The following is a 72,089-nucleotide window of genomic DNA, read 5'->3' as shown; positions in this document are numbered from 1 at the left end:
TGGTTGCCAACAAGCCATACGATCGGATGAAAAGCAGGTTCGCCTCATCATTGCCCTTGCTAAAAATCTCAGCCCCACCAACCAAGCCAACAAAAATGAAATGCAAATCCAAATCCAAAGAAACGTGCAACCAATTAGTCACAACATCCCAACAAAAGAAACCTTATTTGGATTTTCTACGACGACGATTACCCCTAACCAATGAAAAATCATTTCTCATAAGAGGATCCACCTGCAACTTATAAGCTTCACGAAGACCCCCAGACGAATCAACAAAGACAACTCGATTCCCGTCCGAATTAATAGGGGAAATATTCAACCAATATGAGTGGTCCACATAGCAGTCTCTAAACTTGCCCAATTGAGCTTGTAAAGCAACATTGGAAATAAGTGTCACCGGCACACCAACAACTTATGTAGACGTAAGAGCCCTCACAGATGTACCCAAAACAGTTACAGGAGAAGCATCAGCAGACCCACCAAAATCAATGGATCTATTATCTACAACCATATTAACTCCACATTGACCCTCAACATTATCCACCAAAGATTCACCAGAACCACTGTTACTAGGGAAATCCTCACCAACAATAGGAGCAGCATGCACATAAGCTCCATCCAACACAATAGCATCAGCACAAATCTAGGAGCAAACTGCAGGAATCAGATCCTCCACCGAGACATCCACAGGCACCACCACGCAATCAAAAGGTTGAATGCCAACAACAAGGACATCCACAATATCAACATTATTCAAAATAGGTTTAGGCACTACCCCACAAGACAAAAGCTGAATGCCATCAACATGGCCATCCACAAGATTAACATTATTTTAAAAAGGTTCAATAGCCTTATTCAAAACAGAATGAGCTAAAGCTAAATGGGGATGAAGGATTTTGCATTCAGATTTAGAGTGCCCCAAAGACTTGCAATGTGAGCAATAACAGGGAAAATCCTCCATCACAACCGGTTGTATATACCCTAAAGTTTTCGGACGACCACCCCACACCCTATCAGGATAAGATTTCGTAACATCCAGCTCAACTAGTACATGAGCAAGTGAAGGCTTAGAGCCAGACGATGTAGCGTGATCAATCTTAAGAGGCCGACCAAACATAGAACCTAAGCCATCCAGAATCTACAGGAAGAAGAGATGGGGTCGCAGATTAGAGAAAGAAACCCATATAGGAATAATGGGTTATCCAATCTCCACATCAAAGGTTGTTGTCCACTTAAAGATCTTCATGTAATAATTATTGACAAAATAAAAGCGGTGAGAAAACACACGACAGTAGTGTAGGTCATTAACAAGTTTGATTAACACATGTCTGGGTTTAAGAATAGTAACATAAAACTCGCCATTGAGCTTAAGGTTAAAAAAAAATTTCGAATACCCTCAAGCGACGGTCTACGCAAAGGGAATTTGCCTACCAATGCAAACTCAAAAGGCGCCGCTAATGCTAAAATTTCAGGTTCCGAAATCCACAATGATGGAAAACCACGGAAGGATGCTAGCTATTTTGAGATCCGGGAAAAGAGATGGGGAAAAACCATTAGATAAAGCATCATGGAAAGACTTCGAAGAAGATTTACCGGCCAAAATACTAGGATCAACCAATCGCTTGCCCGCCATCGACAAAAAACGACAGGGAGAAACCAGCCGAAAGAAAATGCAAAGAAATATTAAGAAGAAATCATAAAGGGAGAAATTAGAACTTCCCTGAGAGGAGAAGAACCACCAGCGACCACGAAAAGGGCAGTGGAGAACGGAGCTCAGATCGGAACGAAAATCCCAACATAGCACCCAGAGCGCATGACGGGAGATGATAGAGTGTAATCATTAGTTGTATAAAGTAAATCAAATGTTAGGGTTTGAAAGATTTTAGGTATTTGATTGAAAGATAAATAAATTTAGAGTGTTGTTTTAAGAATTTGCAATCCTTATTATTATCTTTTAGTTGAATTTGAAATTCATTAAAAATTAAAATTGGGCAAACTTTGAATTCTTTATACTTGGCGGGAATAACTTCCTGCCATCCTAGCTTCCTTCATCCATGACTTCCTCTATCACATTTTTCTACTCTTCCCATCATTTCTTTTTCTTTCCTCCTTGAGCTATCCCATTACAATTTTCTCTTCTACGCCCAATGATCTCATTATGTTTTCCTCCTTTCGCAAGTGATCAAGTCGTGTTTTTCTCTTCATCTCTAAGTGATCTTGTCAAGCTTTCCACTTCTTCTAAAATCTATCCCCATAATATATATCCTATTTCTAGTGATCCATTAGTGCATCTTAGGTGTTTTGTCTTTTTCAATTATTATCTATTAATTTTTATTAGTTTCAACCAAACATAAAAAAGTAATTATCTAAATTTCAAATACATTTTATTCCAATTAAGGCGCATTTAAAATTCTCATGAATTTTAAATACTTTCAGCCAAATAACTCATAAATTAATAAGATTTGAGAGTTACACATGAAATAATCTCATAAATAAATTTAAAATTTTATTAAATTTATTAAAATTTAGTCTATATTGAGGTTTGTAAGGAAATCTAAACATAAACTTTCTTTCCATTATTCATGCCATGCTTTTAATCAAAGTAATTTAACTATTAGCAATCAAAGTTGGGATTCAGGATGTAGGAGGAAAAGTTTGTGAAGAAAGCTAATTTGAAGAGAGGAAAAATTGGGTATGAAAATTAGGCAAAAGACTCTATATGTTTGGATGAATTATTCTGTGCGGGCATCAGATGGTCCGAAGATCAACCAGAATATGCCACGTTACCTGGTACACAGCAGTACCGAGCACCGATACCAAGCAAAAAATTGACATGATGACATGTTTTGGTTGGTCTCCGGACGCCGTCCGGGATCTGCACAGAATAATTTTTTCTATATTTGATGTATTTCTTAAAGATTCTATAAAGCCTTAGCTTTATAAGGCTCCAAGGAAGGCTCCTATATATAATCTCCTCTTATATGATTTTATATATTATTTACATTGTTCTTTAATATATAGCTTTGGCACTATAAGGAATGAAAAAATAAATGGGGGAGGGAGATTTTTACTATTGCCGTTGTAATGATTGAAAGTCTCTTTAATTGCTCCATATTCTATAGAGATTACAAATAGAAATATATTTTTTAATAAAAATAATAAAGCTTTTTCGTTTAATATTTATATGATAGTGATGAAAACTCAAAATTTTCTAACTTTGGACAACAACAATAATGACAATGAAATTCCCCTTCAATGATGGAAACAAAAACACGTTTCAATTAGGGAAAATTCTCAAATTTTTAATTTTTTAATAAAATTATTATTCTTATTCTGCATCATAAATGCATCAAATATTTCAGTTCCTTCAATCTTTTATAGGCCTCTGCTAGCTTAACTTCCTCTACTTTAAGTATTGTTTGAGTTCTATCATCTCTCTTCAAAAGGAAAAATTATTAGGTGCGGAGTATGGACCGTCCGCACACTGTCCGTACAAACACAGGGTACCAAGCGGTACCCAGTGGTACCCAGCAGTACCGAGTGGTACCTAGCTGGGTATCCTATACTTGTGTGAGGACGGTTTTCCCCGTCCGCACTCCGCACCTAATAATCTCTTTTGAAGACTAGGAAAATTCTGCACCACTGACTTCATGAAAAATTCAAATTATTATGTAATTTCTTTCTTGACACTATTCTGATTCTCCCTCAATAGAATAATTTTGTTTGGACTAGCTTTCTTACTGCTTTCTAAAGCAGTTTTTTAGTGTAAAACACTTTTAGTTCAAAAAAATTTTAGACTAAAAATTTACTGTAGAAAGCAATAAGAAAGCTGTTCCAAACGAAATCTATATATAACCTTGAACTTATCAAATTTATTGCATCCAAAGGAGTTACCCTCAAAGTGGCTTAAAAGCAACTTTGTTAAACGACGGTAAACTTTGTATTTGTGGTTGTTGTTTATCTTTCTATGAACATTTATTTGTTCATCATATCTAACTCCTTAGCAGCTCAACTTGAACATTTCTCTTTTTATCTTTTCAAACACCTATCATTTTTATTTGTTTCATGCTACTTGAACAAGTAGATAACAAATAAATCCACCATTAACACCTATCATTATAGTAATGACATTATCTACTTTGTGCGCGTCCTTACGAGTGTTAGGGAAGTTTTTGGACCATGCTAAAGGTTTCCTATATGTATCTTATATCGAAAAAAATTTACGTGGGTCAATCCATATGTGTTATGTCATCTAATACACAGTGCATTGGGTGACGTGGCGCATCTGGATTAGCCTTCGGATTCGACCGGACCCTGAACGTAATAATCTCTCATCTTAGTTCTCCCATCCTTGATCTTTTAGCACTTACGATTTCAACCATTTTTATTATTATTATTGCAAGAGGCCTTAATAAAAGTCACGAATTAATATAAGTTTTGAAATATTTCAAAGTAGATGAAGTTTTATTTGCCTGAATCATTTAAATTTGATGAATTGACATGCATTTCATGAATTTCCCATATGAAGAAGCTCAACTTTTGTTTATGAAATTCTATATATGTCGACAGCTGGATCTTAAAAATTAAAAGAATTCATTCAATTAAGGAAAGTCTTTTAAGTGTAAAAAGATGTTAACTTTTGTTTTAAATACTCGATCGTTAATGATTTGAAAAAATTTGACTGATTTGCATATGATGTTGGGTGAGGATGGGTGTTAAACAAACCAATTCTTTGAGAAAGCCATGAAGCATTGCTGTTCATCTACTTTTGATTGAGATTTTTTTTTTTTCTTCATTTTAGGCTTCATTTGAGGAGAAATTATTTTTTGGGCGGATACCGGATGCAGCTATATGTCAGGAGGCAAATCAGGTGCAGCCATGTCAGAGGTACTGAGTCACGGTACCGAGCATTACCGAGCTAAGAGGGGATATGGTGCATTCCAGTTGGTCTCCGGACGGTATTCGACGTCCGTACAAAATAACTTTTCTAATTTGGGATAGTTTGTTATTGTTTTTTAAAATAGATTTTTGGTACAAAAAATTTTAATACTAAAAAACTATTTTAGAAAGCAGATATAAAGCTGTCTCATATAAAGCCTTAAAGTGTTTGTGAATTAAAGAATGGGATATTAGATTGATTGTTAAAGACTCTCTGTGTAAGGCTCCTGAGGTGAGGTGGAATGTGAAATGAATGGTCTTTATGTTGTTCACGTTTTAGCTCTTTTTCTTAAACTATTTTTACTAAATGATATGAGCTAATATTACATATCAACAAAGGGCTTCCAGTAAGATCCAACAGGTTTGTTCCAGAAGCAATTTATCATGCATCTTATTCACTAGCTATAAACGGACCAATATTGGAAGAAAATGCTTCGTTTTGGACAGCTGGCCTCGTTTGGGGTTTTATTTTTATAAAATAGAATTTTAGTACAAAGTTATATTTTTTTAAAAAAAAAATACTAAAACTCTATTTTATAAAGTAGTACGAAAATTGTTCGAAACGAAGCCTTATTAACATAATAATGCGTAACTTTCTTAATGATATTGTTGGATCTAAATTTATATGTGGGCAATATTTTATCCTGTTAGCAAGTCTGGCTAGGTAGAGCTAGAGAACAAATATGACAATAAGTGAATATGGTGAGTGACTAGGAAATAAGACTATCCTCATAAAAGATAAAAATAGCATGAAGTCTAGAATTTGCCTCTTAATTAACCTCGTATGTATAAGGCCCAAAGAACTACATAAAATGATAGATGAATGGACAAGCATAAATTAGTACAATTGTTGTGGAATACGCTGAAAAGTATACAAATGATCATCGATCTCTAATATGACTCGGGATGTCTCTGGCGCATGTCCTGAGTAGTGAGTGTCTTGGACAAGTCCAAGATGGCGAGTACTTTGAATGGAGAAATTATTAGGTCCGGAAACTTGACAGAGAGAATCATCCAGATTTCTCTCTGTCTATAGTAAAAGCACAGTCAAAGCACTTTGACTGTGCTTTTACTATAGATAGAGAGAAATCTGAATGATTCTCTCTGTCTGATGTTCGAACCTAATAATTTGTCCCTTGAATGGGCCTTTCAAGATGAACATCTTAGGTTATTCAATGAAGGTGAATGCCATGTATAAGTGGCAGGTTCCTTTGGGCAAGCAAAAAATCATTTTCTTCGTGGAGAGAAGTCTCTCTCTCTCATGCAAATAATTAGTTAAATATTATGGTCTTCAAAGGCAATGATTGCAAACCATATGAAGCACGAAATTATTGTAAAGCCTCCAGCAACGATGTGGTCATGAAGGCTTAAGACATCACCCATCAACCATCTCTCACCACGTGGATGTCTAGTGCCATCCCGACAATCCCCACCGTATGTTTAGGGGAGATTTTTACCATTTGAATTGGTTCGGTAAGTTTGAATTTAGTTATGGCTTTATTTATAACAGCTTTTTATTATTTTATAAATCAATTTTAATTTTTAGGATTTTTTTTTTTTAATTTTAAAAATTTTGTATTAAAAAGTTGTTTTATAAAGGATTATAAAAGTGTCACAAATAAAGCCTACGTTAAATTAGAAAGATGAAATAAATGGGAGTGAATTTATTTTACTTTAGAAGGATAAAATAATTACAAAATTAATATCTCGATGGAATTATTTGGGTTTTTTTTATGACAAGATTTTGATTTTTTTTTTTGTTTCATCATACACAAATCCCTAGTTTGGAATCATTTTTTTCAATTATTTTGATTTATATTTCTTAGGAGTTTTTTTTTTCACAAGAAAAAAATTTAAAATAAGGAAAACAACTTTTGATATTATTAAATATTCTTTTCGAAATAAAAAAAACATTTAGGTAGCCACCCGTCATCGGGAATGGTTGACTGCAAGACACCGCTAATTTTCATTATCACTGTATACTAGGGTGCAAACGAGTCGAACCGAGCTCGAGCCAGGCGCTGTTCGAGTCGAGCTCAACTATCCAATACCGAGCTCGAGCACGAGCTCGAACTCGAGTCGAGCTCAAAATCTGAGCTTAAGCTCGACTCGTCTTCATATCGAGCAGCTCGTCAAACTCAGTCCAAGCTCCACTGTCGAACTCGTCTTCGTGTTCATCTTCTTCGCGAACTCCGGCGACATCATCTCTCATCCCTCGACTAGATCATCTTCCCAACCATCTCTTGTCCGCCATCGATATCCTTAGTCCCGAGCTCATCATCGCGTCCGTTTTCTTCCCGAACTCTGGCGACGTTGTCCCGAGGACTCGAGCTAGCAGTCGAAAATGACGCACGTTGTCGTCCATATATTCTCCGACGTCTTCTCGAACTCGTCGTTCCAAGGCCAGTTCCATGGATTAGGATTTTGATTTCCCGCTCGACTGGTAGTCGAAAATGACATACGATTTTGATTTCTAGTTCGATTTGGATTTCCCGCTCGCGCGATCGTCGAGATCCCGCATGCCAGCTCTGTCGATTTGGATTTCCAGCTCACCTGCTCTGTGGATTTGGATTTCCCGCCCACGAGCTCCGCCGTCGAGCTGTTCGTCGAGCCGACGAGTCGAGTCCGAGGCCTATTCGAGCTCAAGCTCAATAAGTCTTTGAGCTCGAAAGTGTGTTCGAGCTCGACTCGCGAGCTCAATAAGCTCAACTCGTAGAGCCAATTACCGAGTCGATTCCGAGCCGGCTCATGATTCGGCTTGACTCAGTTGCACCCCCTACTGTACACTATCATTGTACATTGATGACCATGGATCGTCACATCTCAGAACAATCACGTATAGCAGCCCCACTATTATTGTACTCCACCATCGACTATAACTACTATTTTATATGATATTTAATAACTTAGCATTCTTCAAGGAGAAGCAGAGGAGAGCTAGGGTTTTTTTCCTCTGCGCCGCCTCACCCTTCTGCTGAACCCTTCGCCTTCTTCCTCCTCCGGCTAGGCCGGAGGACTCGCTTTCTTTTTCTTTTTCACTACCTTGCATGGAGGCCGCTTTAAGTGTGACGGATTTTCCCCCTCTGGGTCAGTCGTCTGGTGGTCCTCCTCCCACGATCCAGAGAAACTGGAGTAAGGTTTTTGCTCCAGAGGAAAGTGCTCCAAAAGCTTTCCACTTTACTCATCATCCATCAGAACCAGATATTATCCCCTTCTCTGGAGAAAAGTTGAGCAAGGGAGGGGAAGATTGGACTCTCTGCCTGGTTGGCTACTCGATCGGGCGCAGACCGTATTATAAAGCTTTGTTAGGGGCCATAAACAAGACTTGGAGTTTAAAAGGTTCGTTGAAGTTGCTTTCGCTTAACGATGGGTTTTTTCTACTCAGATTCACATGCCAAGAGGATTTTGACATGGTTTGGTCGAGGGGAGTTTGGTTTTTGTTAGGGAAGCCTTCTGTTCTTCAAAAGTGGCATCCCAAATTCACTCCTAAGAAGGAAGAATTTTCGTCTGTTTCGATATGGGTGAAGATTCACGACTTACCCCTTGCATGCTGGAATTTGGAGGGTATCTCCCGCATAGCCAGCAAGATTGGTGTTCCGGTGGCTGCAGACAAGCTCACGGAAGAAAAAAGCAGGCTTACTTATGCTCGAATATGTGTTCTAGTCGACAATAAAGCCACCTATCCGAAAGAGATACAGGTTTCTTTAGATGGAGATGTGGTAAGTTTGCATGTTCAATATGAATGGGGTCCCTATCCATGCGAACATTGTAAGTCTCTTATGCACTTCTCTGTTTCATGTCCGAAAAAGATTAATTCCAAGGAGGATGTCTCAAATAAGCAAAATATTGTAACTCGTGGAAGGAGTTATAGTAGGAATGCTCGAAATAGAAACAATTCTAGAAGTACGAACATATCCAGGCCTCCTACATCTTCTACTGTGAATCATCCGCCTCATAACAACATTGCTCAAACCTCTAATCCTGAAATCCCCCCAAAAATCAATGCTATAGGTCAACCTTTGCATTACCAGCCTCATTCTCCAACCACACAAAAATTGCCTTACAACATTGACACTATTTCAGGGGACCCTCCTTCTAGCGATGAGCTGATTAGGGAAGATGTCATGGTAACGGGAATCCCAAATTTAAATTCTCCTAATGAGGCCATATCTACTTCTTCCACCACTCAATCTTTAAAATCCTCTTCGCATTCAAAAGATATTACCTCACCTAATAGATTCGATGCCCTTGCTCTTGAGGATGAAAACAATCAGCATATTAAAGATGTACAAGAATTGGACGGAAAACAGAGCTGCTCTGTTGGGGGAAAAAATAAAGTGGTGGAGAAGGCTAAGCAGCCTCAAGCATCTGTGGTATCAAAAAAACCAGCTAGGGGGAAGCCGAACAAGAAACTCCCTCCTCTTTCGAATTCTTAATGTTGTTTCCACCTATGGCTGCGTGGAATATCAGGGATTTTAATCACTCTAATAAAGTGCTATGTTTAAAGCGTTTTATTCAATCTCACAAGCTAGACTTGGTTTGTATCTTGGAGAATGGGATTAATACGATTTCTCTTCTTGATCCCTTTTTTGAGGCTTCTCACACACTCTATGTGAACGAAGCTAGCTGCAACAATTTCGACTTAAACACTTCGGGTCGGATATGGATCAAGTGGAACGCCTCTAAGCTCAACTTTAAGCCTTCCTACATATCGTCTCAGGTAATCTCGGGGACAATTTGGGTTGCTAATCAAGCTCTGTTTCAATTGTCTGCTATTTATGCTTCTAACAGTGCTTTAGAACGTAAAGAGCTGTGGAAGGAAATTGCACTTTTGACCCCAGCGGCTGATTTTCCCTGGGCCCTTATGGGCGATTTCAATTGCTGTAGGTATGCCTATGAGAAATCTGGAGGTACTGCAATTAACCAATCTTCATTGTTAGATTTTAACAATATGATTTTTAGTAATTGCCTTATGGATTTGCATTTTGTTGGTTTTAAGTACACATGGTTTAACCAACGTACTGTTAACCCTATTCACATAAAACTTGACCGTGTTCTTGTCAATGAGGTCTGGTTAAACATGTTTACTAGATCGTATTGCTCTATTCAAAGTCCAGCTGGATCGGATCATTGCCCCATTATTTTGCATCCTGGTATGATTGTTCATGTCAATCATCGTTTCATTTTCAAAAACTTCTGGATTAATATAGACAAATACTGGTCTATACTGTTGGATGTTTTTTCCTCACCTTGCACTGGGAATCCTCTCTCACATTTTTGTAAAAATATGAAGTCTATTAAAGGGGAGATTAAAAAACAGGTTTGGCAATCTTCTACTGTTATCACTAGACATATTGAGGCTTTGCTCAAGGAACAAGCTGTGTTGTTGGGAAAATTGCAGGAGGATCCAAATAATGCAAATTCAAATCAGGATTATAGGGAGATTAATGTGGAAATTGCTAAATTCAACTCTATGCATGCTTCTTGGATTATTCAACGTGCTAAGGTTAACTGGATTAGGAATGGGGAAGAGGATTTAAAATTCTTATACGCTAAAATTAGACCCAGGAAAGGATCTTCTAATTTTGTTGCTAATCTTCTAGCTAACAATCCTTCCATCTCTAGATCAGATGTTGTTAGCTCCCTCATTCAATATTTTCAAGGTCTGTACAACCCTCTCCCCCCACCTAATTTGTCACTGGATAGTTTTCCGGTTGGGGTTCCTCTCCCTGATTTTTATGCTAATTCCATCTCTTCAACTGTGCTGGATGAGGAAGTTAAAATGGCTGTTTTTTCGGGTTCCTCGAATGCTGCTCCAGGCCATGATGGTTTTAACTTCCTTTTTTACAAATCTGTATGGCATATCATAGGTCCCTCTGTTTGTAAAGCGATAAAGTCCTTTTTCCAAAAATGCTATATGGCTAACGAGGTTAAAGCTATTGCTTTGGTTATAATTCCCAAGCATAAAAATGCCACAGCCATCACGGACTATAGACCTATTGCTTTGTGTAATGTCATTTACAAAATTATTACCAAGGTGTTAGCAGAGCGCTTAAAACCTGTGATGAATTTGATAGTTATGGACAACCAAGCTGGTTTCGTCAAATCTAGAGTATCTACGGATAATATACTGTTGGCTAATGACATTCTTTACTTTGCTGGGAAGAAAAGGGGTGCAAAGACCTTTTGTGCTAAATTAGATATTAAAAAAGCTTTTGATTGTGTTAGCCGTGACTTTTTGCTTGCTCGTCTAGCACAAAAAGGTTTTCCTAATGTCTTTATCAACTGGATAAAAGCATGTATTACTGATGTCAATTACTCAATTGTGCTTAATGGGGCTCTTGAGGGTTATTTCTCCTCTTCTGCTGGACTTCGTCGGGGATGTCCATTAAGTCCCTACTTATTTTGCTTAGTGATGGATGCATTTTACAATCTTTTGGAATCGAGAGGCTTTACTGGCATAGCATTTGATCAATACAATCTTACACATCTGCTATATGCAGACGATGTGTTAATCTTTGGGGAAGCAACTGTTCAGAATTGCACTATTTTGGCCAACATTCTTAGGGATTTTGCTAATACTACGGGGTTACATGTCAATTATGATAAAAGTGCTATTATGTTTCCTAGAAACCAAGTAAATGTTCAAGATATATGTCATACTCTTGGCATTCACAACATTGTCAGTAAATTAACATATCTTGGCATCCCCTTATCTTTCTATAGGCTGAAAATAGCTGATCTTTTGCCCTTAATGGACAATGTCAACAAGAAAATGAATGGTTGGAAGGCCTTTTGCAGGCAGATTGCAATACATTAAATTCACCATTCAAAACACTATAGCTTACTGGATTAGGGGTTCCATTTTACCCAAATCTGTTTACAAATACATCAAAAAAGCAAGCTCTAGGTTTTTGTTCTTTGATGATTCCATGACTGCAAAAAAGCTCCATATGGTATCGTGGGATAAAATATGTAAACCCAAAAGCAAGGGAGGACTTGGTATTCCATCTATTTTAGCTATGCAATTTGCGTATAATTGCTCTGTTATTTTCAGGATGTATAATTGTGTATCGCCTCTTTCTAATTGGCTTATTTATCAATACAAATCCTCTTGGAGACCCACGCCGAATTTGGCATCCAAAATCTGGAGATCAATATGCAAAACTGCTGCAGATGTGAAACATTGTTTTAATTTCAAAGTGACCCAGAATTCTCCTATATCCTTTAAATGGGATCATTGGTATCAAAATGTTACAATTTCAGAGTTTCTTGGGGATAATGTTATTGAGCACTATCATGAACTACTTTTAAAGGATGTCATTTCCTGTGATAATTGGGCTTTACCCAACTCTATTCCTTTGAATCTGAGAAACATGATAGCTGAAAACATAAAAATTGAGGCTTCGGGCCCTTGCCTTCTATGAAAAAAACAGAGCATTTACAAATATAAACAATTCCTCGATGAATTCTATTCGAACACTGATTCCTGCTCTTGGTATAAAATGGTATGGGAAAAAAGGCATATACTGAAGCATTCTGTTTTTGTATGGTTGGCTATTGTTGGGGGCTTAAAAACTACTGATACACTTCTTGTAAGAAATATTTCAATGCCTGGTACTTGCAGTTTGTGTCACTCTCATAATGAATCTGTATCACACTTGTTCTTTGAGTGCTCTTACACTTTCAATATTCTCACTGCTTTAATTCCAGGAATGAATAGCTTTCTTCTCAGGCCCTCCATCTTGCAGGTTCTTGATTGGGTTAAAGTGCATTATCATGGGAATGGGAAGGAAAAAAACTTTTATTTTGTGCTAATATGCTGTGCTATATATCATATCTGGAAAGAAAGAAATGGGAGGAGGTTTGGTAACACTGTCAATTGTTATACTACTCTGTTATATAACATCAAGAGAAACATATGTGAGAAAGATTTAAAATGGGAGAACTCTTGGGAGCTTGTGGAACTTCTGTAATTTGCCAGGTTTCTTTTTTAAACCTGGAAGGCTTTTCTACCTATTACCAAGACCTTGCAACGGATTATGTTTGAATGGAGAGCCTACCTGGACGATGATGACACTCCCGATTATGGTATTCCCTTGGAGGGCCACGGCGGCAACCAGGGAAAAAGTGTTTCTTCTCCTTTCTATATTATATCTGAGTCCAGGAACTACTTAGGCTGGGAGCATTTCCTGTGGGGTACCTATGATATATTCTGGCATTTTTGACTCAGCTGCACATTCAGATCTATTTACTTTGTTGTTTTTGATCTGCAGTGTGGCCTTATTATGTAATGGAGGTCTTTTCTTTTTATTTCTGTTTGTTTTTTTCAGCAGCTAACGCTAATATCTGTTATAAGTTTTGTTTTGCTTCTGCAGCATTTCTTGCTGATAGTTTTGTTAACTACTGCTGGCAGGTTGTGGTAGTAGTTAATTTTATCTTTGTATTATTTCTGTTTGGAATGAAATGGGCTTAGGCCCCAATTTTTCCCAAAAAAAAAATGATATTTAATTAAATAAAAAATAACATAACATTATCTTAGAATATCAAATATATTTTTATTTGGTGAGAATCTAAACTAAAAAAAATAATCCAAAACAACTATTAAATAAATTTGAATTTGATTAACCAATGCATAAATTAAATCAGAAATCAAACTTTTGTGTTTATTTGATGTATTTTTTTAATGTAACAAGCAAAATATTTATTTAAAGCATCATATTGCCATTAAGCTTGTTGAATAAAACAAAATAGTCCAATGCTCTTATTGAAGTAGGCTTTTTTTTCTTATTAAAACATAATTCAATATATATATATATATATATATATATTAAATGTACACTATTTTTATTTATATGTAAAAATCATAAAAAATGTACGAATAGTAAAATTTTATTATATTTCTCTCACATTAGGTAATATATGAGATATAAAAAATTCCAAAGAATAAAGGAAAAAAAAAACTTCTAAAACGACACGGTAGAAGGTTTGGCTTTAAAAGACTTAAGCAAACTCTTAATATGGTAGCATTGTTTTAAGAAGTTTGTTTAAAAGCCCTTAAGCCCTAAATTAAAACTTCGTTCAGATAATTTTTTACCTGTTTTTAAATTAAAAAAAATTACTTTAAAAAATAATAAAAATTATCCCTGCAAATAAAATTTTAAATTAGATTAATTTCTCACTATATTATTCATCTCAAAATTAATTCAATAATTTTGAGAGCATTTTTCAAAAAGGATAAAAAGTTTCAGTTCACAAAATATCCTCTTGGAACAACATAATTTTTATTTTATTATCAAAATATAATTAAAATTCAAAATTTTATATTAATCTTAGAGTAAATCTGATAGTTATAAAACTCAACGTGAATCACGTGATATAAATTATAATATAATATTTTAAAATGATATTTTTTAAACAGAATGGGAATACTAAATTAAAATTATAACAAATAGTTCAAGCACTACACAAAAATCAATGATTTGCAATGGATTTGCGGCGGAATTTGCGATGGAATAATCTTTTGACAAAAGTGAGGTGGATTTGCGGCGAATATTTCTGTCACAAATTTTATGACGTAATTGCAGCGAATTTGTGGCAGAAAATCAGCCAAAAATTTGTGAAGGATTTTCAACCATAAATCTATCGCAATTCCGTCACAAATAACTTTATCTAAACAGGCCCCAACCCATTATTTCATCAGCTCGTTTGTTCTCGATTCGCTATGTGCCCGCGTCCTGTCCTTCTTCGACAACGTTCCTTCAATTTCGATTCCCTTGCTTCGCCTCGCCCTCTTCAAGGACATTGCTCGCCTCTTCGACGACGTGCTCTCGCGGTCGCCTCCTTTGACGAACTGCCTTGCTCTCGCCTCCTTCAATAGTTCCAATCACTTCCTATGACGTCATTCTTTCGACGTTCATTCGACAAATGTTTCTTCGACTTCTAGCCGCGTCGGACCTCCAATTTCCTGGTCACCGTCCCCTTCCATGACGTTCTTCCTTTAGCAACCGATCCCGCTGGTAACTGAAGGTAATCTTCCTTCATTAGTTTATTGTTCATATTTTAGGATTAATTAGGAGATGCATGGAGATTGTTCATAGTTTAGGGTATTTTTGTGTAATGAAACCTACAATGCTTTATGTGTATATAAAATTTTGTATCTTGTGTGTGGCTGCTTCGATGAGTAACAATTGTACAAAATATTTTGTTAAACTTAAGCAATATTATTTCTTAAATTTGTGTAAGATAAAACATACACATTTACTTACATGTCACCCATAGGTTGTATCAACATGCGCTCATTTTTAGTCTGGGGAGCGGCACCTGTGTGGAAGGTCCAGGAAATTGGACGTTCACACGCATCAAGAGGACAGGCGAGCGACCTATTTGGATTGGAGAGGGTGTTTGGGCTGAGCTTAATAGCGCTTAGGGTAGCCTAGATTATACATCGATGAGGGAGCAAAACAGACAGAATTGGGCTTCTGATGTCAGGGGCCTAATATATTTTAATAATTTTTTTTATTATACATGTTAATCTAAATATGTTGCATAACAAAATGCTTAGTAGAGAGCCCACTGTTATTGAGTTGCTCAATCATACTCATAAGCACCATGAGGATCAATAGTGGGTGAATGAGCGATGAAGAAGGGCATATGTAAGCATATAAGATTACAATATTTAAACAAAATATCATAAATGAAGATTATATGATAATTAATATTATGTTATGCTTTGTAGGATGAGTATACACGTCTGCGAGAGGACAGGCTGCAACTGGCAAGGGATGCTCTACGGGTTCCACAGATATTTCTTATTACCGCGTTTGGTCTCAAGAGATAGGAGGAATGCAAAAGGGACAAGTTTATGAATTATGCTCACAAGCCTATACGTATGAGGGACAGTCCTATGCTGCCTCCAGCTACTTTGCATACAGCCAGTAAAATCAAGTTAGCCAACATTTGGTTGGCTAACTTGTCAGTAGAATTAGAAAATGTATGGAAAGCTCAAGCAGATGTGAACACTCAAATATTCGATGAGCTTAGGAGATTGATAGTGCAGATTGGCGAAAATCAACCTACGCCTACTATATTGCTAGAGCATGAGAGCGAGGATAAAACGAGCGATTAGATATTATATGTGTAGAGGTTTTGTTGTATTTTATTTCTTTTGATGCATAAGAACAATTTCAAGATTGTTATTATTGTTGTTACTTTTAATAATTGTTTTGTTATTAATGTTTGGATTTATGTTACTATTTGTTATTGTTGGATAGTTGTTATTATTGGCAGGTTTAGATTGTTGTTACTGTTGGAAAGCTCAAAAATTATTGTAGGATTTTTTTACTACATGTTTCTGGTAAATATGCAGCGGAATTTCTACACAAACATCGATACGAAGATTGAGTATTGATGTTAGTTATGGAAATTCTGTCACAAACTGCGGCAGATTTGTGGTAGACTTGAGGCGAGCAATCCACCGCAATTTGTGACAGAATGTCTGTCACAAATTTATGGCAGATTACTCGTCACAAATCCTCCACAAAAAATTTGGGACGGATTCACTCCATTGCAAGTAAGTTTGCGCAGCACGTTTCACCGTAGAATACCAATCCATCACAAATCCACCTCAAATTAGTGTTTACAACAGATTTGAAGAGATTTGCAGAGGATTTTTCCGCTGTAAATAACAAGATTTTCATGTAGTGAAGGCATAGAGAAATTTTATAGAGGAAGGCTTGGTCCATGGTTTATTCCTTTGGGTGAGAATTGAAAGAGAAAGGAGGGGAAGAAAGTAGCTTAAGGAAAAGTGAGGAACACGAGGCCTTGTGTCATAAGTTTAAAAGATGGATGGTGACAAGTTAACTACAGGAAAGTTGAGAGTGATGATTGTTCTCTAAGGTAAATCAAAGGTGGAAGGGGAAATAGTGAGATAGACTTCACCCAAGTCTAAAGCAAACTTCACCAGTCTCTCTCTCTCTCTCTCTCTCTCTCTCTCTCTCTCTCTCTCTCTCTCTCTCTGACTACTCAACTGCTCTTCTCTCTTCCTTCCTATTAGAATAAGCCACCACAGCCTCTCTCACCACACCAGAAGCTATACCACTTATATAGCTGATGAGTTAATAAGCCCAAGCCTAAGATCAATGGGCTGGTTTCGGTCCCTTCTCTCCCCAATCAAGAAGCTCTGGTTTCGCATGCATTTCGCTCAAAAGAAGAGTAAGTTTACTCCATCCCATCTATTTTCCTTCTATCTAAATTAAACTATATTTATCATTTCATTTGTTAAGTTATTATCACTGCTACATGATCATCTTTCTAATCTTTGTTGAAAGTTGCACAAATAATGTGAGAAAAATGGAGTTATAGCTAATGCAATGGTTTTGTTTCAGAATGGATGGTGGGTGTCAATGTATAAATTTAGGTTTCGTTTGGGACAACTTTCTTAAAGCTTCATAAAGTAACTTTTTAGCATAAAATTTTTAATTTTTAACTAGAAAGTTGCTTTAAGAAGTAGTAAGAAAACCATCCCAAATGAAGCTTTAATCTAAATAGAATTTAATTCCAGTGCTTTAACAACAACTTCATATTTATGTATCAACTAAGCTTGTTGACACCCATCATAACATAATTTTAACAAAAAAAAGGGTGAAAGAAAGAGAGTTAATGTCTTATTACAATATATCTCTTAAAGTTCCCTTTATTTCTCTTCAGTTGCATCTCTCTCAAACTACTAAATTACATTTGAGATCATCACTCCTTTCCTCAAAATCATCGATATTAATCATAAAACTTGTTTTATTTTGTAAATTTTGTTTTAATAGGAAGAGGGATATACATCCTATACGAGGATGTGAAGTCGTGCCCATATGAGGACGTGCATGTTCTATGGTTGATCCTAGTCGAGTCCCAACCAAAGGCTTTGCAGCTGCCTCTGCCGTTGAATCACTAAGGCTTCGTTTGGGATGACCTTTTTTACTGATTTTTAAAACAGCTTTTTAAGACAAAAAGATCTAGTTTAAGAAATTTTTGTACTAAAAAATCGTTTTTGAAAGCAATAAGAAAGCCGTCTCAAACAAAATCTAAGATGAATGGCTGATCTTCGCACAGAAATAAATATGATATTTAAAAAATAATGAGAGAAGATCAGATATGCAATGTACATATATAAATGTATATATTAGGCATCATTGATCAGTTTAAACCCCTGCTTCCTTTGTTTCTTATGTGAGGAAGATGCTTAGAAGCCCCCCAAGCACTTGGAAGCAAGAATATAGAGTGATTGTTGTTTGATATTGTAAATATTAATGTGATAAATAGAGACAATAGCAAAGAATTACACAATGGAAAGAGATATCTTCAGAAGTTGAGAAGTCTTTTTATTCTTCCTCTATTTTATTTGAAACTGGTTCTTTGTCTATTTCCAGGTAGTTGAAGGGTTGTGGGTACTTCCCTTTCAATATTCTTGGTCAGTAACAGTGGATGATTGGCTGATATGTAAATATTCATTACAGTTACACTGTCCCTTCTTAACAATGAAACTTACTGTAAATTTCCAGAGAGCACAAAACTACCATTCAATATAGTACAATAATTCAAAGTACTTTGAAGGCAAATAATATAAGCTTTTAATTAAGGCTTCGTTTGGAGGCAAATTATTAGGTGCGGATGCATGACGGAGAGAAATGTATGATATTCTTTCTGTCTACAGTAAAAGCGTAGTTAAAGTCTAGCTGCTACAATAACTATATTTTGACTTTATTTTTACTATAGACAGGAAGAAAACTAGACGGTTTCTCCGTCCTGTATCCGCATCTAATAATTTTTATTATTTGAGATTACTTTTTTTGTTACTTTCTAATACTAAAAAATTATTTTAAAAGTATCAAGAAAAAATTATGTCAAATGAAATCTAAACTATGAGAGAGATAAGATAAAGGGACAAAGGAATTAACTTAGCCATATTTATATCTTTCGGAATTGTCCTTTGAATTAAAAGGTGCCATACCTTTGTTGAGCTGTCCCGTTCAGCTCTCACAATATGATATCATGTTGGCTGTAGCTGTGATAAAGATAAATAATTGGGTAAAAACTAAAAATTTAAGTCCTACACGTCTGTGCTATGATCATTCTAAAGCTTCAACCTCTGAACAAAGGATTTTATTTGTTTATTTTCTCTCTTTTTTATTTTTTTCTTTCCTTCCATGGAGTTGAATTCTTGAACCAATTAATATTATAACCAATGGTGCAATTACTATGGTAGTTGGAGAGGATTTGAATATCTGGACTGATTTATGTTTAATTATCTAAAAGAGCTTAACTTCCTCTGAAATTAGATTGATTAAGCAAATCCTTTGTATAATTTTGGCTAAAGAATTCCAACATTACAGGAGAAATTGTTCTGTGTGGAGCCCGGACGTGATGAACTGTCCGGATTTACCGCATACTTATTAAGTATTTACTACATACTTTCAAATATGCAGTAAATACTCAGCAAACACTCAGTTGTGAGTATTACTGAGTATCTTGTGAGTATTTGCTGAATATTTTATGAGTATTTGCTGAGTATTTCTTGATTTGTTGCATATTTATTGAGTATTTACTGTGTATTTGAAAATACACTGCGAGAAATTATTCTGTGCGGAGTGTAAACGGGAAGAATTGTCCGGACTCCGCACAGAATAATTTCTCGCATTAAAGGGACTAACTTCAAACTGAATAGCCGGTCTTTGAAGAAAAAAAATCAAGACCTAGAAAAACTAGGATATTTATAATGTTTAAAATTTTGAACTTATATAAACTGACATAAAAACATTGCAAGTGAGAAACATTAGCAGACTGTCTCAGGAAATTAGCATAAACGCCATTTTTCTCCTTAAAACAGCTTTTTAGTAAAAAATTTAAGCCGTGCCAAACAAAACCTTTAGCTGATATGATTATCCTAAAGCAATTTTCTCCATGATTAAATTTTCATTATTATTACTTGTTTTTTATTTTATTTTATTTTTTTCTTCCATGAATAAACCTTGTTCCTGAAAGTAGGACAAACAAGGGCTCATGAGACAACAGAATTCACCAGAGAAAATTTTCAACGAATTCATGAAGAGTAAGAGTTCATTTGGGACGACTTTTTTATTGTTTCGCAAATCAACTTTTTAGGTCAAAAATTTTATTTTTTATACTAAGAAGCTGCTTTAAGAAACAACAAAAAGTTGTCCCAAACAAAACCTTTTGGACTACTTTCTATATGCTTTTTAAAGCAGCTTTCTAGTACAAAATTTTTAACTTTTGTACTAAAAAGCTGTTTTATGAAGCATCAAGAAAGTTGTCACAAACGAAGCCTAAATATCATTTAGGCTTCGTTTGGGACGGCTTTTTTATTGCTTTCTAAAACGGAGTTTTAGTACAAATTTTTTTTTGTACTAAAACTCCGTTTTAGAAAGCAATAAAAAAGCCGCCCCAAACAAACTCTTAGTTGAGCTCGCTCATCATAGTCCAATAAAGAACCCAAATATCTGCCAAATTATTAGGAAAAAAAATCCCATGACACAATATGGCAAGCCAAATTATCTGAACATAAAAGGAGTTGTACAAACCGCAGAGAAGACATCAAAGGTGATATCAAGCTTCTAACTATATACTAAAATAGTTTCTCCTAAGATCATTCAAAAGCTTAGATCATTTTCTTGATAAGAGGAATCAGATTCTGGATTGAGCATACTCAATAGAGTTCCATGAAGAAGATAGAGAGATCCAAATGTTTGCCTAAATTATCCAAAAGGAAGCATATCATGTAATTAAATGAAACTATAAGCTCCACAGATAGAGATGCGGATGAGTGAATTGAGTATTTTCACTCCTTATCATGATCTTGCATTCAATATACAAATATATTATTTTTTAACAAATTATACAAATTATACTTTTTTTGTAAGCGTGTAAGTGAGCCGAGCCCGCCCATGAGCTGGCTTGCGCTCGCGAGCTGAACTTATCGAGCTCGAGCTCGTTTAGTAAATGAGCTCGAGTTTAAGCTTGAATAGGCTCGGCTCGTGAGCTCGCTCGCTGGCTCAAATGAATGTTTGCAAGAATTTAAATGGATTCAAGATATCTTTAATTTTACAGTCATTTTGAGTCAAATAATGGTTAATTTATTTGAAAATATTATCCCGCTACTATTTTACACAAGGAAAAAGACGATTTTTTGAAATGGTTAGGTGACAGATAACAAATCCTCTGAATCTGATTACAATAAAGACGAGAAGAGAATTAGTGCACATTTCACTCAGAATTAAGAATGTGTTTTTTTATTTCATCAATGTTTGAATCTCTTTATTTGAATGCTTTCAATTTGTTATTGCATTCTATTTATGCAAATCAACATATCTGTTAGAGTTGTTTGCTTATTTTTATTACAAATGGCTTCACGTGACGAACCTCCATGTAGATCAACTACATCAATATTTGGTCGTATGAAGAAGTTCAGCACTGAACCAAGTGGGTCTAGACAGGGTGGTCAAAGTTAGGGGAAGACTGTTCCACAAGTGACAGGAGTGCCATCACCACAACAAGGGATCGAGTACAGCATTAGTCTCCCATTGAGCAGGACCAGGGACAAGCAGATCCACCAGTGGTTGGAGTACTACACCATGTTGGGCACTTCCCAAATCCTACGTCTACTAGTCCTCGATTTTCCTCTCCATATCAGAGACGTACAGCTCCCTCCTATCCATATTATCCTCCACCAGCATCACAAACAGTTCCATAAACCTACCCCTATCCTCCTTACCATCACCCATATTATTACCCACCTCCTATGCAGTTAGAATAGGATGGACCATAAAAATAAGAAGAGGTTGGGGCTAGGGAGTCTGCAACAGTAGATGATAAGTGTGTATATATAGAGCTTGAGGGCAATACGTTAGTTTAGCTTATTTTGTAAATTTTTTGTAATTTGATATGTTATGTGATTCAGAAAAATATTTAATTATATGCAGGCTACAGCTTTAATCTCAAGATACCACCCACATGCTTCATGACATAATACAGAGCAAATATAATGCTGTGTAGTTTTCGTGGAAGAAAATCCCAAAAGAAGTTAGAGATATGTGATTCAGAGAATTTTAAGTATATTTATTTGACATTACCTAACATTTCTGATTACAATTGTTTTAATATTATGCTTATTTAAAAATTTAAAAAAAAAAAAGATTTTAGGTGGTTGTCTGAGAATGGTTCAAGGATAAGAACCAATTTTGAGAAAAGAGGTTCTACTCATCTTAGGGACTTGTTTACAAATATAAGAAAGTCTGGCTAGCATCCATTATAGATTGGTGAGAGAGTGTGGGCTGATTTGACCAAAGCTTGACAACCCTTGAATTCACATAATTGTGAGGGTTAATTTTGGGAGCTCTCTTCATTCGAGTGGCTTAGTGTAAACGATTATTTCAATTAGTTTGACAATTATATGTACATTATTTTAACTATGCTATTTATTTATAGAATGAATATCTTGGTCGAGAGTTGTCACCATTGGAGCTGCATGCAAGGACTCATCAACATCAAGCTGATCATCAATGGGTTAATGAGAAGACGAGAAGAACTCACGTGAGTATCATTTTTTAAGTAATAATCAAATTTAAATAAAAATTTATTTCTATGAATTTATTCTTGTAGCATGATTTTATATGACTACAGGAGGGTCAGTCATCTACTCGTGAGGGATTATCTTCAGGATCAACCCAGTGCTCTGAGTATCATACATGATTAGAAGCTGATGAAGGAATATAGAATGGGAGGGTTTATGACTTAGGCCCGCAAGGATATGTTATTGAGAGCAATACATTCACCTCATCATTTTATGATGCTATTGAAGAAACTGTTAGCCAAAGGGTTGCTGCTATGACAAGAGGTATAGAGGAGATGACACATATTCTAGCTGAGATGCATGTAGAGCTACAATCATGTCAAGCTAAAAAAAAAGAGTATGAGCCTGTGCATTAATCACATGACAGCGAAAACCCGAAAGATGATTAGATAATATTGAAGTTGTTGTTGGAGTTTGCATAATAAATTTTTATTTGAGAACATTAATGTGAACTCTTTCTTTTGTTGAATTTTATATTTTGAAGGTTGTTTATATTGAGCGAGGATTACTTATTTGCGGGAGCACAAATCACTAATATGAAAAATATCGTTAAGCTTTTTCTTTTGAGCTTAAAATTGACATTAGGGTTTTAATTTTTTTTAATATCTAAGTTAAAATTTTCAAATCTAATTTAAATAAAAAATAATTTAAAAAATATTTTATAACGAGCAATAAATATATAAAAAGTTACATCTTATTAATATAAAAATTATAATTAGCATATTTTAACCAAATTGATTTAAATTTAAATAATTAGCCAGAACCGTCAATATCAGACGATATCGTAGGCCGCCAGATTTAATGGGTAGACCGTCAGTAATTACCGGCGGTTTATCGGATGTCATGCCATCAGAAATATTGTTGGAAGTCTCTGGCGATTTATCGGTGGTTAAACCATCAGACAGTATCGACGGGCAAATCGTTAGTAAAATCTTGCGACAATTCTGCATAGACCGCCACTCCAGCCGCTGGTAGAAGCACAACGTAAATCCACTAGAAAAAATCCGCTAGTATGCAAAGCCCTACATGAGGTCCTGGTTGGATACCCATGTTTTACTCAGACGGGCTTCGCCCACCCATGGTGACTTTCAGGATTTGGTACCCACCTATACCCACCCATTCCATGTTTTTTGAACGCAGTCTGACACGGACTGATAGCCTTGAGACTTGTTGTCATTTGCTATGATGACAAACTTTCAAGTCGCATACCAAAATTTATCGTACTCGTAGCATGGTTAAGTGCTACACAATACTTAGTGATGATTGCAATAGTATAAATAAGATATACAATGAATAGCAATGTAAATCGATTTATTCCTCAATGTTTAGTACCCACCCATACCCACCCACAAGGCCATGGGCGTACCCATACCCAATGGGTATGGGTGGATACATGGGTGGGTATGGGTATGGGTACTCAATGCAGGGCTCTGCTAGTATGTGTTTCATACACAGTTTCCGAAAATTTTAAGTTACGCCGAAAAATTCGTCTCCTGTAGTATTATTTTACCATTGATGATAAATACTTTAATTGAACTTCAGTTGATGCATATGAATTATTAATGTTATGAGATAAGGAAGGTAACTATTAAATCATATATATGTCATAACATTGTTGCTGTAGAATAATAGTTTTAAGCCTGTTAGTCATAACTTTCAGACAAAATTTCATAATAATATTGAAAGGCATATGAGCCAAAAAAATCTCTATTAAATTTTCAAGAAAATAAAGCAAATTAAATTTGATGATTAGATATTGATTATGAGTATAGTGTCAAAAATATTAAATATATTTCATATTGAGTGTAATATATGAAAAATTAATTAAAATTTATATAGCACTTATTTACAAAAAATATATATTTGAGATCTAATTTAATCAAATAATTCATCTGTGGTTTTTACAATCATTTTAAATGAAATAATATGTTATGAGGATATGCAAAGCAAAGCCCTACATGGGGTCGTGGTTGGGTACCCATGCTTTACTCGGACAGGCTTAGCCTAGCCATACCCACCCATGGTGACTTTCGGGATGTCGTACCCGCCTGTACCCACCCACTTTCCATGCTTTTTGAACGCAATCTGTCATGGACTGATGGCCTTGAGGCTTGGTTCCCTTTGCTCTGATTGCAAACTTTCAAGCTGTATATCAGAATTTACTGTAGTCACAATGTGGTTAATTGTTACACACTACGTAGTGAGGATTGCAGTAATATAATAAGATATATGACGATTAGCAATGTAAATTGATTTATCACATGATTTTGAATATCCATGAGATCATGGGAGTATCTATACCTATTAGTGGGTGTGAATATTGGTACCCAATACAGAGCTCTCATGCAAAGCTAGTTGCATTTATTCTCTTAATTGAATGAATCAAAATTCTCTTCTACCATCACACGTTCTTTGTGTGCGACGCATTTGTGGTAAGGATTGCATAGGACTTGCGCATAACACCTCGATCCTTGCAATATTACGTCGGCTGCATGCCGTACGTCGTCTTCATGTTAGCAGCATGATTTGTCCACCACCACATATGATAGCAGTATACGTCCAAGAAGCCATGCATTAATGGACTTGCCTCCCTATATTGCTTTCAATGTGTGTACGTTGAAAGTTGGATGCCTCTTATCTACCTCATCATGCTTCTTGCCATAGAGAAATTATTTTGTGCGGAGACTGAATGTAGAATGTCGTTTAGAGACCAACCAGAATGCGTCACGTTAGCGGTACTGAACCGCGGTACCGAGCGGTACCAAGCACATAAATGACATGACGCATTCTAGTTGATCTCCTGATGTCGTTCGGCGCCTGAACAAAATGATTATCAGCTTTCTCAAAATTTTAAAAAAATTGGAGAAATTTTTATATGTATACCAGTACATGCATAGCAGCAACGCAGAAAACAAAAACACAAGCAAGCCCCTTTCTAGTTTCTACTTCCTCCAAACTCAAGACGCAATGGGAAGCCTCCCCACCGAACCATTCCAGCCACTAGACCTAAACCTCTTCTCCAAAGAATCCAAATTGGTCGTCGACTTCATCGCCGACTACTACCGCGACATAGAAAGTTTCCCAGTTCGCAGCCAAGTAAAGCCGGGCTATCTCCGCAACCTCATTCCCGACACCCCTCCCCTCTTCCCCTCACCCATCACCACCATTCTCCACGACATCAAAACAGACATCTTTCCCGGCCTCACCCACTGGCAAAGCCCCAATTTTTATGCCTATTACCAAGCCAACGCTAGCTCTGCCGGCTTCGCCGGAGAGATGCTCTGTTCCGGCCTCAACGTCGTCGGATTCAGCTGGATCGCTTACCCTGCCGCCACCGAGCTTGAAACCATCGTTATGGACTGGATGGCCAATATGCTCAAACTCCCACCAACTTTTCTTTCTGGCGGACTCGGCGGCGGCGTCATCCACGGAAGCACGTGCGAAGCCGTGGTTTGCACGCTTGCCGCGGCAAGAGATAATGCTCTAAGTCAGAGCAATGGCGAAGGGATCACAAAGCTGACGGTATATGCATCTGATCAAACGCATTTTACATTTCAGAAGGCGGCGAAGCTGGTTGGAATTCCGGCAAGAAACTTTCGGGTGATATCGATCGACGTCGGCGGAGACAGGGTATGCGTTGACGGCGGAGAGCGTGAGGGCGGCGATGAATGCTGATGTAGTGGCGGGGATGGTGCCATTGTATTTGTGTGGAACGGTGGGGACGACGGCGGTGGGGGCGGTAGACCCATTAAGAGAGATCGGGGAAGTGGCGAGGGAGTTCGGCGTGTGGTTCCACGTGGACGCAGCGTGCGCCGGCAGCGCTGCTATTTGCCCGGAGTTCAGGAGGTACTTTGATGGATTGGAGACGGCGAATTCGTTTAGTATGAATCCACACAAGTGGCTGCTTGCGAATATGGACTGCTGCTGCCTTTGGGTGAGTTTTTACTAATAGCATTTAGTAGTTAAATAAACTCATGATTATTTACATAGATTCAATGACTTATTTTTCAAAAAAAAAAAAAAAAAGTTGTAAGAAAATATTTGGGTCATTATCAATTCAACGTCACTAATTGTCAATTCCAAATAATCTTCTAGTTAACTTAAATTTCTAACAATCTTTAAATTTTTACTAATAAAGCAATATTCTCGCACTCAGGTAAGGTGCACGACGAAATTGATAGACTCGTTGTCAACCAAGCCAGAGATATTGCAGAACACCGCAACTGAAGCCGGCAATGTGATCGACTACAAAGATTGGCAGATCGCACTGAGCCGGAGGTTTCGTGCCATGAAGTTGTGGGTGGTCATTAGACGTTTCGGCCAGGCTAATTTGATGGAGCACGTGAGGAATGATGTGGACATAGCAAAGCATTTCGAGAAACTTGTCGCTGAAGATGAGAGGTTTGACTTGGTTGTGCCACGACGATTGACGCTTGTTTGCTTTAAATTGAGGGTTGATAAAAATGAGGGCAAGAAGTGTAGGGAGATGAACAAGAAGTTGCTTGATTCGGTGAATGGAAGCGGGAAAGCATTTATGACACATGCGGTCGTTGGTGGGGAATTCGTGTTGCGGTTTGCGGTTGGTGGGACGCTGACGGAGAAGCAGCATGTGGAAGCAACTTGGAAGCTGGTTCAAGAGAAGGCGAGTGAATTGTTGATGACTAGTTGGAAGTAAAGGGTATAGCTTAATTCTACTGGTTCATGATATATAATAAAATTATAAAAAATAAGGAATTATTTGATATATGGAAGTGAGATATAATTTAAATATTTTTAATAATGCTGCAATGCAAACTCTTAAAGGTTAATATTTTTTAAATAAATTATGCATTAATACTGTTTTTTTAATAAATCAACTAATTAGTTGAGTGTTGTAAATGAACATGGACCAGTGTGGTCCTGGTTTCACTCGTGAGCAACTAATCTCACGAGCCACCCCTTTCCTTCGTTCAATTGCCACAAAATTGTACACTGCAACCGCCCCATACGCTCGCTTCACTCTCTCTCCAATCACACGAATCACATGATTTTTGTGGCCTAGTTTTGGATTCTCCTGCTCCCAGCAAAGAAAGAATCAAATTTCTCTTTATTTTAATTATTTTTTTAAATTTTTTTAGCAACGATATCATATCATCCAGGATTTACGTCGTCACTGGATTTACAGTCACGCAAAAAACCGTTTGGCTGGACTTAGCGTAAATCCAACTTAAATCCCGCTATAAATCCGATACCAAACAGCCCCTGAGAGAACTCAAAATGATCAATTATATGAATATATCTCTATAACAAATAATGAGTATACCACATCCATTAAGGATGTGAAGAGAAGTACACAGCACACTCTTCTACGGTTCAATATACATTAAAAAAAAATGCAGAGCAAACAGGAAAAGCTTTAGTACAGAAAGTGTGGACCTGAAGTTTATGAAGAGAGCATTTCTTTACATGATTGTCAGCTGGTGGATTCTCATTCGGTTTCAGCAATGAAATTTGGAAGCTCATCCTTGCAAAGGTATTCATCGCAGTGCGATGCAACTCCCCATCCTCTTCTTAGTCGTAGTATATCTTCAGTAAATGTCGAGCCAGAGGATCCTATGAACACAGTCGACGTAGCTGATATTGTCTTATCAAGCATGGCCTCGACCTTCAGGAAACAAAATGAGAAGAGGAAAACAGTTAATAGCTTTAAGATAGCTATAAATTTTTTCTTTCAATAAATGTTACAGGTCAAGATTGAGGATTTGTTTGGGACGGTTTTCTTGATGTTTCTTAAAGTAGCTTTTTGATACAAAAATTAATTTTTTTTACTAGAAAGCTGCTTCAAAAAGCAGCGAGAAAGTCGTCCCAAATGAAGCTCGAAAGAGGAGGGAACGCACTTGAGGATCTCCACCAATATGGTTTCTGTAGAGCAAGGCATCCCATTTCTCAACACTATTATGGTTCGGTCGCTTGACCAAGGGAACAAGCTTGTTGTCCAAAACAACCAATGATTGTAGAAGGTTTGCTTCACTTTCGCCTGCATCTGTGGAAAGATAAATCACTGGAGCATTGGCTCGCTCAACTACCCTGAGTATGCACTCAGCAGCCTGGGGAATGGGATAGAAGCAGCTTTCTTTTTTCACATTGCTGCGTTCAAACAAAGAATGCATATCAAATTGTCAGCTCAAAACTATGAATGAATCGCAGTGTCATGCACCATTTAATATCATAATAAGAATGCTCATGGATAAGAAGCTATAATAAAAAGATTAAGGCTTCGTTTGAGATGATTTTTTTACTGTTTCGTAAAGCAGCTTTCTAGTTTAAAAATTAAAAATTTAATACTAGAAAGCTGCTTTAAGAAGCCATAAAAGAGCCGTCCCAAACAAAGCCTAAATTGTCAGTAGTTGATAAGAAATTTTGATTGAGGAATTATGAAATGATAAAATGTGGAATTATGAAGTGCCAGATACAAGTTGTTTAAATGATTTAACAATCATTTTAGCAATAACCTGTTATCACCAGTAAACATAACTTCCAAAATTAATTATAATTTCTTAAAACCTACAGAATCGAGACAATAACTTCGCATAAGTCATTATATATCACAAGCATAGCATATGGAATATAGAACTTACAAGTAGGAAGAAAATAACAGGCTAGATTGTATAGAAAACCAGATAAATCTCCAAATTTGAGTTTATTTTGTCCAAACAAACTAATTGTTTGCTCTTCTTTATTATCATCCTCATTTGAATTATCAAAATTATTTATGAATCCATGGAGTGGTGGAAAGTCATTTGCAAGCACAAAAAAAGGATGGAGCAAGTAGCTCTGCGAACATTTTGCCTGAGGTCTGGAAATAGAGTGCTTCCTACAAGCAATCTCAGGGCCTAATGCAGTATTTCTTTTCTTATTAAGTAATGCTAGGTTATGGATAGGTGTTGGGGGAGGGTAGAAGTTTTTGTTGTGTCTCTCTTGCTTCTTGGAAGTACATCCATTCTCTAAAACATCATATATTTTTAGGTTGCGATTCAACTGGATTCAAGATATATAAATATTTCAGCCTCAAAACCTCCACTTAACTTTAGATAAGGGATATTTTTGTAAAGTTCATGTGAAGAAAATGTAGCATGCTGGTGCAAATGTTAGCACAAATGACATAAAACATAGCACTGACTTACAATGACTTTATATGCAAGAATAAGTGATAAAACTTTGCCTAGTATCTAGTCTAAATGGTCACTATGGTTCAATAGGTAGTATTGTGCTATTATCGGGTTGGGTTATTAGGATGTGATAATTATTTTGAGCAATAAATAACAACAACAACAACAACAACATCAAGTCTTTGTCCCACTACGTGGGGTTAGCTACATGAATCCTTTTTCACAATTGTGTCCTGTTAAAAGTCAAATTCTCATTTAAATCTAATAAAGAAAGATCATTTGTAATATTTTATAACCAAGTCTCTTTAGGTCTACCTTTACCTTTCTTAATATAAGTCAAATCTAATACCTCAACTTTCCTAACCGGGTCATTGGAAGGCCTCCGCTTAATGTGAAATATGAGAAAAAAATTCTGACACATCAACTAGAACAGGCTAAGCAAAGGACCCACTTCAGGATAAGGCTAATCATGAATTCATTCTAAAATTTAACCTGATAAAAATATTATCGAAAGTAGAGATGACTGATTTCAAAATAAATTCTATATGCACTGGCTCAAACATGAGCCTTGAATAAACATGTAAGATGAACATTCAGTAGAAAATCAATGCATGCAATCATCACCAAGAAAACTTCCCCTCAAACCCACCTTGATGCATTCAAATTCCTCATCTATGTGCCCCGGTCAAAGCTTTATTTCCGTTCTTCTATGTATTCTTTCTTCCAAGTTGACCGTAATCCTTCAAAATCTTTGTATTCCTCCTTTATCTTCAAACAATGGTTAACTTTTATTAAACTCTAGAAGCCATGCTACTAAATTCTTTCTATTATTCTCCACATGCCCTTTCTTGAGCCTTAATTTTCAATGCCAAATTTATACAAAAATATGCAATTGTCCACCCAAGGACTCAATATTTTCACAAACATAAAATGATTTTGAAACAAATGTTATTAATGTTTAAACTATATGTATCAGAAACAGTTGAGCACCTTATCAATGAATTAATATTTGATGATTCTCTAAAAAAAATTCATCTTCTTTTACCCTTTTAAGAAACATAACTGATAAAACCATGGCCTCGTTCATTTCAATAAACTGATCTTTTATACATGGTAGAATGACCGTTTTGATACAACAACAACAACAACATCAAGTCTTTAACCCACTACGTGAGGTCGGCTACATGAATCATTTTCCTCCATCTTTGTCATATTAAGAGTCAAATTCTTATTTAAATCTAATAAAGAAAGGTCATTTTTAATATTTTCAAACCAAGTATTTTTAGGTCTGCCTTTACCTTTCTTAACATAAGTCAAATCTATTGCATCTACTCTCCTAACCAAATCATCGGAAGGCCACCTTTTTATGTAACCAAACAATCTAAGGCAACTCTCTCTAATCTTATCTGCCAGTGGAGCTACTCCAACCTTTTCACGTATATGCTCGCTTCGTATCCTATCTCTAACAGTAAATCCACTCATCCACCTAAGCATCCTCATCTCTGCAATACTTAACTAGTTAACTTAATATTATGCTTCTCTTTTAACGGCCAACATTATGCACGCAGGTCTCACCATCATCTGAGAAAATTTTCACTAAAGTTTGAGTACTTTTCCATCACACAACAATCCCGATGTATTCCTCCATTTCAACCATCCAACTTGAATTCTACTAGCAATATCCCCATCTATTTCACCATCGCTATGAACAAAAAATCATTTTGATATTAGAAAAAAAAAATCTCCAAAAAGGATATCACACTAAGACAAAACAAACTAGGGAATGCAATGGGACTAGTTCATTTGTTCTTTCTTATAATAATTATTTTTATCTCTAGTTTGTTTTATACCCAAAAAAATATTTATCTTTGAACAAACTGCATTAAAAGTTCTATAAAAAAACTGTGCAAATATTCATTTAATACAAAAAGCTCAATGTACAACTAAACTACTAATTTCCTCATGAACTTACAGCAACTACACTATAGAACAGAGAGTTTCACACCTTAATGTCCTCTGAAGTTTGGAACCGTCAAACTACGAGGTCTCAAAAATGCTTTTCGACATTATAAAATGAGAACAAGAATAAAAACTTGGTAAAGATTGCTTCAAAACTATTAGGCATTATTAACTACGAATAGGCAGAGCTAATTATAAAATGTGGCATTTGATCAAATCAATTTAATCATTAAGCCTAATGATAGAAGTTTAATAAATGCTTCATGGATCATTACATTAGATTCCAAGTGAGATCTAAGTTTGAATTAGAACTCCTAGTGAGCACAATAAGATAAAAATTAGACCCCAACCTGAAGAATAAATCAGATATAGTCAAGTAACAAGTTACTCTGAAATTTCAAAAGAATGGATTATATTAAATAAGGATTATATGATGACTGGCCTATAGTAGCTCGGTTTTAAAAACAAAATTTAAAGAAGCATAATCTGGGAATGAGACTTTACCAGAACTTCAAAAACCCGTGCCTTCGAAAATGTAATGCTATGAAATTGCTTCCCAAGAATGTCTGCACAAACCGCTGTGCAGTGAGGAGGATCAACCTATTCGGTTGGATTAGAGCTTTACATTTGTGACCAATGGGACCACCAGGCTGCATAACCCAGTCCTCCTCCACATCAGCATAGAACATGTCCCCTATTGCAATCACTTCATCATCAGAAGAATATTTAGGCATAATATCTGCTACAGCCCTCTTCTTTTGCATCTTTAACTTGGCATCCTCAGGCCATGCAGTTTCGATCTTTCCCAATGAAATCCCCATATTCTTCAATCTCTTGATGTGTTCTTCATCAAGATAACAGGGGGGGTTTGCAATGTAACATATGAACCTATTTATCTTCAACTTGTTCTTCATCTTTATCACAAAATCATCATAGGAGATGACAACTTCCCTACCCAAACACTGATTTATATGATTAATGTCCAAAACTTGGCTGTAGTCATAGTCCACTTTATGGCTCGGGAAGACCAGAACCCGACCAAGAAGTGCAGCAAAGAACATATGCTTCTCTAGGCATATCAAATGGTTGGACATCTGACCTGACAGACATATCGTAAACAAAAACCGGTCTTTCTTTGGCTTCCAGTCAATCGTCCTCCGATCGGCCGGTCGATCCACCTTTCTACAAACACCAACCCCTGTGCCGGATAAGTAGGCGTCCACATTGTCATCCACAGACTCTAGTGAAGCATTTCTACCCCGGTGAGGAGAAAGTAATGCGGCCTGGATCTGCTTGTTCAACTTGATCTGCTCCAACAATGCGGATCTGAACTCCTCCAGCGAGCCCGGCACGGGAGTACTAGGCAAATCAGCTTTAACAGTAGCCGAACTCGAATCATTACTAGGAGGGGAAGCAATTGAGGGCAACGACGCACTGGATCTAGGAACAGTCTGATTCCACAAATGCAGAAGCCCTAGCTCCTGATTCCGGAGGAGGAAGAGAGCTCGTAGCTCGGCCTCCCGCATCCGGTCCCCGGGAGAGTCCGCACGAATAATGGTGATGCCACGGAATAGACGGCCGAGATCAAGGGAGAAAAAGACGAGGATGAGTACAAGGGGCAGGCAGATTGCTAGGAGATACCACTGCCATCGGCGATAGCGAAGACGACGGCTGATCTGGACTCTAAGGCCATTCGCGATCTCCAAAGCACCGAATTGGCGCTGGTCGTGCCGCGGCGACAGAGGTTTCACCTCGTGCTCGGGGACGAGAGCTTGGCTATCGTCCTCTTCGTCCGAAGAGGCTTCTCGGACCATTTTTTCAGATTATGATTTTCTTTCCGAAGAAGACAATCCCGGCGTCGAGTAGGTCGAGGGTTCAATTTGTTGGTTTGCGGTGGTTCGAGTGGCGGAAGGAAGCTGGAAGGATGCAAGATTTATTCAAGATTTAAGCTAAATCCTGCCAAAACGCCAAAAAAACGCCAAGTTAAATATCACGGTAAGCAAGGGGCTTTTTGGCAACAGGATTTATGCAGGATTTGATAGCCCCGTAAATCTCATGGCAGAATAAATCCTCCGTTTCCCTCTTTTTTTCCGCAAATCCCGGATTTACTAAAACTTCTAGTTCGGCGGATTTAGTGAATTTGGCAGAAGAAGCGCGCGAAATGGAGAGAAAGTTACCTTCACAGCCAGCGAGCTCCCATTGTTGCTTCCGATCAAAATGTCGTAACTTCCGATCCTACAGGAAGGGAAAGGCGTCGAAGGAACGAAGTCGAACAGCAACGAAGGAGCCGAAGAAGCGACTCGTGCAATCTCTACACCTCCTGCGAAGCAACGAAGCCGAACAGAGAAAGATGAAAGGCAAACCCACGCCTCAAGTTATTATTGATTAACTTAATTAGTATAATTTAAAATATTAATAATTAAGTAAATTAATTAAATAAGTAATTGTATAATTAACTTAATTGAATAATTAGAAATTAAATACTAATATAATTAGATTAATATTAATAGGAGTATTAGTTAAATAATTAGTTATTTAAAAAATTAACTAATTAATTAGATACTTATTAATATAATTAGATATCAAATACTCATTAGATTAACACATAAACAATTAATTTAATAAATAATATTATAATTAGCATAAACTCACCAATCAAATGTCATCGGTTGGTAGATTCCAACAATCCAAGGCCATTTCTGTCATACTCGTTTAATTTGCAAACAAAGCTTCCTCAACTCTTGACCCCTTAGCAAACTTGTGCTGGAAGATTCAAGGAGCAAGAGTAGCAAAAAAAATAAGCTTCCTATCAAGATATTTCTCAAACTATTGCTTGGCATCTAAGTATTTACATAACTTTTTTATACACTACATGTTAAGCTTTAAAAATACCACCCCACTTTTCATCTATCCATGAGGGAGCCCTGTTTCAAATTTTAGCCCATTCGATTGGGTGACTAGGGTTTCTCAGACCTAATGCACGAGAAAGAAATGATCTGAGACGTTGACATCTCGTGTTTTATAAACAACGAATCGAATCTTGTCACTATGTCCATCATTTGAACTGTGGGAGAGGCTTCATCACCTCCATCGTCTATTTGATGCCATCCAAACCATTGATCCTAATGGCATGGATTCAACGGCTCAAATGTGATATAATGTGGTTAAATCAGCCTCATCATTGCTCTCGAGTTGATGTTAGTAGAAGTTTATAAAAACTTCTTTAAAATAGTCATTATATTAGTTTAATTGAATAATTAGTAGTATAACTAATTAACTATCATTAATAATTTACATGATTGATCGTATAACATAATTTACAAATTTATAATTAATTAGTAGTATAACTATCATTAATTCCGACGCACTGGATCTAGGAACAGTCTGATTCCACAAATGCAAAAGCCCTAGTTCCTGATTCCGGAGGAGGAAGAGAGCTCGTCGCTCGGCCTCCCGCATCCGGGGACCGGGAGAGTCCGCACGAATAATGGTGATGCCACGGAATAGACGGCCGAGATCAAGGGAGAAAAAGACGAGGATGAGTACAAGGGGCAGGCAGATTGCTAGGAGATACCACTGCCATCGGCGATAGCGAAGCGACGGCTGATCTGGACTCTAAGGCCATTGGCGATCTCCAAAGCACCGAATTGGCTCTGGTTGTGGCGCGGCGACAGAGGTTTCACCTCGTGCTCGGGGACAAGTGCTTGGTTATCATCCTCTTCGTCCGAAGAGGCTTATCGGACCATTTTTCTGAGACTCTGAGGGAGAACTAAAAATGATCAATTATATGAATGCATCTCTATAACAAATAATGAATATACTGCATCCATTAAGGATGTGAAGAGAAGTACAGAGCACAATCTTCTACAGTTCAATGTACATAAAAAATATTCCAAAAAAAAATGTACATAAAAAAAAATACAAAGCAAACAAGGAAAGCTATAGTACAGAAAGCGGGGACCTGAAGTTTATGAAGAGAGCATTTCTTTAAATGATTGTCAGCTCCTGGATTCTCATTCGGTTTCAGCAATGAAATTTGGAAGCTCACCCTTGCAAAGGTATTCATCGCAGTGCGATGCAACTCCCCATCCTCTTCTTAGTCGCAGTATATCTTCAGTAAATGTCGAGCCAGAGGTTCCTATGAACACAGTCGACATAGCTGATATTGTCTTATCAAGCATGGCCTCAACCTTCAGGAAACAAAATGAAAAGGGGAAAACAGCTAGTAGCTTTAAGATAGCTATAAATTTGTTCTTTCAATCAATGTTACGGGTCAAGATTAAGGCTTCATTTGGGACAACTTTTTTGATGCTTCTTAAAGAAGCTTTCTAATACAATAATTAATTTTTTTTGTACTAGAAAGTTGTTTCAAAAAGCAGCGAGAAAGTAGTCCCAAACGAAACTTAAAAGAGGAGGGAACGCACTTGAGGATCTCCACCAATATGGTTTCTGTAAAGCAAAGCGTCCCATTTCTCAACACTATTATGGTTCGGTCGCTTGACCAATGGAACAAGCTTGTTGTCCAAAACAACCAATGATTGTAGAAGGTTTGCTTCACTTTCGCCTGCATCTGTCGAAAGATAGATCACTGGAGCATTGGCTTGTTTAACTACCCTGAGTATGCATTCGGCAGCCTGGGGAATGGGATAGAAGCAGCTTTCTTTTTTCGCATTGCTGCGGTCAAACAAAGAATGCATAACAAATTGTCAGCTTAAAACTATGAATGAATCAATATTTTACTAATAGTGTCATGCACCATTTAATATCATAATAAGAATGCTTATGGATAAGAAGCTAAAAGAAAAAGACTAAGGTTTCGTTTGGGACGGCTTTTTTGCTGCTTCTTCTTTAAGAAGCTTTCAAATATAAAAATTTCAACTTTTGTACTAAAAAGCTGTTTGAAGAAGCAGTAAAAAACCGTCCCAAATGAAATCTAAATTGCCGGTAGTTAATAAGAAATGTTGATTGAGGAATTTTGAAGTGATAAAATGTGGAATTTGTTATTGCTTTATAACATTGTTCCGTAACATAATTGGTTTGATGATTGATTTCCAATATGAGACAATAAATAAGAAGAAAACAAAATGAAGCACATATAACATGATGATTTTAAATTTTTGAACAGAAAATGGGACCGTTGATGTTAAATAAATGAAAATGGATAATTCATAGTGACAATCTCTATTTTGTGAATATTAACTTACAAAATGTGGGTTTGTGTTTCCAACAACTTTTATATGAAAAATATGTGTTGGAATCTCTCAAGGAGAGGCCTTGTTTGGAGACACTTGAGGCACTTCAAGATAGTCTTCGAACTGAGATGATGTCCAAAAAGTTCTTATTTGTGCTGGATGACATTTGGGAGAATGACGAGAAGCGGGATAAAAGTAAATTGGAGGAAGTGCTTTCCCCTTTGGCTATGGGAATTTTGGTAGTAGGATTTTGGTAACATCTCGAATGGACTAAGTTGCAATGATGATTGCAAATGTCATTAAAAAGAAGGAGATATTTAGGATTTTAGTCAGATAAGGGTGAGTTTTTCTAGCTTCTCAACTCTCATGCATTTACTGATGTAGAGAACCCTAATGTTCATAAAAAATTAAGAGCTATTGTTAGAGAGAGAGTTAAAAAATTTGTTATTGCTTTATAACATTGTTGCGTAACATAATTGGTTTGATGATTGATTTCCAATATGAGACAATAAATAAGAAGAAAACAAAATGAAGCACATATAACATGATGATTTTAAATTTTTGAATAGAAAATGGGACCATTTAAACATCGTTAAATAAATGAAAATGGATAATTCATAGTGACAATCTCTATTTTGTGAATATTAACTTACCTGTAACATTTCACCTAACAATTTCCAGCATATACCAGCGCCATAGGGCCTTATCGTTCACATATACAATCACTTTATTGAGATGGACAAGGTGAGGCAAGGGGAAAACAAATTAAGAATAACTAGAATTTTCTTCAATTCTCAATAATCATCAATAAATCACTCCCATGCAGGAAAAATTAGAGACAAAAAGCATTCATAGGGTATCTTACTACTCAATAGCATCAAGATCTTAGACATTCTTAGTCGATACACACATAAAGCATATTGTCCATGAAAGTGGGAATCAAGTCCATGGGTTAATCGTAAAAACCCATTATTAAAAAAAGGAAAAAATGAAAAACAGAGAATTTCAGGAGGAACATTGCATATAAAAGAGTGCTCCACAAGTGGAAATCCCAAATACAAGTTGAAATACCATACAAGCTTCCAGAATTAATTACAATACCTTAAAACCTACAGGATCGAAGCAATAACTTCGCGTAAGTCATTATATATCATAAGCATAGAATATGGAATACAGAACTTCTGAGTAGCAAGCAAATGACAGGCTAGATTGTATAGAAAACCACATAAATCTCCAAATTTGAGTTTATTTTGTCAAACAAACATGTAAGATGAACATTCAGTAAAAAATCAATGCATGCAATCATCACCAAGAAAACTTCCCCTCAAATCCACCTTGATGCATTCAAAGTTCTCATCCATGTACCCCTGCCAAAGCTTTAATTTCCGCTCTTCTAAGTATTCTTTCTTCCAAGTTGACAGTAATCCTTCAAAATCTTTGTATTCCTCCTTTATCTTCAAACGATGGTTAACTTTTATTAAACTATAGGAGCCATGCTACTAAATTCCTTCTATTAAACTCCACATGCTCTTTCTTGAGCCTTATTTTTCAATGCCAAATTTATACAAAAATATGCAATTGTCCACCCAAGGCCTCAATATTTTCACAAACATAAGTTGATTTGAAACAAATGTTCTTAATGTTTAAAATAAATATATATCAGAAACAGTTGAGCACCTTATCAATGAATTAATATTTAATGATTCTAAAAAAAATCCATCTTCTTTTACCCTTCCAAGAAATATAACTGATAAAGCCATGGCATTGTTCATTTCAATAAGCTGATCTTTTATACATGGTAGAATGACCATTTTGATACAACAACAACAACAAGCCTTTAGCCCACTACGCGAGGTCAGCTGCATGAATCCTTTTACTCCATTTTGTCACATTAAGAATCAAATTCTTACTTAAATCTAATAAAGAAAGGTCATTTTTAATATTGTCAAATCAAATATTTTTAGGTCTACTTTTACCTTTCTTAACATAAGCCAAATTTAATACATCTACTCTCCTAATCGGGTCATTGGATGGCCACCTTTTATGCGCCAAACAATCTAAGGCAACTCTCTCTAATCTTATCTGCCACTGGAGCTACTCCAACCTTTTCATGTATATGCTCGTTTCGTATCCTATTACTTACAGTAAATCCACTCATCCACCTAAGCATCCTCATCTCTGCAACACTTAACTAGTTAACTTAATATTATGCTTCTCTTTTAACGGCCAATATTCAACATGCAGGTCTCACCATCATCTTATAAAATTTTCACTAAAGTTTGAGGGGTACTTTTCCATCAGACAACAAGCCCAATGCATTCCTCTAATTCAACCATCCAACTTTAATTCTACTAATAAATTCCCATCTATTTCACCAACACTCTGAACAAAAAAACCATTTTGATGTTAGAAAAAAAAATCTCTAAAAAGGATATCACGCTAAGACAAAACAAACTTGGGAATGCAATGGGACTAGTTCATTTGTTCTTTCTTATAATTATTATTTTTATCTCTAGTTTGTTTTATACCCAAAAAAAATTATCTTCAAACAAACTGCATTAAAAGTTCTATGAAAAAGCTATGCAAATATTCATCTAATACAAGAAGCTCAATGTTCAACTAAACTACTAATTTCCTCATGAACTTAGCAACTAGACTATAGAACAGAGAGTTTCACAGCTTAATGTCCTCTGAAATTTGGAACCGTCAAACTTATGAGGTCTCAAAAATGCTTTTCGACATTGTAAAATGAGAACAAGAATAGGAACTTGGTAAAGATTTCTACAAAACTATTAGGCATTATTAGCTACGAATAGGCAAAGCTAATTATAAATTGTGGCATTTGATCAAATCAATTTAATCATTAAGCCTAATGATACAAGTTCAATAAAAGCTTCATGGATCATTACATTAGATTCCAAGTGAGATCTAAGTTTGAATTAGAACTAGTGAACACAATAAGATAAAAATTAGACCCCAACCTGAAGAATAAATCAGATATAGTCAAGTAACAAGTTGCTCTGAATTTTCAAAAGATTGGGTTATACAAAATTTAAAGAAGCATGATCTGAGTATGAGACTTTACCAGAAATTCAAAAATCCGTGCCTTCGAAAATGTAATGCTATGAAATTGCTTCCTAAGAATGTCTGCACAAACCGCTGTGCAGTGAGGAGGATCAACCTATTTGGTTGGATTAGAGCTTTACATTTGTGACCAATGGGACCACCAGGCTGCATAACCCACTCCTCCTCCACATCAGCATAGAACATGTCCCCTATTGCAATCACTTCATCATCAGAAGAAAATTTAGGCATAATATCTGCTACAACCCTCTTCTTTTGCATCTTTAACTTGGCATCCTCAGGCCATGCAGCTTCGATCATTCCCAATGAAATCCCCAAATTCTTCAATCTCTTGATGTGTTCTTCATCAAGATAACAGGGGGGGTTTGCAATGTAACATATGAACCTATCTATCTTCAACTTGTTCTTCATCTTTACCGCAAAATCATCAAAGGAGATGACAACTTCCCTACCCAAACACTGATTTATATGATTAATGTCCAAAACTTGGCTGTAGTCATAGTCAAATTTATGGCTCGGGAAGACCAGAACCCGACCAAGAAGTGCAGCAAAGAACATATGCTTCTCTAGGCATATCAAATGGTTGGACATCTGACCTGACAGACATATCGCAAACAAAAAACGGTCTTTCTTTGGCTTCCACTCAATCGTCCTCCCATCTTCCGGTCGATCTACCTTCCTACAAACACCAACCTCCCGCAACCGATCCCCTGGAGAGTCCGCACGAATAATGGTGATGCCACGGAATAGGCGGCCGAGATCCAGGGAGAAAAAGACGAGGATGAGTACAAGAGGCAGGCAGATTGCCAGGAGATACCAATGCCATCGGCGATAGCGAAGCCGACGGCTGATCTGGACTCTAAGGCCATTCGCGATCTCCAAAGCACCGAATTGGCGCTGGTCGTGCCGCGGCGACAGAGGTTTCACCTCGTGCTCGGGGACGAGGGCTTGGCTATCGTCCTCTTCGTCCGAAGAGGCTTCTCGGACCATTTTTTTGAGATTATGATGTTCTTTCCGAAGAAGACAGTCCCGGCGTCGAATAGGTCGAGGGTTCAATTTGTTGGTTTGCGGTGATTCGAGTGGCGGAAGGAAGCTGGAATGATGCAAGATTTATTCAAGATTTAAGCAAGATTTGTTCTAAATCCTGCCAAAAACGCAAAGTTAAATCTCACGGTAAGTAAGAGGCTGTTTGGCAACAGGATTTATGCAGGATTTGATAGCCCCGTAAATCTCATGTGAAAAAATTCTTAGGTGGTGGTTCTACGGAGCTCCAGCGGTGGTCCGGCGAAACTTCGGCGGTCGTCGAGGAGGTTAAAAAGCAAGAGCGATCTCCAATCTCTTTCTTTTTTCTTTAGGCTTAGGGATCACTTTTCAACAGGAGAGAGAGCTCTATTTATAGATTTGGAGAATAACATGACCCGTAAATAAATAGGTGGATGATCAAGGATAAGTTGGGAGTGGTTGGATGGACGGCCGATCTTGAATCCCTTGATCATGAACCGTTTGATAGACATTTGAATGTCGTAGTGATGTCGGAATTCAATGATCTTGGGCTCGTTGAATTCGTCTCATCGAGCCGCTCGATTCGTCTATAAGTTTGTTATGTTTGGAAGCCATTTGGTAATCCAAATTGTGGTTTGAACCTTCCAATAGCGCTTCGGGTCCTTGATTTGGACCCGTTTGGGCTCGGATTGGGTTGAATTTGGTGTCGTTGGGTTCGTATTTCCGAGACGCTCAGTTCGACTATAAGTTTGCTGAAATCGGAGTTCAAATCCTCCTGATTTTAATTTCAGAATTTTCCAACTTGATTTTGCTTTGAGATTCGTGCCCGATCAAGATGATTTTTGGATGATGTGTCAATTGCCTCCCTATTTTTGAACATCGAAGTTCCAGGAGTCCGAAATATGCAGTGTAGTCAGTGGAAATTTTTTACATAATTGATCATATAACATAATTTACACATTAATAATTAATTAGATTAATTAAATAATTAGTAGTATTATTAGTTTCATAATTAAATAATCTAATTTAATTAAACTTAATAATTAGTAGTATAGTTATCATTAAATTAGTTTAATTAATATTTGTAATTTATTGATTATTATAGTTATTAATAGTATAATTGCCATTAGATTAGTTTAATCTTTAACTAATTAATTAAAATATTTAGTATATGTATTAATGAAATAATTTATACTTTCAAAAAATAATTAAGTAATCAATATTAGTTTGTTAAGTGCCCTTTATTAATTTTTCAATTATATTGTATGAATTCAAGTTGTGTTTTTATGTTGTATGTAATTATCTTCTTCAAATTTAATTCCCTACTTTCCATAAACCCTGAACTATGTTATCAAAAAATTTGTCATACCAAACAATTTTCAGAAATTACCATCCTCAGGATTTACTAAATTTGGATTCACAGGATTTACTAACCCCCACTTATTGCAAAACAAACCCTAAGCCCGCTTCACAACATTTTCGCCCTTTTTCTCCTAAATCATGGATTTCATAAATCCAATATTTTGGCGGATTTAGGAGATTTTGGCGAAGAAGCACGTTAAAGGGGTGAAAGATCGTTACCTTTGCAGCTGCGATTTTTCGTCGTTACTTCTAATCCAACGTCATCAAACTATCGTGACTTTCCGTCCGAGAGGAAAGAATGACGTCCAAATTGGCCAAGAAGCTAGTAACTTATGTAGCAAAGTCAAACATGTCGAAGGAGGCAAAGAAGCTAGCGAAGTCGAACGTCAACAAAGGTGTTGAACGGTGGCTGCTCTTATAAGTTAATTTAGATTAGATTATTTTTATCATGTTTATATAAATTTAAATTATTTAATTGCATTATAAGTTTTAACATTTTAATCATAAAAAGATTAAATTATTTTTATATTAAAGCTATGTATATAACACTATCGTTGTCAGGTCCCAAGTCCTGGATAAGAAAAGTGGAGGGTTGTGTTGGGTAGTTAACAGCCTGCTTAAAACTTATCGAGTAATAATGATATTAATCCTTTTAAGAAATTGTGTTAATGTTAGGGCGTCCCTTGGAAGCGACGCACTGTATGGCATGAATACAATGACAAGTGTGTAAGGGTCGCTGCACTGACGCCCGGGTGCAGTGTTAAATAGGCAAGGGTTCCCACATCAATGATGGATGTGGGCAAAGAAGCTAGTCCATGAAACTAAAATAGGATATGAACTTGGAATAAGGTTCTCTTACAGGAAAATTAATGGAATTAATAGATATTATGATTCATAGGAAAATAAATATTTTTTGCTTTCAGGAAACTAAATGGGTTGGAGAGAAGACTAAGAAAATTGATAGTTTAGGTTTTAAATTTTGGTATTCGGGTAGGAGTCGTACTAGAAATGGTGTATGTGTTATTATAGATAAGAGTTTGAAGGGTAATGTTATAAAAATTAATAGGATTAGAGATATATTTATAGCTTTAAAGATTATTGTTAATTATAATATTTTTAATATTATAAGTGCTTATGCTCCTCAAGTAAGTTTGGATATGAGTTCTAAATTAAAATTTTGGAATGACTTAGAAGAATTATTACAAAAGATACCTCTAGATGAAAGAGTTTTTATTGGAGGAGATTTAAATGAACATATTGGTAGAGAGATAGATGATTTTAAAAGCATTCATGGTGGCTATGATTTTGAAACAATAAATGAAGGTGGTAAGACCATATTAGATTTTTGTTTAACTTATGATTTTTCAATTGCTAATACATTATTTAAGAAAAGGAATGAGCATCTGATCACTTATAAAAATGAATATAGTACAACTTAAATTAATTATTTTCTTATAAGAAAATTATGACATTTAGATTGCAAAGATTGTAAAATTATTTCGAGTGAAAATTTATGTACCCAACATCTATTATTAGTTTTAAACTTTAAGATAAAGGGGCAGATAATAAAAAAATAAAGTAAAACGATATGTTAGGATTAGATGGGGGAATTTAAAGAATATTAAAAAATATATTTTTGAGAGTAAGATTTGAAATATTAAGATTTTATCTGTGCATGATGATGCTAATGTTATGTGGGAAAAAGTGGCTAGTGATATTAAGAATATTGCAAAAGATATGCTTGGAGTATCAAAGAGAAAAGTTCATAATAGTAAAAATAGTTTGTGGTGGAATCCAAATGTGCAAGAAAAGATTAAGAATAAGAAGATTTGTTATAAAAATTGATTTAATTTTAAAAATTTTAATTATTGGGAAAGATATAAAGAGGCTCGTAAGGAATATAAGAAAGCAATATGTGATGCAAAGACCTTAGTTTTTAGTTATTTATATAATATATTAGATACTAAAAAGGGAGAAAGATATATGTATAAGTTAGCTAAATAAAGAGATAGGAGTAGTAAGGATTTAGTTCAAGTGAAGTGTATTAAAGATGAAGATCAAAAAATACTTTTCTTAGAAGATGATATTCGATAAAGGTGGATAAGATATTTTGCTAAACTTTTTAATGAAAATTATGAAAATAAGATTGACTATAGTGATCTTAGCACCCTAAATGAAAATAAAGATTTCTATTTTTATCGGCGTATTAGTAAAATCGAAGTTAGAGAGGCTTTAAAGAAAATGAAGGGTGGAAAAGCTGTTGGACCTGATGATATTCCAATAGAGGTATTGGAAATTGTCTTAAGAGATGAGGAATTTCTTGGGCTACTAAAACTTTTTAATACTATTTTGAGAACAAAAAAGATGTCAAAATGGGTGGAGAATGAGTATGTTATTCCTATTTTTAAGAATAAAGGTGATGCCACAAGATTGTGCCTGAATTATAGAGGAATTAAGCTAAAGTGTCCATACTTTAAAAACTATGGGAGCCGAGTTATGGAGCAATAGGGTTGCGGCGTGATACTAATGTTCTCAAAATCTATTTGGATTTCATGCCGGGTAGGTCGACTATATAAGTCATTATATTTGTTAAGAGGTTTGATGGAGAAATATAGAGGAAAATAAGGAGGCACTACATATGATATTTTATTGATTTAGAAAAAGCATATAAAACGATAAAGTTCCAAAAAAAGTGCTATGCGCAGAGTTCTGAAAAGAAGGAATTAATAATGCTTATATTCAAATCATTAAAGATATTATGCATAGAGCTATTACTTGTGTTCAAACACAGGTGGTTTGACCAAGTATTTCCCTATTTCGATGGGTAACAATCAAGGATCCAGCCTTCAGCTCATATCTTTTTGCTTTTAAGTCATGATGTTCTTCACTAGACATTTTGCAGAGGATGTTACATTTGGTGTATGCTTTTTGCTGATGATATTCTTCTTGGTTGATAGACTAGAGAGGGAGTTGAAAGCTAAATCTTGAATTATGGCGAGGTCAACATTAGGGACTAAAGCGTTTCAAACTTGAGTAGAATCTAAACAGAATATTATGGAGGTGTAATTTTAGTAGTAATAGACCAGTGAGGGGATTGTGACTATTGGGCGAGAAGATTATTAATAAGAGTACACGGTTTTAGATATCTTGGATTTATTGTTCAGCGTGATGTGAAATAATGAGGATTTATCAGTAGAATTACAAGTTGATGGTTGAATGGAGGAATGCATCGGCGTTTGTTGTGTATGAAAAGTATCCCTCAAACTTTTAAGGAAAATTTTATATATGATGGTGAAACCTGCAAGCTATGTTGAATTTGGCCATTAAAAGAGAAGGCATAATATGCTATTAGTTAGTGTTGCGGCATATGATGGGGATGCTTAGGTGGATGAGGTGGATTTACGTGTAAGAAGATAGGATACGAAACGGAGCTTATATGAAAAGGTTGAGTAGCTCCAGTGGCATAGATTAAGATTAGAGAGAGGCCTTAGATGGTTGGTCGATCAAAACAATGGGCCTTCAATGATCCGATTAGGAGAAGTAAGATGTATTAGATTGCTTATATTAAGAAAGTAGAAGCTAATAAAAACTTGATTTAGACAATTATGTAATATGACCTTTCTTTTATTAGACATTTAAAAGGAATTTGATCCTTACATGGACCACAATGAGAAAAGGATTTCATGCTAGCTCGACCGCACGTAGTGGTAATAGGCTTGATGTTGTTGTTTATTGTAATAAAGTTTAAGTATAATATTATTTATTAAAACAAAAGAGAAATTAACATTTTTTTTAAATGCTCTCATTTGAAATATTCATCTAGTGTTAATTAAATCATATGATTTGTTGCTTATTATTTTATTAGCGACTGCAAACGAACCGAGGCCGGCGAGTTTAAAACAAACAGAGAAAATTAACATTTTTTTTAATGCTCTTCATTTGAAATACATCTAGGTTAATTAATTCAAAATTGTTGGCTATTATTATTTAGGTACTGCAACGAACGAGCCGAGCCGAGCTTTGGCCTGTTCATGCTTCGCTGTGTTTGTCAGAATTGAGCACAAGCTTGGCTCGAAGCTCGTCGAGCTTCTTGGGACAATTGTTCGAGTTCAAGCTCTTTAAATCTTACATGTCGAGCTCGGTTTGTTTCGCATCTCGAATTCGAGCGGCTCGCAATCGAGCCAGCTAGCTGACCGTTAATCAACAAAAATATTTAATTATTTCAGCCGCTAGCTAGACAATCCAACAGAGAACGAGTTCAACAACCCTCCTACCGCACATAACTCAATGAATGAGCTCTGAAGTTCTATTTGTTTTATGTAGAAAAAGTTTGAGCCCAGGGTGTGGGACTAAAGCCTCCCTACCCTTTTTTTCCTGTAGCCACGGAGGGAGAGAGAGAGAGAGAGAGGCAGCATGGTGGTGCATTAAATTAAAATAGTGCAAATAGAGTAGAGATAAGTTAGGCGTATGTATATATATATATATATTAAATAACAGTATAATAGTTAAATAATAATAAAATATATTATTAGTTAAACACTAATATAAACAAGCTTAGTTATAAATGTTAAATATCTTTTTTATTTAATTATGTTAAATAATTTTTTTTAATTAAATAATACATAATTGAGCTTTTAATCGAGTTTCTTAACGAGCATGTTCACGAGCTTTAAACGTTCTTGTTCGTGAACATAAACGAGCCGAACGTCAGGGTGTTCAAGCTTGTTTATTTAGCTATCGAGTGTTGTCAAAGTTGTTCAAACTTGTTCATTTATTTTATCAAACGAACATGAATGAGCCCTTATCGAGCTGAGCCACGAGTAGCTCGTCGAACGCTCGGTTCATTTGCAGCCCTATTTATTTGTATTCTTATTAATAAAAAAAATGAATTTATACTTAGTTGAAGTTCAAAATTTATTTTTTATGTAGTTTGAAGAATTTCAATTATTAATAATAAAAAATTTTAATTATATCAAATGTTGTTATCATATTTAATTATTTATAGCTCTAATAAGATAAATATTTTATAACTCTAAAAAAATTATTAATTAAGTTACAAATAAAGAGATTCACAATATAAATAAAGGAAACAGTCAATATTCACGCACAATCAAGATTATTTTCTACAAATTTATCCGATATAAATTTGAGAGCTTTTTTCGATTCATGATCTTGTGAAGATATTTATAGCATTTAATGGCTGGAAATTAATATTATTTCATGATTATTTCTTTGAGCAATAACAATGTCTTATGCCTGCCCGAGATTAGAATGTATGTGAGAAGCTTCGATACCATGACAATGGCTGCAGATGGTCTATCTTTAGCTCTGGCTTTTTCTTTCTCCTCAGCTTCTTCCACCGCACTTTCGTTAGGGCGTTCCTTTCTTCCTTGCCTCCCAGCTCCGGTTTCCTCACGCAGACGTCGCTCTTTGCGCTGCTCTGCCAGCTCATCAGACCACCAGGAATCCCCTCCCCTGCTAAAGTCAGCCATCAGTGGGTTAACCGAGCTTCTCAGGACCCTTTCCCCTAAGAAAAAAAGGTCATATCTGTGTGTTTACTGGTTGTCTCTTATACTCTAGCTTATTGATTTTTACTGTATATAATGTTTTTTTTTTTTTTTTCTTTCTTCAAATTGTCGGGGAATAGGGATGATACTGGGCTCCATGAAGCTCCTTTGGCTAGCAGCGTGGACGATGTACTTCTAATTCTTAATGCAGATTATAGTCGTTCTTATTTTCTCACAGGCAATGCCCAAGAACTATGGCTGATGTTTGATTTAATTATCTTTTTTTTTTTTTCATTAACTTGCTGTTCCTGTATGAGTTTTATTAGTTGATTGATGATGGTTAACTCCCATTTCTAGATTTGTACGACTTAAATCTTGATGATTTTTATAGTTTAATTACTTGTATGGTGTAATGGTATAGTGATGCTTCAGAAAATTAGGCTTTGCATTTTTATAAAAGGGGCAAGTTAGGTTTAACTTGGAAGTCAGTAGAGTTTTTTAGGGCATCACTTTCTTTGATGTGACACAACATCTTATTGTGATGATTGGTGAGAATTATGTTAGGGTGGCTGGGATGTCAACCACCACTTATGTAAGACAATTTAATCTAATTGGTCATAGGACAAGGAGTTGGTAGACTCAATGATTAGAAGGCAAGCAATTATTTTAGATTTGCAAGAAATGAAATGAAAAGGAAAGTACTCTTAAACATATACGGGGATGCTATAAGCAATTTTATTTGGAAGGTTTAGTACTGAGATAAAGTATGTATAATAGGAATATGATCTGAAAGATGAAATTGTTGGGGTGAAGAAGAATAAGTGATTTGTTAAGGAGTTATAAGAGCACTTAATCACCTGTAAAAATTTATTTTTTTAGTAGAAACTACTCATTTCTTTACTTCAAAGTTTTTTTTTTTAATACTGTCCAAATGAAGGTTTGACCATAAAATGTAGAATAGAATTACTGTTATATATCTTAGAAGTATAAAAAGATAATTGCTTGATCTACATTAAGACAGAGAAACTTAAATGGTGAGTTGTTAAACTCGCAAGTCAATTTTTTGAGAGAGATCGGTCAAAACTTTAAAATTGAACATATTTTGTTGTAAATGGTTAGTTTAATTAGGATTATTTTCATGAAAGTTTTTGGTGAGTGTGCAAATTGGTTTGAATGAGGAGATGCATAAGGTTATTAATGATAAGAAATCTGGTTTTTGAAGAATTTCAAGAAAATAGATAAAATACACTATAATTACATGGGCTAGAAATTGGGCAACGACCAAAGCTAAATATTTAACTTAAAACCATTAAATAAGTAAATAAAATTGCTGTCAAGGGATTCAGAAGGAGAATGGGTAAACCTAAGGTTACATGGATAGAATTTATGCAAAATGATTTGTAAAGAATATATTTAAAACTTAAAACATTACTTGCCAAGAATGACTGAAAAATGAGGATTCATAAAGCCAACCCAAAATAGTTGGGATAACGGTAATGATGATGATGATATATGCTAGGTGATTCGTGCAAAAAGGAAATATAGCTAAAGTGGTTATGATATAGTTGTGATAATAGGATTATAGGAATGAGATTTAGTGATTTTTATTAAGTTAGATTAGATATAATAGAGTTGAAGATTATAGGATGTTGGTAGCGATGATGAACAATTGAACATCAGAGAGGGATGAAAATGTTATTTGGAGGAATTTTAGATTAGATTTTAAAGGAAATTATATATTTTGATTAGCCAAAGTGAGGTAATCATAAAATTTAATATAGATTAATAAAAAAGTTGTGAATTTGGGTGGACAGTGTGCATACAAGCAAAGCTTCTGTTCATATGAGATGCTTTAAATAATGTTTAAAGGGCATATTTAATGATAAAATCATTTTTTAAGGAATTTAGTCAATGTCACCCATTTCCATTGAAAAGAATTTATCTTAGACATTTTTAATTGTAAAATTTGTGCTTTTTGTACTTCACAGGAAATTTCACGTCAAACATTTATGCTAAAGATTGCCTATTTGAGGACCCCACTATTAAATTCATTGGTAAGAGCATATTTTATTTATTATATCGTTTTCTTACATCGCACATTTTAGTCTTCCAATTTAGCAGCAGCAGCAGTTGAAAATTTTCCAATCATGATATTTTTGGATATCAATTTTCTCAAAGGTTTAATCTATGTTTTGCGTATTCTTGTATATTGAATTTCTTCCCTATAATAGAATAAAATTATAATTCACTCAAATATGCATAAGTGTTAGTGATTTGCCTTCCAAAGTGGAGGCTAATGTATCAAATCTGAATAAGCAAAAGAAGATGGTATTAGAAGAGGGCGGTGGCATGATGGGTTTTTTGCTTGGGCATATGAACTTATGTAATGGATTGCGATGTCATGGAAATCATGTTGGTAGCTTTAATCTTTCAGAAGACTAATTCCCTCGAATGAAATTTCATATGCTTAACCCATGAATTAAAAGAGTAGGCTAAACTCTTCTATTGTTCATGCACTCAACAAGCTACATTAATTTTAGATTCCCTGAGCTTGTCGAGGTTAATCATTTTTAGTTAATTTATCTCCATTAGTATTGTTGAATTGGTTGGATTGCACCTATAGCTTGGAATTTGATGTTGGATTGAAAGAATTCTATTGGGATGAGTGTCTTTGTTCTAAAGACCAAAGAAAGTGTTGTTTAATCGATGTCATTCTATACATCCACAACGTAGCCAAAACTTGTCAATCCAAAGACCTTGTCTAATTTCTAGCCTTTTCATATTAAGTGAATTATCTTATTGATAACTTGAATTTATTTGTTTTTCAATGGGTGGCTTCTGATTGAAGAAAACTTTAACGTAGTCATATTCTCTTTATAAAACTTGAATAACTTAGACATAGCAAATTATATATTATTGTCAATTGTGATGGCGTAGGGACAACCATAATGAGTGAAAATATTGTCCTTTAGGAACTTTATATTGATAATAGTAGATTAGTTAGCTAATTATATGGCTTTATCTACTTAGTAAAATAATCTAATATGACTAACAAGAATACCTTCTTCCATGACCTTCATAATAAGCCTAAGGATGTCCATATGTGCACGATAAATGACCATGGGCTTGTTATCAAATTTGTATGTTTGCTTGATTGATGGATTTCTATACTAGAATTTGAAACTATGACGCATCTTTGTGAATACGTTGGTGTTATACCTTAATTTGTGCATATAATACCCTTGTTGAAGTGCTTTCTTTGTCAAATATTACCAATCACATGTCTACCACACTTATCTATTTCTATGAATATTTTCCAACACCTCATGGAATTAGACAAGTGAGATATTTTTTACTCACTCTCATCTAGGATTTCTTATAACACTTATAGGAAAACGCGCTGTTACCGGCGTATTATCCGTCGGTTTCCTTACCGGCGAATAATACGCTGGTAAAGTTTCGTCGAGTTTAAGTAAGCCGGCGCAATATTCGCCGGTAATTACCGACAGAATATATGTCGTAAACCTTTAAAATACCGGCAAAAAGCCGGCGGAATATGTGCTGGTGTTTCAACGGCAAAAATTGCGCCAGAAATTTCGTCATAAAGTTACCAGCACATATTCCGCCGGTAAATCCGTTGGTTTTACCGATGTAAATATTTCCGTCGGATCGTTCGACGGTAATGACAGATTTTCATGTAGTGTAAATGACTTCATTAAAAATGAATATATCTTGGATCTTCCTTTTGCATCCTCATTGCTTTGACGTAGTTGCGTGGCCGCTTCTAAGTCATCAAATAATTGAAGATCTTGATGCACCAATGTTTGACTTGGTCTATTTGTATCGACTTAGGTTCATCAATAGATGGGGTCTCCATCTCTTTGATGGAAGAGTTGTGTGGGTCATTGTACTTCTCAAACTTTGTGATCAACGCCTTGGCTTTACTTTAGTTATTACAATAATGTTCTTGTTGACTTGGTTTATCTCTAGTTAAGATTATTTCAAGACAAAATTTCTTCACTCCAATGCTAAGCACAAATCGAAGCCTGAAGAGCATTGCTTTATATTTGCTTGATTTTTTGTGGCCTAGAACTTTAGGTGAAGAGCTTAATATAAAACTGCTCCTTTTAAGATGATGAGAACTACACCCACTCTACTACTATTGACTATTGACGCTACATCAATGAGCATACAATCTTTTGATACGAGCTCTACCTCTAGAGATAGGACAAATTTGGCAACAAGTTAGCTAGCATTTATTTGTGTCTTAATTTTTGTATGTGGTTAATACAATGGTTTATTCTCAGATCAATTGACCGCTTTTGAGTTTGTTTGCATGTTTTGGCTAAATTAAGACTTGGTTCAATAGCTTATGAGCCATTACTTTTATTTGATGGACTTAAATTAAGGTGCAAGTCACCATGTGAAATGACAAGCTAATCCTAGCTTTTCTATGATATGATATTCAATTTAGCTTCTGTCAAAATTTTGCTCATGTAGTAAACACATTGATGCTTTCGTGACTCCCCTCAAACCAAGACTATGTTGACAACTATCTGCTGACTTCGAGATATAACAATAATGGCCATCTTGGCTTTGAGCAACGTAAGATTAGAGGTGATGTCATATATTGTTTGAGTTCTTGAAAAGATATCTCACACTATTTTGTCCATTTGGAAACCTAGACCTTCTTCAGGGCCTTAAAGAATGGTGCACACTTTTCTGTTGATCAAGAGATGAAGGGGCTAAGACTTGTCACGCCCTATCAACCTGTAAATCTCACTATTCAATTGAAATGAAGTTGTCTCCATCACTGTCTTAAGCGTAATTCTACTTGATGAAATAATATAATCCAACAATTTCCTAGACTTGGCTCCAAATGAACATGTTAAGATTGAGTTCTTATCATACAGAAAGTTTCCTCCTAATCTTTTCGATGTTTTATATGTTTGATTCTTCATTGCAAGATCATCAATGTAGAACTTAAGGTTCTTTCCACTATAAAAGTAGAAGATATTGCCCATAAGTCATTGGTATGTTGCTTCATCATTTCTCAATTTGAAAGCTCAATAGCAAAGAGTATCTGCAGGCGTCAAAAAGTTGGTCTTCTCTTCATTGGTTGGGGGCATTCATACTTGGTTGTAGCCTTAAAAAGCGTTGATGATATTAATCTTTAGGGTACTGAATTGTTTAGTTGATTTGTGTGTTAATGCTTGATAGAGGCTAATTGTCTTTGGGATGGTACAATACAAATTGTTTAATTATTTTTTTAGACTAACCCACAGAAGTTCAGTTTTTCATAGGCAAGTACAAGGAGTGAACAAGGCTTCAATCGGTCTGAATCAAATAAATTTTCAAGGCTTTTTAGAACCATCTTTATTTTTTACCAAATTCGTATGGTTATTTTATTTTTTAAAGTTAGAAAAACGGATAATCTCATCTATAGTTAGGTGATATAGTTAATGACTTTCTCATCTATCTTTGAGATTAGTTTCTATATTAATAGAGCTGGTTGTATGAACTCTTTGATTATTAATGAATATTTTTTTGGTGAGGCTAATTAAGCATTCCCCACTTATTGTTACCCTATTTGACCATCACAACATTGAAAATCCACTCGTGATATTGCACTTCCCAAATGTAATTTGCCTAAGCTAATCGGTCTTGCCATTACTTTATTTGTTCATGCCTTCAGCTACATTTGTTTTCTTTGTTTTACTCTCTTAATACTTATATATGATTTAATTTTATTTCATAAACATGTAATTACTTAGATTCTTCTCTCTTTTATCTCTTTATAAACTTGCATCTAATGCTATGCGGCTATGCCAAACCACTTTACACTTCTTGTTCCTAAATCTATATTTGACGATGAAATTGTGCCGACTACTAATACTAGATTCTAGAGATATATCATGCATTGGTATGAAAAATTGATAGGAAATGCTTGTAGTTTTTAAGCGAAACTTATCAATCCTAGAAAATCAACGAGAAATCTCCACAAAATTCCAAGTAAAAAAAAAAAAAAAAAACAGCAGATATTTTTGTATTATTTGATGAAAGGAACAGAAGAATACCAAGATACAAGAAATCCTAGATTAGAGAGGATGGTCAATCTCTCCAAAACTCTCTAGACACCACTAGAGCCCAAGAACACCAAAAGCATTCAGAAATCAGTCACCAAAAAGATGCCCTAACCCTAATACAAACTTCTATTTAAAGCCAATAACAAAAATAATGCAAAATGATTAAACAACCCCCCATACAAACTCCATTAGGTAATGGACCCCATCCCAAGGGGGGTGGGAATTGTACCTTGCGGCTCAGTAGGCTTACAGCTGCTATAATATATGAGCCGGTTGGGTTAGTTGGACCAGTCCATGCGTATCAAAAACCTATTTTTGATGATTCTTGGATTACTTTGTAAAACACATAACAAGTTGGGCCGGTTGGACCCGTCCATACATATCAGAAACCTATTTTTGATGATTCTTGGATTACTTTGTAAAATGCATAACATTTATGTCTTGATATGTTTGAAGAATATCATTTGTTAAATCATGTAAATAAATTATGTGCAAATGTAATTTAGTTTCATTAATTGTAAGTTATTTTATGTTATAACTTTAACTTTAGTTTCAATGTTTAAACATGCTTGTGATGATTTGAACTATCAGAATGAGTTGTGTTCTTTATTATTCTGATGTTTGCAGTTTTGTTTTCTATGGACTCACTGTTGAATAGGTGGTGGAATATATGCCTCATCCACATGAACTACCTAGCTATTTTAAACTATGATTAGTCTTGAAAATTGTCGAACTTGGGATATAAATCAAATGATCATAAATGTCATACAAGCCATATGATGAAAAATTTTAAATTCCTTTTTAAATTTTTATGCGCGCTCAGTTTGATTTTCATTCTGTCGATTACGGTACAAGTGCAATTACCAATTTCAGTGAACTCATATCTGGTGGCGTCATGCAACATGGATTTTCAATGTGATCCGCTTCATTGTTCTATTTTGTTCTACATCATTCATTTTTGGTCTTTGTTGGTGTCTTAATTTTAGTCAAATCGTCTACAACCGAATTGCCAATTGTGAGAAATTATCAGGTGCGAATGTGATGTAGAACGGAAAACGGCTTTGCTAGGGAGAGGATTTCTTCTCCGAAATCTGAGAACAATGTCAGTTTTGTTCCCCCAAAACCTGAGAGAATTCAGATTTCCTCTTCTTTGTCTTGCTTAGACCTCTTGAGATGAATGAAGAGAAAATATTTCTCTTGGGATGGTGAATGGTTGAGAGCCAACAAACAAGAGAAAAATCTGAAGTAAGCTTCAGATTTTTCGTTGGCAGAGAGAGCTAGTTGAGAGGGGAAAAGTTGACAAAGAGGGAGAGGGGCGGGTAGGTTGACGGGATTGAGGGGCTAAGGTATAGTTAATTCTTAATTCCCTTAATGGGTTTAGGAAAATAAATTAGGAATTAAAGCTTCAGGGAATTTGGCCACTTTTTTATTTATTTATTTTTATTAATTTCCAAAGAGCTGTTACGGGAAGGAAGAAATAGTAGAGGAGTTATACTTCAATGAGGAATTCAAATTCCTTGAATCCGGGATCGGCTGAGCATGAGAGGAAATTCTGGAATTAATTCCAATGGGAAAACTGTGAGTTGGGAAGGAAAACTGAACTTAATTGCTCCCAATCAAAGCAGGTTGATTGGAAGGGAGTTACGGGCATGAAGAGGGAGCATTAATGTAAGAGAGGGAATTTATTTCCCAAATTCCAATCAGATTTTAGGAAAGAATTGCAAGCATAAGGTGATTGGAAACTCGGCCAGATGGGGGAATTGGGAGTTTTGAAATATTTCCTAAGGTGTTGGAGTTAGGAAATATTTTGAGAGGGAATTACTGGGAGAGGGTATGATGGCCGGCGGCATGCATGGGTGGGGAATTGATTGGTGGGAGCAATTAAAGGCTTCCTAATTTAGAATATAGATTTAGGAAATAGTCAATTTAAATCCTCTTGAATTTAAATTCAAAAGTGGATCTACATCAAATACTTTCCTAAAATAGATTAACTAAATTAGGAAATAATTTGAATTCAAATTTGGATGAATTTGAATTTCAAATTAATCCCAATTAATTCCAATCCAAATTAAGAATTAAATTAAAGGGGACAAAGGGAAATGGGGCCGACGGCCAATTGGGGACGGATGGAGGTGGCCGAGGCTATGGGGAATTTTTAGTTAAAGCTTGGTGTATGGAGGAAGTTGAGGGAAATTTGGTGGAGTTGGATGTGACGACGAATGATGGAAGGTGATGAGGTAAGACGAAAATATAAAGACGGAATAAAGAAAACAAAAACCAAAGATAGAAGATAAAACTAAAGAGAGAAAACAAAAACCGCGAGCCTCGGACTCTTCCGACGACTGACGGGTGATGCTTTGCCCTTCTCCAAGGGACTTCAATTCACGAGCCCAGACCCATCCTGCGGCTGGTGAAGACTCTGATTCCTCTCCATAGGAATCTCACTAAGCTCTCTCACAAAGAACAAAAGTGTGGACGCAAAATTTTTTAAATCAATTCTTCATCCCTTTTACAATAGCTTAAGGCCATATATATAGGCCACAACATGAGAAAAATAAAAAATTACAAAATTGCCCCTTGAGCCACAACACTCAAATAAACTAACCTAGGGGTAAAACAGGAAATACATCAAATAAGAATTAAAATGCAAAAATAACTCATAATTGAAAATTTAAATAATGGCCGTCGATTTACGACGCCGCCTGTGATAGATGCGCCAAATCTTCGTACCGATGTCCTCATCAGAATGTCTGATGTAGCGTTTACGTGCGAAGTAATGGAGCACACCAGCTATGTACTAACATTTTTTTTGAGTGTAGAGCAAGTACACATTTGTGTACCACAAAAAATAAATGGAGTGCACAGTTTTGTCCTCCTATGTTCCGCACTTAGAGCCATGTCCATTGCCCACAATTTTGACTTGGCGTGTATAGGTCTTTCTCTGGTCACTGAATGCTATGTATGATTCGCGGCGTGGAGTTGCTCTTTGTTACACGAATAATTTGTTTCATGCAATTTTGTTGTGGATTCCTATTGACTTGTAGATTTTCTTTTTGGGGTTCAATTTATCAATGTTCCTTGGTTTAATTATTCTTTAAATTGTTATTTCTTTTGAATTTCTCATATTTTTATATAACATCAAATGAGGATAAATTCTTGCTTTTATTTGTGGTATTTGAAACTATAAATAACAGTATGTTTTGTATGATTTTTATCTGTTACATCATTTAGCTGCATTAGAAATCCTAGATCCTGAAAAGTCCCACATCAATAATTCTAGAGTGTCCCTTATCAGTTTTGCGCAATGCTGAAAATCAGTAAAAATCTCTATTAGTGTTTTCCTTTGATGATTTTGAATTTAGGTAAATAGAATTTGTAACATTGATTAATCAAAGAAGACAGTAACTCATTTTCGGATAACTTTAATCAAATATATATAGCTTACAAGTGATACTTGATAATTATCATGTGCTCTAATGGGACTAATACACTTTTCTTTTAGTTGCTGACCTTGAAGCATTATTGATGAATATGCCCTGCCTTCAGAAATTAAAAGGATTTAATGATTAACACGCTCTTTTTCTCGTTTCCAGGTAAGGATCAGTATTCACAGAATCTCGAATTGCTTGTGCCTTTTTATGATTGCCCTTCGCTTGTTTTGCAGAAAATTGAGAAGGTAATCGTTCCTTCATGACAAAATATTAAATTGAATGAGTGAAAGTCATTCTAATGTGCATTAAATTTTAAGGTCAGCGTTTGATTCGCTTTCACAATCACATGCTATTTCAAGAGTTATTTGGACTTTTTAAGTTTCAGAATTTTTTTCTAGCATCTAACTCGAATTATATGATTTTACTGTTATACTACACAAATCATTGATATCATTGGTATGTCACCCTTACTAATGAGCCACTCAATGAACTCACTTTATCATAATTTAACCTTAGACGAGTTAACTAGCTCTAGTCAGATCTAAATATAGGCTTAAGTAGGTAGGTACTCGACACCCAATTGACTTGACCTAATCAATAATTGTTTTGGAATGATTTTATGGTCCAGAAGCTTAGTTTAACCAAGCCTAGCTCTCATTATGGTTATACTTTTGTTTTAGGTTTTGTTATTCAGGATTCTACGGGACCAGACCTGACTCCAATTATGACTGATTGGGTGATATGTCAGTAAAATACATGTTTAGAGTGGTATGCTGGTAAAAATTTCTTTATATCGTTAGAGAATTTCACTTCCATTCATAGGTTTCCATCATGTAATTGTGTATAGGAATACTTTGGTTGGAGCTGTGAATAGTCGTCCACTTCTCTGTCAATGCATAGCTGAAGGATTTGTAATTTGTTTATCAGGCCAAAGAGCCCAGTTAGAATGTTGGTATATCATATTCAAGAAAGGCTAATTTTGAATTCGAGAATATTAGGGTGAAGGAGAATACAAAAATGGTATTTAGCTGATCCAACCATAGTCTAAGCATACAAGCTATTTGGCATTTTATCTTAGAAAACTAAAATTCATCCTTTGAGGATTCTATTTTGTTAATACTTGTTTGATATCCTCATAGCCCCTGAATTAGTGGAACCATCCTTGTAAATTAGCCTGACAAGTGACAACATCCATCACCAAGCGTTTAGCAATTATCCCTGATGATATAAATGACACTTTATGCAATTTAGTGAACCACACAAATTTCTGTTCAGGTAATACATGTTTATTATTATTATTATTTTTATTATATTTTTGTGTTTTTGTCAGTTTCATTGGCATTGCTGATCCTTCACTTTAATATCTGTTAAAGGCTTGATTTGACCTGCTGCTAATTGGTAACTCCTTTTAACTTAGATTTACTCATCTTAGATTAGTTGGTGTAGTTATCTAAGGAGAAACAAGCATTTTGCCTCCTTTAGTTTAGGATGAAAGTCACTCCAAATTCAGGCTAGAGAAATTTCAGATCTGATTTGCAGACTCTAGTTAGTCTACGGTTGGCCTTAGAACTCTCACATGGCTTGTTTGGCTTTGCATCAGCATACTATGCTGACATCAGCTGCCAAATGGTTTGATAAGTATGAGAAAACTCAACTTAAAATGAGATTTCTTTTATTGGGATTGCATGGGAGATTAGAGGCTTTTTGTATCGATGGTACTAATTCTATATCAAAAAACATGCAATATCGAAAACTGTGGATTTTAGGTCATATATGATTTATAATCTGGGGCCTTCTGCCAGGATGTTATGACATTGGTGATGATGATTGATGATTCTCTTTCAAACTATTAATTGATTCTTAGTGTTAAGATAGAGTAAGCATAATTATAAGTTCTTCATTTTATTCTTTATATTTTACATGATATGTTTTGTTCTTGTGCTACCATCATAATCTTTTGTTCTATGGTTGTGTAGGGCTGTAACAATGGAACGAACTGCATTATTGCAAAATGGAAATTAAGGTCAAATTAAATCCTTACTGCTTCATTATATGTTGTTGCTGAATTGGAGTATTGGGGAGGAAATTGTCTGGTATTTTCCATATTGTTTGTTTTGAATAGCGGACTTCTGAATGAAAGAGCAAGAAGTCTACATTTTAACGTCACCATGTGATATGAAGTAGCGATTTTGTTGAGTGCACTATTATATATATAATTCCATATTCTGTCATGATTTCAATATTTCATAGCATAAATAAATTGTTTACCATCACTAATCTGCACCTCCAGGGAAACATCATAGATATTATGATGTTTAGTAGATCAAATTGGTATTCTACCATCATTTGCCAACTTATCAATCAGCATTAACAAGCCATAACTTGTAGAAAAAACTGAAGGGGTTCTGAAGTGGTCATCATTTTAATTGACATTGTCCCAACTATTTGGTGTTGGCCGTATGAATTATTTTGCCCTTTATTCGTTTTTGAACGTTGCAGGTGGTATGAACTGTGAATCGTGAGTTAAACAAGTTTTTTTTGTTATTTCTGATCATATTACATTTACTCTAACCCCTTTCATTCTGATACCCCTCGTATAAATTCTGGTCTCCACATCCATTTTAAGAATCTTAAGCCTTGTTTCTAATTCTATCATATTTCATCAAGGGCCTATTTGGTATCATATTTTATTTAAAGAAAACATATTTGGTTTTTATTTTTTAGCTAATTTTATTTTTATTAGATCAAGCTATTTTTTAAAATAATTAAAACACTTTTTAGAAATTTTATAGGTGTTTTTATTATTTTCAAAATGAAAATCACCTTGGCTAGCCGCCCATGTTGGCTGTTGCCACCCAGTTGCCATTGCCCGCCACTACTACTGCCACGATTGCGACATAAATTGTCTCACTTACATGATATTCTGTTATGTATTGGTCTGGTTTAGGGTAGGTTGATCCGCATATACACCAAAATAGTGTAAATGCCTATAAATAAGCATTGCATGTTTCTTGTAAAGACACCCCTTGTAAGCCCATTGAATAAAGGAAATTGGATCTCCTTTCCTCTCCTTCCCTCTCCTCCCTCTCCCTCTCTCTCTCTCTCATCCAAGATCAAGAAGAGCATGTTCTTCTTTCTCATTATTTTCTAACAAGTGGTATCAGAGCAGATCGCAACTTGAGCGCGGGTAAAAACCACGCGGGTTGCTAGCTTGCAACAGCGAGCTCGCGAGGGAGTTTGCGTGGGCAATCGCCCAGGTGTTGCAGAAGAGTCACGGATGTGAGATTAGAACGGGTGTTGGTTATGTCTAGATTTGCAGAGGGAGGCGAAGACAAGAAGGAAGTTGCGGGTCATAAGCCAGGCGAAGCAGGGCTCGTACGTGAGCTAGGATTTGGCTCGAGAAACAAGAAGTGTGCCTAGGTCACGGGGCTGGAGCTCTTGTGCTAGACGGACAGTAGGATGGGCCACGTGGGAGTCAGGAAGACTGGCATGTAGGTTTGGTTAGGTTTGTTTGCACGTGGAGAGGCAGGTGGATCCACATTGGGCAAGGCAGTGAGGACCGCGTGCGCACAGGCCGGCTGGGCGCGGTCGACGGAAAGTTGGAGCCACGCGATTGTTTCAGAATGCACAATGGAGGCAGTTCGCAAGAGAGACTAGGCTCAGTTCAGTAGAATTGCTCATGGAGTTAGTGCAGGGAGCCAGTTAGTTCGCTGTAGGTGAACAAGTGGTTCTTTGATGATAAAACGAACTAAGGTGGAGATTGTTATGTATTGGTCTGGTTTTAGTTTATGTTTTTTTTTTTTTTTTGGTTGGAAGGTATAGAGCAAGAGTTCTGTTTAAGGGAGATTACACGTGAAGTAATGCATGAGGTTGTGAAGAACTCGACTGAGAAGGAGGCTACTACGAGAGCTAGGTAGCTCTCGGAGTCTCGGTTCATGCAGGTTACAAAAACTTTTTGGATCTCAGTGCAGCAGATGATGGCTCTTGGTTCTAGAAAAACAATTGTTTTTGTTGAAGAAGAAAACAACAAGGTAAAGATGAGTTGGAGTTCGACTATGAGGAGGTGATCGGGTTCCTGTGGTTCTTCCGTAATATACTTGGGAGCAGTTGCTGGGATTATGTGTTGTTCTTGATCAAAATAGGATCTTGTGGCTGGTTTATGCGACTGTAAGCTGACTAGTAGAGTGGAGGAAAATACAGCTGCTATTGCTATTGTGTAAAGACTGCGGGAAATCTTGTGAATTGATAGAAGGATTGGGTTCAACTAGAGAGTGCGGGGTTTTCACAGGGTCAAGTAGGTCGGTCTGGGATTCGACGTTGAACTGAAGCGGCAAGTTTTGAAGAGGCCTAGTGTGAAGGATGTTAATGTCGTGTGTTGAAAGGCAAGAATTAAAGATCGATTTAGATCTTTTGAGGTGGAGCTTCCGATCAAGATTGCGGGCAGATTGGCGAGCAGTGTCGATTAGATTTGGTGTGTCGGAGCAGCGGAGGTAATAAAGCAACAAGGTCAAAAACCCCAGGATCGGAAAGGTGACTTGTGCGAAGTCACAGGTTGGAACGATCACGAGTGTCCAAGGAAGACTGTCGAGTCAAATACTGTTGTAGCGTGGGTGTGCTGTGCAGGAGCAAATGCCAGACTAGAAGCACGCAGAAGTAGACGATGCATAAGGCATAGGTGTGCGGATCACGGGTGGAATAGCTGGAGCGCAAGCTGGTGTCGTAGATCAGAATGCACAATGGAGGCAGTTCGCAAGAGAGACTAGGCTCAGTTCAGTAGAATTTCTCATGGAGTTAGTGTAGGGAGCCAGTTAGTTCGCTGTAGGTGAACAAGTGGTTCTTTGATGATAAAACGAATTAAGGTGGAGATTGTTATGTATTGGTCCGGTTTTAGGATAGGTTGATCCGCATATACACCAAATTAGTGTAAATGCCTATAAATAGGCATTATATGTCTCTTGTAAAGAAACCTCTTGTAAGTCCATTGAATAAAGGAAATTGGATTTTTTGTAATCCCCGTGCCTCTCCTCCCTCTTCCTCTCTCTCTCATCCAAGATCAAGAAGAACAAGTTCTTCTTCCTCATTCTAGTTCTAACGTATTCAATAAAAACAAAAGCACCATATATTTATGATATCAAATATATTTTTTTCATATATAGAAACATATACAAAATGAAAAATAAAAATAGAAATTTATCTTAAACTTAGTTGTTGTTGTTGTCCTAGGATTAGATAGGGGCACTTAAAGAATGTTAATAAAAATATTTTTAAGATTAATATTCAAAATCTCAAATTTTGTATTGTTTATGAGGAAGATTATTGATATGTGAGAAAAACTAGTCATGAAATTAAAAATGTTGCAAATTATGTTTTTGGAGAATCAAAGGAGAAAGTTCTTAATTATAAAAATAGCTGGTGATGGAATCAAAATGTGCAAGGAAAATATAAACAATAAGAAACTTTATTATAAAAATTGGTTTAGATGAAAACTTGAAAAATTGGAAATATATAGAGAGGCTTGCTGGGATTCTAAGAAAGTAATATATGTTGTAAACAATTTAACTTTTAATTATTTATATAATAGATTATATACTAAAGAGTGTGAAAGATGTATATATAAGTTAGATGAGCAAAGAGATAGGAAAAATAAAGATCCACTTCAAGTGAAGTGTATTAAGGATGAAGATAAAAATACTTTTCTTATAAGAGGTTTTAGCATAGGTGGATGAAATATTTCGATAAGCTTTTCTATGAAGATTGTAAAAATATGATACCCTAAATGAAAATGGTTTTTTTATTGTCGTGTTGGTAAAACTGAAGTTGGAGAGGTTTTAAAAAAATGAAGTATTGAAAAACATTAAGACCTTATAATATTATAATAGAGGTGTGGAAATGTTTAGTAGATCAAAAATCTCTTGGCTTGCTAAACTTTTCAATATTATTTTGAAGACTAAAAATATATTTAGATAAATTAATAAGGAGTGTGTTGGTCCCTTTTTTTTTTTAATATAACGAATTATAGAGGAAAAAAGTTAATATGTCATGCACTAAAATTATGGGAGAGAGCACTCGAGCATATGTTACGATGTGATAGTAATGTTTCTTAAAATCAATTTGGATTCATGTTGCATAGGTCTACTATGGAAGTTATATATTTGTTGAGAGGTTTGGCGGAGAAGTAGAGAGAGTAAGGAGGATCTACCTATGACATTTATTGATTTAGAGGAAACATGTGATAAAGTTCCAAGCGAAGTGCTCTTGAGAGTTCTAGAAAAAGGAGGGAGTTAATAATGCTTATATTCAAGTCATTAAGGATATGTATGTAGGTGTTGTTACTATTGTTCAAACATAAGGTGGTTTGATTGAGTATTTTCCTATTTCAATTGGATTACATCAAGGATTATCTTTAAGCCCATATCTTTTTTCTTTAGTCATAGATGTTCAAGAGGATGAATCATGTTGCATGCTTTTTACTAATGATATTCTTCTTGTTGATAAAACTAGAGAGGGAGTAGAAGGTAAACTTGAATTATGGAGGTCAACCTTCAAGTCTAAAGGTTTTATTTGAGTTGATCTAAAGTTGAATAAATGGAGGGTAATTTTGCTAAAATAGATTTAGTAGTGGAATTGTGTCTTTGGATGACCAAGTTTTTTAAAAAGAGTGCACGTTCTTTAGCCTATTGTTCGAAGCGATGGTGAAATAGATGGGGATATTATTAATAGAATTCAAGTTGGATGGTAGAAATGGAGGAATGCATCAGGCCTATTGTGTGATAGAAAAGTATCTCTCAAACTTGAGAGAAAATGTTATAAGGTGGTGGGGAGATTTGTAATGCTTTATGATGCAGAATGTTAGCTTTTAAAATAAAAGAATAAAAATTAAGATAGGTGTTGTAGAGATGAAGATGCTCAATTGGATGCGTGGATTTACACTTAGAGGTAGAATGCGAAAAGTGTATATGTGGGTCAGGTTGGAGTAGCTTCGGTGGCATATAAGATCAAAGAGAGTTGCCTTAGATGGTTTCGTCTCATAAAACGTCGGCCTTTTGATGATAAGGTTTGGGGAGTAGATATATTGGATTTGGTTTATGTTAAGAAAGATAGAGGTAGATCTAAAAAGACTAGGTTATAAAAATATTAGAAATAATTTTTTTATTAGATTTGAATGAAAATTCTACTCTTAACAACACAAAGGAGAAAAAAGATTCATATAGTTGACCCTATGTAGTGGGGAGTAGATATGTTGGATTTGGTTTATTTTAAGAAAGATAAAGGTAGACCTAAAAAAGTCTAGGTTAGAAAATATTAGAAATATTTTTTTTATTATTAGATTTAAATGAAAATTCGACTCTTAACATCACACAAAGGAGAAAAAAAGATTCATATAGCTGACCCTATGTAGTGGTATAAATGCTTCATATCGTTGTTGTTATTGTAACAATCAAGATTAAAAAAAGGTGATATCGGGCATAGAGGCGTTTTGGCTTAGCGAGGTGAGGCGTAAGCCTCAAAACGAAAAACATTAAAGTACTAAAAAAATTATAAATAACTCATAAAATGACAGAATATTAATTAAATTATGAACATAATGATTTGTTTGAAGATAAATATTATTGGAATACAAGATTCAAAATAAATACTTACAAAAATTACACTTTTCTTCCCCCAATTTTAGCCTGTCTAAATGATGACTCCATAAGATTCAATCATATAAATTTTAAAAAAGATATTGAGACGAAGGCAATTCAATCATATAAATTTTAAAAAAGTGAAAGTTGCAGCAAAAATGATTCAAATGAAAAAGCATTATTCATGGTGAAATTCATGGAAAAATGTGTCATTGAAATTTAAGAGCACTGACAGCTAAAAATTGCGTATTTCTAAAGAAGAAAGCTATAGTAAATAAAATTTATACCTTGGTGCTTAAGAAATTATGAAAAAAAATTATCTGTGGTGACCAATTGATTACTTTCGGCTTGACCTAAACTAGAAAAAGCAATAGAAATTGTAAAGCTTTAACAAATATAAATTAAGCTGATCTAACTTTAACATAAATGCCTCGTGTAAGAAATATATGTCTTACGGGCTCGAAAGGGAAGATTGATTGTTATCTTATAATGAAGAACTCATCCTGGCACAAAGCAAGGCCAAAGCAGTCGAGGCCGAAGCAGTGCACACGTAGCTGAGAGAGTATTTCCTTCGCTGCGAGCTGCAGATGGGGTGCGAAGATTGTAACAAATGTTTTGAACCGACGAAGCCCTAACTCTAATAAGCACTTTCGACTCTTCTGAACTAAAAATAAAAAATAAAAAATTGATTGAGGCAGCGAGCGCCTCATACTTCCTCGAGGTGTTACGCCTCAATGAAGAAAATCGTAAACCTTGGTCAAAACACCGAGGCTTAAGCTTCGAGGCGTCTAAGCTGCACCCCAAGGCGTATGCTTCAAACGCCTTCTTAAACCATGGTAACAATTATGTATTGGGAACATTTGTGTTAAACAGTTAATAGAATGCTGAAATAAAATATATTTATGCTGAAAAATGGAACCTCGTGAGGCAAATTTAAATGAGTACAATGGTTAAAAAAACCATGATTTTAATAGGAAATCAACGCAAGTCATAATAAGTAATTGCACTTTATCTGATTTACTTAAGGCTTTTGAATGATCTTAAATTCTGCTGAAGGGTCTTAATAAATTTTGAGGATATTAAATCACCAAAGGGCTCGTTCAAGGACCAAGCCATAACTCAAATACATTCAATATATTTAGTTGATCAAGTAGAAGGCCATAGTTTGATCTTTTTACCAATTGATCTAAGGGTTCTAGAGAGTCATCACCTTAATATGCAAGTTAAAATGTAGGCTACATCAAAATCGTAAAGAAATTTAATAAAACGTATTGCTTTTCCTATAGGGTCAAGTTGTATGACGAACCATACAAATTGTTGTCCTTAAAAGGTTAGATTGGAAGACTCACCAATCAGGTTGCTTTGCCCATAGGGAGGGATTGTATGAATTACCATCAGGCTACATTACATATAAGATAATGATATAAGACTACTTATTGGGTTTTTCTCATGCTTGGGATTGCAAGGCCCTATTTCAATCAATTTGGAACAACACAAAGTAAATAAGCATATCACATCATGTTTAATTCTCGAGTCTTCTAATGGATGTAAGCCATACCCAAATTAAATTTCGATTACCTCTCATATTAACAAGCCCATCAATAAATTTCAAGCTCATCAATCAAACATCATGGTTCTCGGACATGGTTCTTCATGTCAAATCAAAATCATGGACAGCTAATGGATGTGCCATTCTTCTGATCTCTAATTGATCACGTTTTTATTCAGTGAAACTAGCAGGACCAACCTTCTATTAGTGAATGAGTTGGCATCACCCTCCAAATCATGTTTTCAACACATACTTTCACCTTGATTTGCTTAAGATATTTGAAATGAGGCAACCCATGGTTGCTAATTGCCTCTCGAAAGTTATAGCTCAAATTTCTCTAACGTTGGTAGCCTGAGTCCCCTAGTATATTCGAGATTTTAAAACTATAAGATCTTTGATAAAATTTACATCCATTTCCAACGTTCCCTACTTATTTAAATTCACACATAAGTATCAAACCTGAGCCTAAAAGACAAACTTAAGCGACCTCCTTAATCAAGTAATCTGATAGGAAGTGGATGCAGAACTTGTAAAATTCATTGATTGAATTTACAATTTCTACAAAACAAAAATCGGTAACAAGTAAACAAAAAAGAATAACACTCAAGAACACTTTTTATAAGATTATTATGAAAGAAAAGACAAGATATAGTTGGATCTTCAATTGAAGAGGAAGATCCGGCTCTCTCAAATCTCGTCCCCACTAGAGCCCAAAGCACCCGAAAAACACTATAATTTCAGCAAACAAGACCTACCCCTATTCCTAGGAAAATCTCCTACTTAAAGCAAACAATAAACAACAAATACCCAAATAGCTCTCCCCCAATTCCCTCCCAAATCTGCCCTATTTCTTTAATTATTGCCTCTCCAAATCAGCCCCTAAATATGTTATATTTCGTTAGGAAATATCTCCTAATTAATTTTCTTTGATTAAGAACCTAATTAAATAGCTCCCTCTTGATGAGGAAACTTCTTAATTCCCTCCCAATCAAATCAGATGATCCATCATAATCTCCTGTGCGTGAAAGGTGTAATAAACTATGAAAGTTTATGCTAATAAGAAGTATCAACCTTTGATCTAAATAAATATTGATTTAACTTGAGGGGGAATTTACTTAAATCAAGCGTAATCTACATCAAGTAAAATTACTCTCAATTTCTCTTATACATTGAGGTGGCCCAAGGGTAAGGTGTTGGCTTTCCCTGAGTAATCATAAAGTAAAGAAAATTCAGGTCTCAAGTTGATAAGAAGAAAAGTTATGTTATAACTATGGAATCACACTTATACTCAAAGGAATCACATATCATAATTTGCATTCATAATATTGCAAATTGAAATCTAAAATTTATAGAATGAAAGTTATATGCCTATGATTATATATTTATAAACATCTTATCCTTAATATCATAGTCTATTTATTCCTGGAAGTGGATATGATCTTAGTATCAATGTATCATACAACAAAAACAAAATCCCGAGGGAAACCGTATACCATAAGCTGCAGGAAACCCATCAGCTAAAATTGCGTGGATAAGCATTACAGGAACCAGACAAATCACCTGCAACAATTGGCTCACCAAACAAGCGGAAATCCAACAGCAAGGACGAAAGTCACCCTGCAACAGATAAGCAATAGAGGAATGCTACAGTCCTTCAACAGAAATTTGCCACACATACAGAGAAAACAGATATTGTATATAGGGTAGGGTCGAGAATAGGAACCCCTGCAATGTCGATGATGGAGATTCCACATCATGAAATAGAAAGCTGTTTTAATGAGGGGTTATTAATTTCGTATTCTTGCAGCACTGCTTCTTTGGAAAAGAGGCCTGTAACTTCTCCAGCAGTTTAACAAACAAATCAAAAAGATGCTCTTCTCTTCTACGTTTAACTGTTCTCCGTGAAGGAGATGTCAAGAGGTTGAATTCCCGCAAGTTTCAATGTATAGGACTGCTGTCATGGATTCCAAACATAAGGATTCATTTGGGACGGCTTTTGAAATGCTTGTTAAATCAGCTTTTTAAAACAAAAATTAAAATTTTTGTACTAAAAAGTTGTTTTATAAGGTAGTAAGAAAGCCATCCCAAACAAAAAAGTTGTTTAATAAAGTAGTAAGAAAGTCATCCCAAACGAAGCCTAAGGGCATCTCCAACTGAAAATCCCATTTTTCACTCCAAAATGCAGTGAAACACCGTGATTCATCTCCAATCGAACTCCATTTTGAGCGCTTCTGCGAAGGTAACCGTCTTTCTCCTCTTTTGCGCGTTTCTTCAGCAAATCCGGTTGAGACAGAAAATCGCGTAGGTGAACAGTGCAACGCCAATATTGGCGTCACACTCTTCACCCGCAAGCAAATTAAGGGAAGATTTAGCGTTCGGCTGGAGAGACCGAACGACGCCATACACATATTTGGCGTTCTGTTGGAGATGACCTAAGAGGGCCATACCATTTGTTGAATACAATTATGAATTATGTCTTCTTTATCGAAAATTAGTTATTGATTTATGTAGCTTTCCCCATCTAATGATGGATTCCATAATTCCTTTGCAGGGCATACTTGAAATTTCCATGGAGGCCTTTCATTTCAATTCTAGGGACAACAACCTATGATTTGAATGAAGAGTTCAAAGTGAGACCATTTATATTCTTCAAAAATGTATGTTGGATGGCTACCTACAATTTTATTTGAATGAAATAAGCTCATCTTTTTGCAGATTGTTAAGCATTCTGAAAGTTGGAATATATCTCCATTGGAAGCAATTGGCCAAATTTTTACTACTGGTTCTGGACAGGTTGACGAGTAATGAACTATTTAAAATATAACATTCTTGGAAGCAATTGGTCAAATATTTACTCCTGCTTGTGGAGAGCTTTCTGAGCAATGGGCGCGTAGTTATCAAACCAGAATTTTGTGAGCGAGTTGAAGGAAGAATGGAAAGGCCATTGTGCAGTCATGAGCTTGCTTATTAGATATTTGGATATCACAGGCCCGAAGTTATAATTAAAGCTGAAATGCTTCAGAAAGCTAATTTAGCAATTATTTGTGTTCGGTTGAATTATTACGTGCGGAGTCCGGACAGAAGAACCGTCCGAATTTGCTGCGTATTTACTGTGTCTTTATTGAGTTGCATATTTGTAAATACTCAGTTGTGACTTGTGAATATTATTGAATATTTTATGAGTATTCATTGAGTATTTTGTAAGTATTTGTTGAGTATTTTTTGATTTACTACGTATTTAGTATTTATTGAATATTTTCTGAATATTTACGAATACTCAATAAATATGTAGCAATTCGGACCGTGCTTCTTGACATTTTTTCCCACAATTTTGATTGTTGCCGTTATCATGTTTTGCTGCTGCCTACAATTATTTTTGTATTTTTAACTATAATGAGAAATAATTTTTAATCAGGTTTGTTAAAATACAGTTGTCGTAAAAAAGATGCTTCCTTTTATTTTTTGGGAAATAAAAAAAAAATGTCTAATGTCCACACTGACGGTTTGTGTAGCTGTTGCAATTGTGTAAAAACAGTGGATTGTTTATTAAGATAATTTTTTTAAAAGATTATGGGGGTATTATAATTTTCTTATTTATTTTGAAATTATCTTTCTTCCAGCTATCGAATTCTAATATGTTTTATTATAGAAATTACATCTTATTACAATTTTTAAAAAGAAAAATGTATCAACTAAACTGAAGTGTCACAGCAATGAAAAAATTGCTCCAAGGGGATCTTAACTTTCGAAAATTCTATATTTACAATAACAATTTCACAAACAATTGTGCAAATAGCTATTATCTTTTCAAAATAAAGAATGTTATCATTAGTTTTTCAATTTACATTTCATTTGAGATAGATTTTTAATTACTTTCTATAGCATTCTTATATTATAAAAAAATTAGTTTAAATAGAATTTATATTAAAAAGTTGTTTTAGAAATTAGTAAAAAAAAGTTGTTGTAAATGGAGCCTAAGGCTTCGTGTAGGTCGGCTTTTTTCTTGTTTTTTTGTACAAATTTTTTTTTTAATTTGAAGTTTTTTATTAATTTTTTTTTAAAAAAGAAGTACAAAAGATGTCCCAAATGAAATCGTAACGTGTGTAGAAACCAATTGGTTTCTTGATAATAACTTTCGAACAAAGCAAAAGCACGAAACAGCTACAGGAAATGAAGCAAAGAAAGTATATTCATTTTGTTGCTCTACCCGGTTACAAGACAGTCTATAAATAGACTTTACAGAGAAGTACAGATGTCAGCTAATTATATTTTTACCACAGAATTTATTTATTTAATAATCTGAGATTTATCTGTTAATAGCCCCCCACAAACTAACGGGTTTTCGGTAACCGTTAGTTTGAGTCGTAGAGTTTTAAATCTCAGAATTGGTAAAGATTTTGTAAAGATATCGGTGATCTGATCAGTGGTACTAATAGGAGATATACAAATGTTTTTGTTCTATATGTGATCTCGTGTGAATCGTTGATCTATCTCAATGTGCTTCGTACGAGCATGGAAGACGGGATTATTTGCTAAGGCAATGGCCGACATGTTGTCACAGTAGATGTTCGTTGGTTGAGATTGAGGGACACCGAGTTCGGTAAGTAGTTTCTGAATCCAAATAACATCGGCTGTAAGAGCTGCTAAGGCGCGATACTCGGACTCCGTGGAAGATCTTGCTACAGTTTGTTGCTTTTTGACGGTCCACGAAACTAGTGTATCTCCAAGAAACAAACAAAATCCTGATGTAGACTTTCTTGATTCAGGATCACCGGCCCAATCCGCATCTAAAAAGGAAGTAAGAGTAAAGTTAGATTTAGAGATTGGGAGACCAAAATGTAAAGTACCTTTTATATAACGCAAAAGACGTTTGAGAAGAAAAGCGTCATATAAAGACGGATTATGCATATGTTGAGATAGTAGATTAACACTGTAGGCCATATCCGGGTGCGTAAGAGTAAGGTATTGCAAAGAACCAACAAGCCGGCGATACATTGTGGGATCCGAGAGAATAGTTTCCTGCGATGGATCTGCAGGAGCTTTTGTACAAGTCGGATTATGTATGGGATTACATCGGGTTAGTTGCGCCGTATCCAGCAATGTTGTGGCATATTGAGCTTGTGAAAGAAACAAGCTATCTGAATTTCGATCAATTTTAATACCCAGAAAGTTATGTACATGGCCAAGATTCTTCATAGCAAACCTATTACTAAGCTGTTCAAGAATCTGGTTAATGTAAGAAACATTATTACCGGTAAATAAAATATCATCTACATAAATTAATAAGAAAAGCTGAATATTATTTTTGTTAAACAAAAAAGAGTGAAGGATCGGATGCACTGTTGGTAAACCCGAGGGAGATGAGATACGCTGTGAACGTATTGTACCACTGCCTCGGAGCTTGTTTAAGACCATACAAGGCTTTGTGCAATCGGCATACATAAGTTGGATGATTAGGATCTTCAAACCCTTTTGGTTGATGCATGAAAACTGTCTCGAAAGGGTACCGTGAAGAAAAGCATTTGCGACATCAAGTTGGTGTACCTGCATATCACGAGAGAAAGCAAT

The 72,089-nt window shown here is 35.6% G+C and overlaps 3 protein-coding genes and 1 pseudogene across 8 annotated transcripts; 2 read left to right on the top strand and 2 right to left on the bottom strand.

Annotated features, from left to right (window-relative positions):
• The first annotated feature begins 24,875 nt into the window (after positions 1-24,875).
• Positions 24,876-27,320, top strand: LOC110093454 (annotated as a pseudogene).
• A 498-nt stretch (positions 27,321-27,818) lies between these two features.
• Positions 27,819-33,612, bottom strand: LOC110093449 (O-fucosyltransferase 36). Its single transcript, XM_020818345.2, has 3 exons — positions 32,188-33,612; positions 28,453-28,702; positions 27,819-28,220 (listed from the first exon to the last, which is right to left on the bottom strand). The coding sequence occupies exons 1-3, from the start codon at positions 33,495-33,497 to the stop codon at positions 28,044-28,046; spliced, it is 1,737 nt and encodes a 578-aa protein (XP_020674004.1). The 5' UTR covers positions 33,498-33,612; the 3' UTR covers positions 27,819-28,043.
• A 1,311-nt stretch (positions 33,613-34,923) lies between these two features.
• On the bottom strand, positions 34,924-41,142 carry LOC110093455 (O-fucosyltransferase 36-like). Of its 2 annotated transcripts, XR_002302709.2 has the most exons (4): positions 39,961-41,142; positions 36,108-36,357; positions 35,645-35,873; positions 34,924-35,441 (listed from the first exon to the last, which is right to left on the bottom strand). XR_002302709.2 is itself a non-coding variant. In XM_020818352.2 (3 exons), exons 1-3 carry the CDS (start codon positions 40,947-40,949, stop codon positions 35,697-35,699), a joined length of 1,416 nt encoding a protein of 471 aa, XP_020674011.1. In that variant the 5' UTR covers positions 40,950-41,142; the 3' UTR covers positions 35,486-35,696. The 2 variants fall into 2 exon arrangements, 1 of the variants encoding a protein (XP_020674011.1); XM_020818352.2 differs by lacking the exon at positions 34,924-35,441 and having other exon boundaries at positions 35,486-35,873.
• Positions 41,143-47,504: 6,362 nt separating this feature from the next.
• Positions 47,505-69,728, top strand: LOC110093447. 5 transcript variants are annotated; one of them, XM_028694537.1, is made up of 7 exons: positions 47,506-47,863; positions 47,971-48,068; positions 49,819-49,884; positions 57,510-57,592; positions 59,324-59,370; positions 69,073-69,178; positions 69,315-69,728. In XM_028694537.1, the coding sequence occupies exons 1-7, from the start codon at positions 47,544-47,546 to the stop codon at positions 69,324-69,326; spliced, it is 732 nt and encodes a 243-aa protein (XP_028550370.1). In that variant the 5' UTR covers positions 47,506-47,543; the 3' UTR covers positions 69,327-69,728. The 5 variants fall into 5 exon arrangements, with proteins under 5 accessions (XP_028550459.1, XP_028550370.1, XP_028550402.1 ...); XM_020818340.2 differs by having other exon boundaries at positions 47,508-47,863; positions 69,073-69,151; positions 69,237-69,728; XM_028694626.1 differs by lacking the exon at positions 59,324-59,370 and having other exon boundaries at positions 47,505-47,863.
• Positions 69,729-72,089: the final 2,361 nt, after the last annotated feature.

This window comes from Dendrobium catenatum, unplaced genomic scaffold, assembly GCF_001605985.2.
Source record: "Dendrobium catenatum unplaced genomic scaffold, ASM160598v2 fragScaff_scaffold_3, whole genome shotgun sequence".
Taxonomy (NCBI): Eukaryota; Viridiplantae; Streptophyta; class Magnoliopsida; order Asparagales; family Orchidaceae; genus Dendrobium; species Dendrobium catenatum.
The sequence above is the reverse complement of the archived record's forward strand: the minus strand, read 5'-3'. Positions and strand labels throughout refer to the sequence as shown.

What these genes read in the sequence shown, in the direction of transcription:
- LOC110093449 (XM_020818345.2), bottom strand. Translation starts at nt 33,497, where the DNA reads ATGGTCCGAGAAGCCTCTTCGGACGAAGAGGACGATAGCCAAGCTCTC. An exon ending in CACGGGTTTTTGAAGTTCTG is followed by an intron (nt 28,703 to 32,187) that starts GTAAAGTCTCAT and finishes GTTTGAACGCAG; the next exon opens with CAATGTGAAAAAAGAAAGCT. An exon ending in ATATTGGTGGAGATCCTCAA is followed by an intron (nt 28,221 to 28,452) that starts GTGCGTTCCCTC and finishes TGTTTCCTGAAG; the next exon opens with GTCGAGGCCATGCTTGATAA.
- LOC110093455 (XM_020818352.2), bottom strand. Translation starts at nt 40,949, where the DNA reads ATGGTCCGAGAAGCCTCTTCGGACGAAGAGGACGATAGCCAAGCCCTC. An exon ending in CACGGATTTTTGAATTTCTG is followed by an intron (nt 36,358 to 39,960) that starts GTAAAGTCTCAT and finishes GTTTGACCGCAG; the next exon opens with CAATGCGAAAAAAGAAAGCT. An exon ending in ATATTGGTGGAGATCCTCAA is followed by an intron (nt 35,874 to 36,107) that starts GTGCGTTCCCTC and finishes TGTTTCCTGAAG; the next exon opens with GTTGAGGCCATGCTTGATAA.
- LOC110093447 (XM_020818340.2), top strand. Translation starts at nt 47,544, where the DNA reads ATGATTATTTCTTTGAGCAATAACAATGTCTTATGCCTGCCCGAGATT. An exon ending in CCCCACTATTAAATTCATTG is followed by an intron (nt 49,885 to 57,509) that starts GTAAGAGCATAT and finishes TCTCGTTTCCAG; the next exon opens with GTAAGGATCAGTATTCACAG. An exon ending in ATTTGAATGAAGAGTTCAAA is followed by an intron (nt 69,152 to 69,236) that starts GTGAGACCATTT and finishes ATCTTTTTGCAG; the next exon opens with ATTGTTAAGCATTCTGAAAG.